Source organism: Thermobia domestica, unplaced genomic scaffold (genome assembly GCF_964235325.1).
Source record: "Thermobia domestica unplaced genomic scaffold, izTheDome1.hap1.1 HAP1_SCAFFOLD_225, whole genome shotgun sequence".
NCBI lineage: Eukaryota > Metazoa > Arthropoda > Insecta > Zygentoma > Lepismatidae > Thermobia > Thermobia domestica.
Window position 1 is genome coordinate 1 of NW_027655945.1, and position 72,089 is coordinate 72,089.

A 72,089-nucleotide genomic window follows, 5' to 3' on the forward strand; every position below is an offset into this window, starting at 1 on the left:
CCCTGCTTGCAATGCTTTTTGTACGGTGTGACCTTTGGTTGACCTCTGAGGTCACAGGGTTGGTCATAGGGAGTTGGCCCCATATAAACAATTGACCAGGGGGCTGAGGGCACCACCTTAAATGCCGCTACATACGTGGAAATACTGAAACGTCTGCTGAAACGGATCAAGCGAGTACACCCTCAGGTAGCCAAGCAAGGCGACAGGACCCTGGTTCACGACAATGTCCGGTCACACACTGCTTTTCTCATGCAGCAGTTCCTGGTCAATAGAGAAGTTGTGTCATTCAATCACCCACCCTACTCCCCAGACATTTTCTTGTTCCCCAAATTGAAACCAGCTCTGAACGGCCAAAGGTTTTCGAACATTTCAGACATCTAATGTAATCTTACGTCCCAGTTAAAGGCTATTCCTAAAGACGAGTACGCCAGGACTTGTACAGTCGTTCCTAGAAGTGCATTATCACCAACATGGATTGCTTCGAAGAACAGTAACTGCTGTTTCAGGTATGACAAAAATCCATTCGAAATATATACACATACTCACCGAATTTTCTGGACAGAGGTAAACAAAGTTAAACTATCAACTACAAGATTTATCTAAATTAAAATTACAAAATGCACTTTTTTATTTAGTTACATAAAAATAGAAAATTTTAACAAGCATACTTCGTGAGTATATAATGCATTTTGGCTGCCAGTAATCAAGGAAGTGTGTACATCACACAAAGGAACTCAACTCATGTGTTTCAACTTATCACCTAGAGACAGAGGCACAGCATACCAAAACAAACCTGAGTCATTCCATGTAAATCAACCAACGCATGACACCGTCAGCAATCTTTATATTTTCGTAGGAGGTTTTTTTTTTTTTTTTTTTTTTTTTTTTTACTAGCAAAGGAATATAGCAAAATTTCAGATTTTTTGGTTGCAGTCTGCAAATACTTTTGTCATCGCTCAGTCAAGGATTGGATTCCGTTGCGAGGGAAATCCGGAATCTGCGACGCGAAGAAGTCCTCAACCGCACATTGTACCTCCCGATCGTCAGCGGCGGTCTTCCTCCTAAGAAGTGACCAAGATCTCGATGGAGATTGTAGTAAGTGGAATATCGGGGGAATATGGTAGATGAAGGTTTCATACTGCAACTATGCGAAGCCTGAACTCTCCTTTGAGAACATGTACGAGCATTGTCAAGCAACATGAGGATACCATGTCTATTGACTATCGCTGGATGCTTGCGGTATATTTCAAGTTCAGTACTGTAACAATCTGTATTAATATTTTCACCTCTCCGGAGAAAGATATGATGGATAAATCTCCTCATTCACCATTATACCAGCATTAACAACAACACGTTTAGTTTGGAAGTATTCCTCCTACATGATGATCACGATCCGTCATAGCACGTTCATTTTCAATCTGAAGTGACAATCTTATGCCAGACACTTTTTCTGTTGTTCTTTACACCGAGAAAACTATTTCCAGGCATGAGAAAACTATTTCTAGGCAGTGATTCATGCTGGTCAGTGTCAACTCAACTCATTTTGCGATGCTGTGTTTTTTGGTAAAACAACAGAGAATGGTGCGTTTATTCGCCATTCTAGCCCAAATGCACAGTTGATGTCTCTGAGGCTTCGAGAATGTCCCAGTTTGAATTCGTCAAGAAAATTCACTTGCAATTGTGTATACTTCATGGTGCACTTTCATACAACCCTACTCAACAATGCACTGCCTTCTGACTGTCCAGGTACCCCAGCTTATTGGTGGATGTGTACAGAGTTTCTGATGTTAGACACGTGACCTTAAACCATACCTGTATTGTATTGCTGAAGTGAGATTCGCACCAATCTAATATATGAAAGATGTTGGCGGAGGAACTGAAAATGTTGCCGTGGCAACACGTGAGGCATTTGCTAGTTTAAAATATGTAACTAAATTTAAATGCACTGAAGAATTAAAACGTAAGTATTACAAGAAAATACTAGTATACAACGTGGAACTGAAAATAAGTTCTCTTTTCTTAACCATCTATCATTTCTCCAAAACAATATTTCTTATATTAGCTACATATGTGCAAAAATGAAGAATTTTTAAGATAGAGCAATTCCTTAAGACGAAGAAAATATTTGTAATTAAAATTTAGTCGTCAACCAATATATGGTTATAAAAACATATCTCACAGTAATACAAATCCTAAAATCTGCAATACTTAACGTGAATTTTAACACATGAATCATATTTTTAAGTCCAGTTGTTCAGATTCCAATACTTTTTTTTTCTTCAAGAAATCGCTAAAAGCTATAATTGTCATATGCTACTTTTATATTTTGTACTGACTGTTACACAGAATTACTGCAACATGTATTTGAAATATTTGTGGTATTCACAGTTTGAGTAAACAAATATGTTCATCAAATTGAAGAACATCTGAGGTGATGGATATAATTTTAAAAAAAAAAGTTGAATTGATATGAAATGATCCACCTGTTGACCTTCCACATATCATTCATTAAGTGTTACATTTATTACAAAAGAGAAACGAATTTATACCTGAAGCTCCTATAGGATGTCCAAGAGCAATGGCACCGCCATGAATATTTACTTTGCTGCTATCAACTCCCAGTTCTCGTATCACAGCTATTGACTGAGATGCAAACGCTTCGTTAATCTCAAAAGCATCTACACTTTCTTTCATCCAGCATACTTTCTCTAACTGCAAGGAACAAAACCATTATCAATTCGATTGAATTCTCTTTTAAATAAGGATAATAGTTAACTTGACAAGGAAATGAAATGAAATATTCCAATTTGACGTCCCACGTTTATGCTCTTTAGGCTAAGGGAGATGATGAAGGCAAGTGAATGATGACGAAAGAATTGTGGAATGTGAAAATAAGGGAAAGGCGAGTACCCAGTGGGAAACCCACAGACACGATGTTGTCCACTGGCCTGAGATCGAATTACGGATCCCACGCACCAGAGGTAAGCACACTACCACTGAGTCACCACGTCCCTCTCATTTGACAAGGAAAAATATATCTTAACATAACTACTACTCTGATAAAATAAATATAGCGAACTAAACAAACATACAAGGATAATATTCTTAGTAATCTCATTACTATTTATAGAATTTTGACACAATATGTTGTTCTTAGTCTACTTTAGTGTATCATAATTGTAGAAAATTAATTGTTTTATTAATCGTAATGAAAAAGAAAACATCTGTATTTCGGAATTTGTATTAAAAAAAAAAATCAATTTACGAAATTACATGTTTCATTCAACTTTTCATTTTCTCTCCAAGGCAAAGTAAAATGTCATAATACATTACATTAACTTATTTCCATTACTTGGTCAGAACATTATAATCTTTATGTACTACCAGTTCAAGGATAAATTTACTAAATTTATGGAACAACGCTTTACATTTATTCCAATATCACACACTGAAGTAACTGTATGCTTTTTACTATAATTTTTAAGTACGTATAGTGTCTTTCTTAGCATCTAAGGCATATGGGGTTTCTTGGACCTACAGTTTAACGCGTTAATTGAAGCACATGTAATTCCTTTAAAAAAAGTTTCGCTCATCTTTTCATTTTGTTTAAAGTAAAATACCATTATACAATATTACAATAACCTATTTCCATCAATTTTCAGACTATTATAACCTTTATGCACTTTGTAGTTGGAATAAAGTTATGAAACAACATTTTACGCTCATTTCAACATCACACTTTGAAACAACTTCATGCTTTTTACTATAGTTTTGATGTATAATGTCCTTTCTTAGCAACTGAAACCATGTGGGATTTTTGGACCTACAGTTTGACGTATATTTGAACCACATAAGTTCTCACCCCGAATCGAAGCTAGAATCACACGTGCTAAGTATTCGACTCTTGCTTTAGTGTTGCTACATCACTACAAGTGGAATTTTGTATGTAATACTAATTTACTATTACATGTATTTAATTAATCTTGTTCAATTATGTCTAATACATTAATGTTTGGGGAGAGAATCTAAGAATGTTCAAATTTAATTATGAGCTTTCCATACTTGATACTTGGTATTTTACTCTAATAAAATTGATTCATGTAATTGTTCTAGAATAAAACTTAACTTTCCGGAACATTTTGCTTTACCTAAAGCTATTCTTTGTACATATGTTTAATATAGTTATATATCATCGTAAAAAAGGAACTTTAAGCTATGTACTTAACGTTGTCAAAACCAGCTTTCTTTACGGCTGCCATTAACTTTAGATTGCTATGTGTGGCAGTTTACATAAAACATGCCGAAAGGTTCTCAACTGATCTGAAAGAGCTCTTTATTTCAGTGCAATTAACAGCTAATACGTGTACAGTTAAAGACAGTACATATGTAAGTATAAAGTGAATGGTGTATAAAACAGGACGATAATAACAAAGATAGTAACGTCTGCCCTGAAGATTGTTCGTTGCTAGACTACTGAACTTTTTCCTAAGGAAATTACTATGATCTACAGCAAAGATACAAGCAAGCACCCAAATTGCGCTAGTCTGCTGAGATAACCGAATCCAAAAACGTGAGAAGCTAAGGAGCACTTGAATAATCACTGGAGAAAACAACATGGTGTCGGTACTGTTGGTTCACCCAGTACAGTGAAGGCGAGGAGCTACTTGAACGAGCAATAAACCCTGATCAGAAAAATAATAGGGAAATCGCGATATGCTAATCATACATTCTCCAATTGAAAATTGTCACCTTTCAGCTTTCGTGCCAGGAAATTTAGTTTAGATTGAACATTGCTTTTTAAAAGGTTTGCGCAAGTTTTGCTTTCTTTCCCTACAATGCTTAATTTTAGAAGTAAATTTATATTGGTATGCACTTACCGCCAATCGAACTGCTGGAATTGGTCCAGTGCCCATAATACCAGGTTCCACACCAGCTGCTGCATAAGACACTATTTTTGCCATGCTCGGAAGATTTCGAGCAATCACCTCTTCTTGAGATGCTAGTACAAGTGCAGCAGCACCATCATTAACTCCTGAAGCATTGCCTGCAGTTACTGACCCATTCTTTAAAAATAAATAAATAATATAAACAACAAATTTAAAAAAAATCAACCATGAATAGCTTTCTTAGTCAATAATTTAATACAACGAAAATACAATTGTTAACAACAAAATGAGATAACAGCAACCACTACAGAACTTCTTTAAAACTGCACTACGTAAAACAATTTTGTATAACTATGGTTTGCATACATTCATCCACAAGGGCAAACTTTGCTGAGTAAAGAGAGAGAATGAACATAATGATTTCATCATATTTAAACCTATATTTTAACTTATTTTCAAAGAGATTCTTTAGAAAATGACAATTTAAATTTTTTCTATCATTTCTCTTTTCTTCAGTTTCTGCCAAAACATCTTACTCTGTACAATGATTTTTATTTATTATTATTATTATTTTTACATAGATAATATCTACACACTATAACTTTCTCCCTAAACAGTGTGGGGCCGCGGTGGCTCAATGGTAGAGCGTTCACCTCTGGTGCATGGGGTCCCGGGTTCAAACCCTGCTCCCGCCAAGTGAACGTTGTGGTGGACAAACACCGTGTGCGTGGGTTTTCTCGGGGTTCTCCCGTTTCCTCCCACTTTCTTCATTCCACCATTTCATTCATTTCTCATAATCACCGTCTCCTTTAGCCTAACCGGCATAACCGTGGGACGTAAAACTCAAATATTTCATTTCATTTTTTTTCCTAAACAGTGCATACTTTTGAGAGAGAAAACATGCCTGAGTAAGCTCAAATTTCTATTATCTAGTAAAATTTTAAACAAATCCGAAATAAATAAAACAATAGCAGCGTGTTTTTAGGGCAACAAAATTTTCTCAAGTTTTCATAAATATTCTCTAGGTCTAAACTACATTAATAAACAAGGATTACATTAAAAGTCATGGTAACAATTTTTTTTTTTTTTTTTTTTTAATAAGGAAAATGGGAACAATGAGAGAAGTGAAATAAAATGAAATATTTCAGTTTAACGTTCCACGATTATACCTGTTAGACTGAGGGATGTTATCCATCACGAACTTATTCGGACGCGGAGCATACCCGAGACTCTACGCGCTGAGGTAAGCGCTCCACCACTGAGCCATTTTCTTCGTAGGAACGAAGCAAGGAATATGCAAGTGGGAAGTTAGTACAAATGTAAACGTCACATGTAGGGAATTGAATGTACTTACATATTCCCATTAGGATAAAGCACGAGAAAAATGAGTACAACGAATCCTTCTTTTCATACGTGTTTTGCATGAGAAGTCACTTCATTCAGTAGAAATATATATATAGTCTCCAATGTCAAGGTACTGCATTATTGGACTTTTTTTTTCATGAAACTGTCACCAGTGTTGTTTACATAAACATTGTGGATGACTTTGTGTCCATATTGGAAAATTACGAATGAAATAAAAATTACGAATGAAATATATATTTGTTTGTTTCATGAAGTTTAGCTCCCTTTTCAGCACAGATTATGAGAGATGTGAATTTACAGTTTAAGGTGGAATCTGAATTACTGTAATGCGTTTAATGCTCTCCCATACGAACAGAACATAGGACCCGTGCACAAAAGGCATGCACGCTACACACGCTGGGAGAACAAAAGGGATATTTAGCATCTACACGATGGTGCCACAAATCAATTCATCACAACACGAAAAATGTATGTATTGACAGTTTTTTCATTGGATCATTTGTCATGGATGTATATCTTCCTCTTTGTTTTGACCTCTGTCCACTCGATTACTTCTTGTGAAGCTTTTTCTTAGATCTGCACCATAACAATCAAGAAACATTAATTCTCTAGGCAAGCATTAGACATCCCATTAATAGCATGAACAATATATTTCTGAGCAAAGTGTTTCATATACGGTACTGTATGACATGCTGCACGCAAGCGATGGATAGTCAACTGCAGCATCTGCTAAAGGTAGAAGGATTAGGATTTTAGATTTCTGGACATTCGGCATCTATGGCCATGCTAGCCTCCACGTTTTGAAGGATGACATTCCTCGGTGAGCACATTATCCGGGAAAAGAGAAGGAAGGAAGGAAGCGGCCTGGGATCTATGTTAGGTACCACCCCGGCGTTTGCCTGGTGTGAATGAAAACCCAGGAAAACCTCATTCAGGAGGCTGGCCTGAAAAAAGCTATTTACATTTTTTCGACCGAGTGCTCCCACCGGGAATCGAACGCTAAAGGAAGAAGAAAAAAGAGGCAAGTATTACCAATCACGTAGGTGTGTAACGGTTTCACTAATTTTTCGAATAAAACGTATGCCACAATTGTTTTTTTCATATCATGTATAGACATGCGCCACACATCATGTGGTGCAGTTAGTGCACACAAAGTTCCTAGGAGTCAAGAAATTTTCGAAAAACTAAGTTTTCACATTAGCACCATAAAATCTTATTTAACTGTCAACCCACACATTATTAATACCAACATGTCAAATTGTTTCGCTATTTTAACACGTGCTACATCCAAACCTACCGAAGAATTTTTCGTGGCATAGAGGATTACAAATGTTTTTGGACAAAGAAAGTGTTCGCAGTTATTTTTAACGTACAGCTAATGACATATTCCCTCTTCCCATGTGCGTCTTTACTTATATGTCGTATTTCACTTTGCCGGAAAAACATACTAAAGAATCACACTTTCTTCGTGAATAACTGGTATTAGTATCACAAGCACTCGGCGGGCAAAACTTATATTCGCATCATTCCCAAATTATATCAGTCCACGGTATCAAAACTTTGTGCTTGCTTTCTCTCTCTCTCTCCCTCTCTCTCTCTCTCTCTCTAGAGAGAGAGAGAGAGATAGAGTGAGAGAGGGAGGGGGTGTATATTAGGGTGCATCGAATTTCCACTTTTTTTTAAATCAGCTTACCCTTAGTGATATTTTTTTGCGAAATGGCCTCCATATAACGTGTAAAAAATTGCAAGTCGATTGGTCAATATCTTTAGGTGCCACCAACGGCCAAAAGTTTTAAAATGTTGTTAAAAATTAAATGTTATTTTAAAAAATGTAAAATATCTAGTTTTATGAAATATGGTTATCCTATGTGGTTTTGTTTCTGTAAAAGGTCAATATTTTACGTAAAAAAAAAAAAAAAAAAAAAAAAATCAGCTTGATGAGTCAAGTCATTCAGGTGCCACCTGTGGCTTAAAATATGGACAAATGTGTCCCTACTTCTTCATTTTTTAAAATTAAGTTGCATTGTTTGTGATTCATCTGGATCGTTAATTAGATAAGAAAGGTTTTGTTTTACATCTGCAGCTATTTGCTTATTTCCAAACGTTAATGATGGAAATAACCCAGAACTCACCATGAGGAGATGGCTGTAGTTCGAGTTCCGCCCACCCGTATATACTAATGTTGCATATGATAGTGTAAGTCATATTGTTACTCTTTTACCTCAAACTGTTTTTCTTTTCTTTTTTGTATTACATTCTGGTATGTTTTTTCTTGATTGTAGTGTTGATAGGACAAATCTATGTCGTGCTTCTTGCCCACATACCGTTGATGCCGCTTCTGTTCCCAACTTCACCATTCTTTCTACCGCGCTAGTGTGAAAGGGTAAGGATGTAATATATTCATTAGCCATTGGAGCCGTCTTTACATTTTCTCTTAGCTTCTGCACGCTGAAGTGTTTTGTCAGTTTTGGCTCCGTCAACGTCATGTTGACCAATTAATCATATCACCAATTAATCATCATACACACGAATGAGCTTCCATTTCGACATTTGATTGAATTTATAGACGGCAAATCTATTGGACCAAATACATTTAAAGGACCAATAGGATCAGCACTTCCAATCTGCGAAGAGTTGTCACTCCAGATTTTTCAGCCCGTTCCAGTAGACTGGGATCTCAACTTCACTGAGGATTCATTAAACACGGATCAAAAATATGTGCTGAATATCTGCCAAGCGGTTTCTTCAGGAGAATGGCCCATTGAGTTAGCTCACATGAAGCCTGGCAAAATTCATCAAGCTAGATGGGTAATTACTGCAAATAGAGTCTTACGTTTGTGCGTAGGAACAAAAGAACCCACGAATGAACTTAAAACCATCGTCCAGTACATCATGATGGTCTACGCGCCACTCTGGTTTGCTGTGATCCGTAATCCATCGTGTGCAGAAGAAGCTCGTCATTTGTGGCAACTCATCACGACTTCTCGCCACATGGAAGCGAAATACAGGAAAATAATTGATCCAGTGTCCGTAGAAATGCGTGGTACGGTCATCCTGAGAACCTACTTCTATCAATGTTGACTGACCAAGATGCTAACGTACGAGAGCTCGGCTGGGGGCGAGTCCTAAAAGCAAGACAAACGACTCAATCTGGTGATCGCGTACCGGTGCGAGAATTCGTCATCCCTGAAATCAACTTAGAAGCGACAAACTATGTTGATATGATTAATTGGTCAACATGACGCTGACGGAGCCACCACTGACAAAACACTTCAGCGTGCAGAAGCTAAGAGAAAATGTAAAGACGGCTCCAATGGCTAATGAATATATTACATCCTTACCCTTTCACACTAGCGCGGTAGAAAGAATGGTGAAGTTGGGGACAGAAGCGGCATCAACGGTATGTGGGCAAGAAGCACGACATAGATTTGTCCTATCAACACTACAATCAAGAAAAAAACATACCAGAATGTAATACAAAAGAGAAAAGAAAAACAGTTTGAGGTAAAAGAGTAACAATATGACTTGCACTATCATATGCAACATTAGTATATACGGGTGGGCGGAACTCGAACTACAGCCATCTCCTCATGGTGAGTTCTGGGTTATTTCCATCATTAACGTTTGGAAATAAGCAAATAGCTGCAGATGTAAAACAAAACCTTTCTTATCTAATTAACGATCCAGATGAATCACAAACAATGAAACTTAATTTTAAAAAATGAAGAAGTAGGGACACATTTGTCCATATTTTAAGCCACAGGTGGCACCTGACTGACTTGACTCATCAAGCTGATTTTTTTTTACGTAAAATATTGACCTTTTACAGAAACAAAACCACATAGGATAACCATATTTCATAAAACTAGATATTTTACATTTTTTAAAATAACATTTAATTTTTAACAACATTTTAAAACTTTTGGCCGTTGGTGGCACCTAAAGATATTGACCAATCGACTTGCAATTTTTTACACGTTATATGGAGGCCATTTCGCAAAAAAATCACTAAGGGTAAGCTGATTTCAAAAAAAGTGGAAATTCGATGCACCCTAGTGTATATGCATAGCTACAGCTAAATATATTGATTTTATGCTAGGTAGGTCCAATATTATAAGTGATCAATTAGAAGAATCAACTGAATATGATTTTAGCTTGTCGCTGGCAAATTTGACATTTTTTATTTGATTTTTTAAAAAAAGAAATCTAAATCTCATCGTACACTTTTCTTTCATTCATATCAATAGAAAATGTCCTTTAAAAAAAAGTAAAATACAATAAATAAGTGAAAAAATCGAAAATAAATATAACTTTCTAGATTAATGCTGATAAATTTTTATTTTATGTACTTCCATTACCAGAAACAATATCTTGTCAAGAAAATAAAAAAATGGTAACTTGACAATACTGACAGCTACTAGCGAAAATTCGAAGTTGAACTGCTTTACCATCTTGAATTTTGCATTCAAAACCCTTAAATCAGCTTCAATAAAGTTCAAATTGATTCATTCCACCTCAGTTCAACCACCCCCTCCCAGTGACAGTCATAGATTTTGATGAAAAGTTGTATACATAAGCTGGGTTTAAAGCCAAGTTTAAAAGCATTCCTGTAAACAAAACCAAAGTTATAATAAGATATGCACCACAGTGCGTAGGCCCAATATTTGCCTAAATGAGCAATATTGATCGCGGTACGTTTTCAGAGTCTGACAACTTTCTCATTATGAATAACAGGAAAATGAAATTTACAGGATTTACAGAACTAAACACAAAGTTTGTACTAACAGCAGGGGGAATGACCCAATTCTGTTTCGCATAAACAAATACGACTAATTTTGACATGATACCAGAAAAACTACCGTTCTAACCCTCAAATGGATATGAAGGAGTTCAATAACAACTTTACGAAGAGAAATTAATACTTCATAATAATTACTCACAACGCAGCAATTCACAGTAGTCAAAATTCATTTTATAAAAAAGTTATCATTTAATAAAATAATGGTTTGTACTACCAAGAAATTTACTTAAATATAACTTTTTACTGTTAGTGACAATGACAAATAAACAGGAACATTTTTGAATTTTGTTCAAGAACAGCCTGCAATACTCTAATATCCATATCCGTCTAATTATCCTCATACTATTTACAGAATAAAAAGATTCGATTTTTATCATTTAGTTATCTGTCCAAGAACTCAAACGTTATTACGTATTCAAGAGATTTTCCGGCGAACATATTTATGATGTAAATATTAAAAATTAATACTTTAATTTTTCAACCATTACTACTAGTATTTTATAGCTGTCGTTCCAAAAGAAATTTGCTGTTTTCGTCTTCAGAATACAACGTATTAAAACAATATTGTTGAGCAATATGCTTTCGTTTCAACTATGTAAAAACTTAAAACTATTAACAATGCTGATTCTAGAAGATATTATTACAACAGACTATAATATAAAAGGATGTTCAATAAAATAAATTATCATTTAATTTTTATTCATTTTATGCTGCTGCCACTCAACTTGATATCAATTGCGTCCCTGATCCATCTGTTATACAGAAATATCGTTCTTTTGGTAACGAACATATCTCCAAATATAAACTCTGGGCCGTCCCCCAACACATATTGAGCTAGTCCAAGTTTTCTACTTCTTCCTTCTCTGTCTGACGCATCGTTTATCGGAAACCTTTACAACTAATCTTCTTTAGTGTTGTGCAATAACAGATATATAGTTGAGTTTTACATTCCGTTCAGCAACGAAGCTACACGAGATTATCTACAGCTTAACATAGAATCATACGAGCTACCACCAGAAAAGTAATTTGTTATATTATATATATATATATATATATATATATATATATATATATAGGGCCGGATCCAGGATTCTCTGAGGGAAGATGCACCAACTACTACCAATACATTTGAATTAAATTTGAGTTTTTTAAATGCCTTTAGGCATTTATGATGTGAGTGAAGAATTCCTTTGGAAATGCTAAGTGTCTGCTCTCGATGAATTCTTTTCCTTCAACCTTCAGAAAATTTGCTTAAACTGTTGATTTTGCAAAACTCACTCTTAGCTTCTCACTTTAGGTATATTTACAACGAAGGGGGTGGTGGTGCACGTGCACCTTTGCACCCCCCTAAATCCGGTCATATATATATATATATATATATATATATATATATATATATATATATATATATATATATATACAGGGTGTTTCAAAACAACACCGTTTGGGAGGTGATTCCTGACACCAAAGTAAGACAAAGTATAGACCAACCTGGGTACATAAAAGCTTCCTTTCGGAGTTATAGGCTACCGTAAACATGAAAAATGAACTTTAAAAGGTCCATAGCTCCAAAACTATGGGACCTACCTTATTCGAGTCAAGACTTATCTATCTTTCAGATTCCTAGGCAGTTGGAGAGTACTTGAAATTATATTACCGTAGCCAAACTCCCTCTATAAAAATTGCTTCGTGAGTGCCTTAGGATTCTGAAACATGTATTTTTGGAAGGCGCACATATTAGTTCCTAACTGAAGTCTTGACTCGACTACGGTAGGTCCCATAGTTTTGGAGCTATGGACCTTTAAGGTTCAATTTTTCATCTTTTCGGCAGCCTATAACTCCGAAAGGAAACATTTGCGCACCTAGGTTGGTCCATACTTTTTGTCTTATCTTGGTGTCAGGAATCACCTCCCAAACGTTGTCGGTGTTGTCTTGAAACACCCCTATATATGTGTGTGTGTGTGTGTGTGCGCGTTCAAGTCCCTACTGAACATTAAAAAAATAAATATCTTTGTCTTCTTTCTTCGAAATCTTCGAATTTAACGTCCCACGTTATCCCCTTCAGGCTAAGGAGAACGGATGATTAATAACGGTGGAAGAATTGGTGGAATGAAATTGTAATAAGAAACGGGAGTACCTTGAGAAAACCTACGGACACGATATTGTCCACCACAAACTTATTTCGCCGGGGATCAAATCATGGACTCCACCTTTTGGTCTTCTGAACCTGTATGTGCCAAGGTGTAGAGATCATTTAACTATACCACGTCCATTTTAATAAATAAGTGATTTCTAACCTGTTGGAATGCTGGCTTCAGCTTTTTTAATCCCTCAAGCGTTGTTCCTGGACGCGGATGTTCGTCATCAGAAACTACCTTCTCTCCGCCACGTTCCTTAATTGTAACAGGTACAATCTCCTTTTTAAAATAACCTTCCTGCACAGCCTTCTCTACCTTCTTCTGAGAATGCAACGCGAATTCATCCTGATCTTCTCGGGAAACGCAATAAGTCTTCACAATGTTCTCGGCTAGCAACAGAACAAAGAATATAGAAATATACAAACATTAGAATACATTTTCAAAAGAAGCATTTTTCAAAATGTCAATACACATAAAATATATGCTCGTACAGTTCTACCAAAGTTCAAGTTCTGGTTAGAGAAACACCTTATTCATTACTTCAGGATTACTATTCATCCTGCTTTTCTGATCTTTCTTCCGCAGAAAATTAAGATTTACACTTAAATTTGGAAAATTTTACATACAGTAAGACTTTTACGTCAAAAACTAATGTGGATAATGTTCCTTTTAAAAATAATTCTTGCTGATATTTCCAGTACTCCCACGGGTACTATTCTTCGGGGCTAACGCTTAAGAATATCCTCTACGCTGTTAATCACATGTGCTTTTATTCACACGTACTGGAATATCGGTAAGAATTTTTTAAGGTTAGTTTTTGACTATATTATAATGGGCTCCATACACTCAATCACTAATTATAATAGGACTCTTCACTTAATACATCTCAAGTTTCTTACTATTAAGTATTAGGTTTCAGGTTAGGCTGTATAAAGGTTATAATGCATAGCTGATTTTCAGATACTTCGATATTCTTATGCACACGGTAGAAAAGAAAATGTAGAGATAAACTTAGGTCGTATTTTGTCACGATGGTGGTGTTGGTATTGTAGAAACTTTTAAGTCCAGAAGAACGAGTACCGGATTCCCCAATCTTTGGCCTAATCGTTTGCATAACAGGATCATTCCATATCAATTCAACACAGTGACTTAACCTCACCATCTTAGATTTTAATGAAATCTGATATATAGATACCCTCTAGATAGACTAAGAAAAATACCAAATTTCAACTTTATATATCGAACGGTATTGAAGATAGGGCTATGTCAAGTTTGGAAAAAATGCCCAAAATAGCATTTTCAATGTATTTTGAAATTGGAATTGCAGCTCTCCTTGAGCAGCACTCATTGAGCTAGCGAGTTGGTTGAGGTGTCATTTTACAGCATTTTTCATGCCCTTTCTTGTGCAGCATATAGGCTAATAAAAATTTTTCAAAATCAGAATGAAAATTTTACTTCAAAAATTTTCAAAAAGTACATATTTTAAAATTTTGAAATTAATTCCATGAATAGATAGTATTGTTGTAGAGCACCTGGCAAAATATGAATTTGGGATAATGGATTCGTCAAAAAAAATTGAATTCTAATACTTATTTTTCAAGAATACTCTGTACGTAGGGTAATAACCAGGGTGAAAAAAAAACATGATTTTTTTTTTAAAAAAATCATTTTTGTTGATTTTTTTTTATTTAAATCGATTTTTTTGATTTAAGTCAAATCTTTTTCCTCGTATAATACAAGTCGCGAACTGAAGAAAAAGCATTAGGAATTAGTATTAAATGCTAATTATGCCATTTAAGTGAAAGTATTGGGGTTAAATTTTGAATTATCCCCAATCGTTACCTATATCAATCCCAAACAATGTTTCTTAACCCTTTTAAATTATGACTCTTTTTAAAGGTAAATTATACACTTTCAGTCAAGCAGCTACAGCATCATCTCTATTTATCTTAGGATCATGGTACATTCATCACTTTCTTTAGAATAGAACAGCTTTTGAAACGGTAACATTCACAATTCCCTATCATGTCCCTGAAGCGGGAAATTTTGAGAGTAAACGGCATTTTTTTTTCTTTTTTTTTAAATTTGATCCCCTCTGGATTCCCCTGTGTAACGCACAGATCTCAAAATCAATTAGGAAATACTAAGGGCTGTACTAAATGTGTATACAAAATTTCAAGATTCTATCTTGAGTAGTAAGGGTGAGGAAACTATTTAACAATGAGCTAAAAACATTCCCACAATGCCCCAGATGACCCGGATGTAATATAAAAATTTCCTCAGACATCCCTATTTATCCTAGGATCATGATTTGTACATTATTCTCTTCAGAATAAAACAAATTTTTAAACGGTACCTTTCAAATGTCTCCATCATGTATCTGGGGCGGGTAAACCACGAAAAAAGGAATTTTCTGTTAAAAATATCTTTTTTCTTAAATTTTTACCTCTGTGGACCCCTCCCCCTGTTTTAAGGCAGAGATCTGAAACAAATTTGAAAAATACTGAGAGGTTCGTCTTAAATGTCGATGGTAATTTCTCCGTTGGAATAGTTAACGATTTTAAAACCCAAACCCAATGTTACGAAAGGAAGAAAGCAGGATTGCTCCGTTACCTGTTCAAAACGGGATTTTCCCTACTCATCCTCTGCATGACACTTGTTTTCATACTCTACTGTACATTTGAGTCTCATTGTATTATGATTATTAACTTCCATAATCGAAATAACAGAACAGAAACGGGATTTTACTTATTTTTACTTTAAGTTAATTTATTTCGGAATTCGATTTAAATCAACGATTTTTATTTAAAAATGAAATGAAATCTGAAATTTTACGTCCCACGGTTATGCCGGTTAGGCTAAAGGAGACGGTGATGATGAGAGATGAGTGAAATGGTGGAATGAAGAAAGTGGGGGGAAGCGGGAGAACCCCGAGAAAACCCACGAGCGATTTTTATTTAAAAAAATCAAGTGATTTAAATCGTGATTTAAATCACACTGATTTAAGTCAATCCACCCTGGTAATAACACAAGAATATTAAGTTTTACACTTCTATGAAAATAAACATAAACACTAATCTGAAGAAAGAGTACAGATGATTTCATAGTAAAACTTTTCAATAAGTAATAGGATACGTTTATCACCTGAAATTTGAAAAAAGCCACATTTGTTCGGCATACATTACTTTCACGGAGAACATAATTTCTTCCATCGGGAGTTACAGAATTCACTTTTGTCAGAACGTCCACTACAGACATCCACAAAACATCAGCATTTCTTGGATATGAGAATGATGGAGATGGCCAGGTGGATGAAGAAAAGTTATTTTTACTTCATCGCGTTCTTCAGTTTTCTGTAAAACATACCCGAACCACCAATTTCCTTCATAGACAGCGGTGACAGCCTGATATGTCTTCTATTTGAAGTTTATTTGGAGATTGTGACACTTCCTTTTCCCAACCCTGCAAATCATCTGAAAAGTGTTTCACCAATAATGTTGATGTAGTCTTGGGAATGAATGCATGATATTGCTGTGTTCCTTTGATAGTCAATGCTTGATCGAAACGACTTTCCAGGAACATTTCAGCTTCAGTATATTTCTCTTGGGTTGAGTAGGAAAAATTTACTTTGGTAATGTTTTCTACTGCCAACTCAAAAAGTTGTCTTGGGGTTTGAATTTGATTGTCATAGGGTCTCTTTACTGAACCGCCTACTCCATCGCAAGGCCCTTTTCCATGTGCTATAGCCGAGAAGTACCACCCTCCTTTCGCTTGAAAAGCTGTCTCATGAAAGCAGAGGTTCAAAAATTTTTTCTTATTTTTGTATTGAGCGGTAGACCTGTCGGAAAAATCAAAAAACCTTGTTTGGAAGTTTTTGAAATTCGGATGTCAAAAATGATGAGAGTCTTTTTTAAAAGGTGCAAACAGCAACTGTATTGTGCTCCACGCAATCGGAAACAAGTACATATTTAACATATTCAACTTCGCCTTTCTGTTTGAAATATGAAACAAAAGGATAGATTGTGACCTCTTAGCTTGTCCAGTGGTAGCTCTGTGCTTCATTTTGTAGCGCTGTGCTATAATTTTCAGAAAATCAGATTACAGCAATTCTGACTTTTTAAGATTTTCTTTTGTGTAGTTAAGGAAGGCTTTCTGTTGCTTGGCAATGAACTCATGCCTACCCGCTAAAGCTGCTTCAATTCGTTTGGTTTATTTAGGCTTAACTCCTTATGTAACAGCGAGTTTATGAAGGATTGGACATATTACTTGAAGTGGCATCTGAACCACTACTCTCGGTTTCCACCTGGGCGAAATATTGTGAGCTCATCGGGACTCCTTAATTACAAGAGGAATATCAGATTCAACTAGCACAGATGATTCGACATATGTGAAAACGTCACTATGAAATTTACGTGGCATTTGTGATTACGATTTGTGGCATCTCTACTTTTTTTTTTTTTTTTTTTTTTACACCAATATTTTTTTCTATAAAAACACGTGGTTTAAACCAGCCAACCCTGCTGTAGTACCAGTGCTATATGTATACTTTCTACAAACCACATTTAGTTACAGTAACATTTTTAATCGTGAAACTTGTATTAATATTATTTTAAAGTTCAAAAGTATCAGCACTTTAACTTGCTTTAAGTCAGTTTTTAAAGTACGAGGTGATAAGTATAGCCAGCAGATTACAGGTCGGAATGATATGTTTTAGACCCATTAATGTACTCTTCATGTTAGTGTTCAGATTTGTTCCCACAAGTTAAAAATATATAAATGCATTCGTATTTTTCAGCTAGGTACAGAGTATTAATGAAAACTATAGTGTTAGTTTTAATTTTCTTTTTTTTAAACAATGAACCCATTACCATCCCAAATTCATATTTTGCCAGGTACTTTACAACAATACCACCTACTCATGAAACTAATTTCAAAATTTTAAAATATGTACTTTTTGAAAAATTTTGTAAAATTTTTATTTTAATTTTGAAAATAAAAATTTGTATTAGCCTATATGCTGTTGTATACCACACGAAAGATCATGAAAAATGCTGTAAAATGGCACTGCAACCAGCTCGCTAGCTCAATTAGGAGAGCTGCAATTCCAATTTCAAAATACATTGAACATGCTATTTTGGGCATTTTTTCCAAATTTAACATAACCCTATCTTCAATACCGCTCGATATATAAAGTTGAAATTTGGTATTTTTCTTAGTCTATATGAGTAGTACCCCTGTGCAAAATTTCATGACAATCTGAGATGGTAAGGTAAATTTTGTTCTCAAATTGTGTTGATTTGACCTGGAATGAGTCAACACTTGATCACCTAAACATTAATTTTTATGTCCAAACCCTAATTTCCTGCACTGTGTACAAGAATGTCCAGATGTCCAATAACAATTTCTTAAAATCAACATATTTTAAAATAAAATTAAACTTGAACTTTTCGTCATAACCATTATAACAAGGTTTTATATTTTTCAGTACTTCAACACGTTTGCTCCTGGACGTTATGCAAATTTCAGGTCTTTTACTTTAGTGCATTTTTAAAAGGTGTGTATTAGATAGTAAAAATAACAAATGAAACAAAAATAAATAAATAAATAAAGTACGCATACGAAACATGTGGCAAATAAATCTTTAAACATTCTATTTTAAAACGAATACAATATATATTCGTGTTGTTGGGTGGAATTGTTACAATATTTCTTCAAACAAATGCTCTTAAATGAAATGAAAAAAAAAAAAAAAAAAAAAAGAAAGAAAAAAAATTGGGAGGGAAAATGTGCGACTAAGCTGAGGATCGATCCGACTCTTAACGTGCTGATACGTCAACCATTACACGAATCAGCCCGTTCCTAATAATTTGTGAACGTACTTTTTTTTTTTTTTTTTTTTTTTTTTTTGTTTAGTGCGTCTACTATTTTATGTATTATTAAACTGTACTCTTCCGGTGTCCCAACACCTTCCCTCAGTAGATCTGAGCAACTTATCTCACTTCTTATAATTCCATCTTGTACTATTCGTGTGCACAGTGCAGAATGATGATGTTCACCATTTGATAATATGATAATGTAAATTCCTTACACCTAAATCTTTTTTTGAAAGTCATTGTGCTGTGAAAAACATATGAAGAAGATTTAAAAAAACTTATGCAATATTTTGTGCTAGTTGACCCATAACTATATAAATTTTGAAAAATAAATGAAATTTGGCAATAAACAATTTGAAGTTTTCCATCACTACAGCAACCGAAAAGAAGAAGAAAAGGAAACTGAAAGTGCAAGTGTGTTAGCTTGTCGCAAAGGACAGCGTCCAAAGTGATGACGGCTCACAAAACTCACAGCATACCAATCAACGAAGAGAAACGGTGGTTCGAAGAATATCCTCAGTAAGAGGTTTCACCAAGTATTAAAGTGGACTGTGACTCAGAATTGTCGAGCAATTGCAGCGCAACTGATGGAGGAACTCAAGCAACAACCTATTTCCGAAGCTTAATATGATCACATAAAATTAACAATTTACCTGTTATGCCCATATGAATGTTATGGAATGCATCTGTTAATCCATCAGTAATCATGGTATCAACCATAGTTGAATTTCCCATTTTCACTCCTTTCCTTAGATGCATACAATGAGGAGCTTGACTCATAGATTCCTGACCACCACAAACAACGATCTTCGCATCATTATTGTTGATCGCTTGACATCCAAGAACAACTGATCTACAGAAAGTTTTAAAAAATGGCATTAGTATATTAAATACGTAATTAAAAAACAAGACAAAAGTATGCACAAATTAGTATACTAAATATGTAACGATTAAAAAAAACAAAAACAAAATTATGCACAAACGTTGAAAAAATTATATAAATACAATGGCCTCTCTTAACAGCCTGTCGGCTTAACCACCAATCTTCCAAGAAATAAGACATTTTCGTTATCAGCCGCACTCGGTCCTCCGCATTAATAATAAACACACACAGAGCAATAACAGAGTCCAATACTGTATTTTAATCAGTACTGTAGGCTCAATCGTATTTTTTCAGTTTAGTGTTACACTATAAACAAGCGTGGGGTTTGTGTTAATAGTCCAGTGTACTTCATTCAATATACGATACAGTAGTTCGTTTAACTGAGTGTTAGTAGACCAGCTTGTAGTCGAAACTTTTGATTTGGTAAGTTAAATTTATTGAATTACTAGCTGAAAATACCCATTCTTCGCATGCAGGCTGTATTTGGAAGTCAACGCCTGTGGGGGTATCACCATTCACCTCAGCGACCGCAAAAACTATGGATTTGACTAATATTGGTCATTTTGGATTATTTTTTTTACATGTCTCGGTACCCCCTTCCCCCTCCACGGGTGACACCTAGCCCGCATACAATGGTAGCTTAATTTGAGTCATCGCTAACTGAGTGTCACCATTGATCTCAACGACCGCGAAAACTATGGATTTGACTCTAATATTGGTCATTTTGGATACTTTTTACATGTCTCGGTATATGTGCAGCACATTTCAAGGTTGTATTAAGATCAATTGAGGGGCAAATTTGGATAAGGGCGTAACTAGCAATTCTTCAATTTTTCAGGAGAGCAGAAAAACAAACGCCCTTATCCAACTAACCAGCGTATTCACACACTATTTTTGGAGACAGGCGTTCGCTACGGAGCAGAGATATTACCTTAACACCACCTAGACATATGCGGACCTGCTCAAACTTGCAGAAGACATGTATATCTCATTATACCGGAAATAGGTCGATATGCTCTTATCCAAATTACTCCAATTAATAACCTGACATTTTCATTGTGTTATGTGTTAAATAGCTATTCCCACGTCCTCCCAACGAAATACTCAGACATGTATGTACGGTATTATTAGTAAGATATTCGTTGATATTAAAATAAATTGTAGATATAGGCGTCGATAAGTTTAAGGTTATGATGAAATATTAATACGGATTATTATGAAATTTATTTTTTGAATGCTGCGAAAGAATGGTTGGTAGAAACTGTTATACGGTCAAGTATAAGTATTTCTGGCTGGTCATAGCTGTTATCAAGCCTTATATAATACATATACTGGAAGTAGCTTCATAGTGAAGAGTAAGGTGGGTGTGGAGAAGAATATATGTATTTTTTTTTTTGAAACACCTAGCTATGAAGAACACCCTACATTAAGGAGATATTGTATTACTATTATGAAGCTTAGTTAAATGAAAGCAAGAGATTTCTTTGTTCTACTTCTGTCAAAAATCCTAACTTCAACCACAGAAACATTTTACCCGATTATGGGCGTAAACAATAAGAAAGATGCCCGTAACATGGAAGAAGAAACTTATTTCTACTTAGAAACGCCCAATTTGTTTGAAATACAAGAAACCACCTCCAGACAAATCTATATCATAGTTCTCAGTCTAGAAGATATTTGACAACTGAAAACTAATGGATTTATTTTTACATTTCACTTACAAGTACCCGAACTAGCTGTTAGATAGCACTCGTTCAACTTATCGACTCAAACGTGTTTAAAAAAATACGAGTTTTATGCATGTGTAAATACAAGAGCTATACAAATATTATAATAAGCAATTTATTATAAAGACACAATTTTAATATGTGATCCTACTTTTAGCGGGTAGTATATGTATACATATGTATATCCATGAAATATTACAGAGGCCAAAGATATTCAAAAGTAGTGTAACATACCTAACCTTTTTCTATGTAATATTAATAATAAATTATTGTATGTGTGATGTGTTATATTGTCTGTGATTGTGTATGTTGTTCTTCTCAGATGTTCGCTTTCTCTGGACCAAGGTGCGTTTGAGTATATCACCAGTTTAACCAGCTACAACTCTATGTGGCCATCACAGAAGAATAGCTCGTAACCAGAGATACACTCACTCCATAGCCATGGGAGAAAACATCGGAACTCAAATGACTTGCCCTAAAAGTGTACAGTCTGTATGAAGGTTGCGCAACGGAAAAAATAATATACACGAAACTCGAAATTTGAAGGAATTCATTGCTCGGTCGGTTCAAATAGACATGCATCTACAGAAACAGCCTTAGCACTAGATACGGACAACTTCGCAGTAAGGTAAGCATTCTTTTTCCTAACATGGGATAAGGTTCTTCCACACTGGTACACACAATATTTTGAACCATAAATTGTAACTTGTTCTATATAATCACAGTGCTAGCACTTCGTAGGTAACAGGTGGCTATTACGCGGTGAAATCTCGTGAAAATGTAAAGTATATCATATATCGAATACTTTTTGAAGGTATGGAAGTTAAAAGATATTTATGATATTAAAAACTGTAGTCTCATCTTATTTAATCCCATTTCTCTACGTAGTAAACCCGCGTGCTTTCTGTGCTCGTGATCTGGGTTCAACTTCGGTGGAGATAATAATTTAGAATTAAAACGATTAAATGTTTGGATCCACTTAAAGCAGTAAACTCTCTCTCATATGACCTTGGTGTTGAAACGGAAATATTAAATTGCAATTAATCATTCAACCAAGCTTATCTAAATACACTTAATTACTAAGTAGATAACATACAATGCGTAGTGATTGTTTTAGAATAAATAAATAAATAAGTTACCACTATGTAATATTAGTTAATTATACCGATTATAGTATTTAGTTTTCTTTTTTGAGATTAATAAATTAACACATTCTTTCTAAAAGAGTTTAAGCGAAAAGAAACTTACTTTAATCCTGATCCACAAAGCATATTAACAACAAATGATGGCACAGTATATGGTATTCCAGCTTTCACTGCTGCTTGTCTCGCAGGATTCTGTCCTTGCCCGGCTGTCAAAGCCTACAAAAAATTTCAAAGAGAAAGTTAAGACATAATGTAATGTAAATCATGTTAACCTGAAATAAGCTGCTTACAATCGAGATAGTAACTACAAAAACGTCTATGACAACTGATTCAGACGACCCTGTATATTGATACTCGCAATTTCGTACCTCAAAATGTGCAACCAAATTTTCTACAATCGCAAGCCACTTGCTTATAATCATCATGAGATGAGATAATCATATCATGGTTTCCAAAGGTAAACACGAAACAACTCAAAAAATAAAAATAGCTTTGAAATCTTAGTGTTTTCTCTTGTTTCATTAGGTTTACAAGCTCGTTGCTTTTATACACACTAATGAACATAAATAATCCAGTTAAGAACTGAACATGGAAACACGGATGCTAAAGGAAAATGTGTAATGAATTACACCATCATCACTGATGATTTGAGCATTTTACCTTAAAGGAATTGAGTCCTAAACGTGAGATCTCAAAATTGTATTACTAATAAACTAATATTTAATCTAAAACTAAGTTTCTAAAAATGTTCAACGACATATTTTTCTTTATTTGTTTTGTAGAGTTTTTTTTTTATTAGGATCACACACTATGCCTTAAAAGATTGAACTGTTAGAACGTCCGTCCGTTACTCTACACGGTAACTCTTGAATGAAAGCTAATGGAATCAATCGGCTAACATTTTCACTGGTAACGGCAGATCTGACGGTAGCTATCCATATTTCTCATCCCATATATGGATACGTAAATTTCGCGTGATCCTTTTTGTTGTCTTTATCAGTTTATTTTTCATTACAATAGATTGGAGATTTTCGGTTATTGGAGAAGTAATCTTTTTTCTTTTATGCGTTATAAAATTTATGTTATGTGACCTTAATTTTCTCCAATCGGGCACAAACAGCCCGTTGCTGACGTCCCCATTAAATATCCAATAATCAATCTATCAATTTTCCCCAATATTTGGGGCTAGTTATTGATACTTTTTTAAAGCATCGATTAGAAATAATCAGCCTTTACCTACATCAGCACCTAAGAAAATACTAGATCCAATGGCGTTTCGTGACACAATTTCTTGGTAGTTCACACCCGTTAGAAAATATAATTTCTATGGTCGGTTAGTACTTTCAGTATTCTAAATAAGCAAAACTATAAAATCAACTAAAGTAACCATATTTATTTATATACCGTAAAGAGTACCCATTCATAATAAATGCTCCATTTCATTTGCATGTGAAGTCAATTCTGCTCTTCTGGGCAGTCAACTTTTCAATAATTCTTTTGAAGTCTAGTCTTTAACTCTTTACCATTCTTTTCTCTATTAATACTATAGATAATGCACTGACAAGATTCTGAATTATGTTTTTTTTTTTTTTTTTAATATTCTTTAATACGATAAAGCAACTTTCAGTCTCTGAAGTGGACATCGAAAATTTTCACGAGTTTTGTTGTGTTAAAAGATTCGTAAACCCCAATGTCTTCCTACAGATCACCATCAATTTCACGACGATATACAGGATATACCAATGGCATCTGCATTAAACTTCCTCGTTGTTGGCCGACAATTTTCATGACCATGACACCTTCCAATGTGTGGCCCCTCAATTCTCCAAATGATATCCCAATGGACTATTACGTATGGAGCATGCTTGAGAAGGACTAAAATAAGCATCCACAGAACACCGTTGCGGCTCTCAGAGCAGTTATTGTGGTTGCAATGACGAATATTCCCAAGAACGATCTCATTACTACCTGTAGGCGGTTTCGACAGCGTGTAGAGGCTATTACGACATACATACATCTAGTTAATAGTATCTACACGAACTTGCCACTTGGACATTCTAAACGCAAAACACATGCTACCTGGACCGCCACAGACTTCCGAGAAGTCCTGCAACAAAGGCTAAGAGAACAGGAAGCGAGGTTGGGAACGATCTATTTTCGGGACCGCTTAGCATCCGGAGCGGAAATGTTGACTGTCATTAAGTCTTGGATAGACTTCTCGCGTTGAAAGAGTGGACAGTCCCTAGACTAAACAGAATGGTAAACAGAATTCGCACAAATAGTAATCATCGTGTCACACGAAGTGCTGCCATTTAAAGCACTATAGAAGACTAGGAATAAAAGGTCGAACTTGAAAATGATAATAATCAGCCTTTATGTATTCCACAAGCGCCGCAAACAAAGTAAGAATCAGTGAGCGTACTGCAACGAGTTCATCTGAGTTATTTTTGATTCAAGCTATTTGTAGAACATATTAATAAGTTATTTCCGATTTCCTCCTCTTCAGATGTGTTCAGGAGATCTCTACATGAAATTACTCTGCAGCTAGATTCAGTAGCTGGTGGGGGTTCTACATTGACCAAAAGTGGTCTAATAATGTCTAACTCAAGTAGCTTCTCTATTTTTATTTTGTTGACCGTTTTCAACAACAATATAACACCAACATTAAAATCGATTGTTTCCTCCATTTATCAATATAATGTATAATAAAATGTATGACCCTCAGAGGTGTTCTGAATGTAGACGTTGGATTGTCCAAGCACAACAATAGTTGTGGTATAAACCATGCAGTCTGAGTAAATAAATACAAATTTCAAAAGTGAAGAAATTATGATTTGATTTTGAGTCTGGCGTTACTTTCAGCAGCGAGGCTTTATAAGATGTGGACCTACAGTTTAATGTGAGATTCGTACTACATGAGCTCCCTTCGGAAAACGAACTCGGGTCTCTAACATCCAAAGGCGCGTACGCTAACCGCTTAGCCACGAGAGAGCTCTGGGGGAATGTATGGATGTCCTGGGATCGAAATGGGTAATGTAGAGGTAGACCCATCGGCACGGTACGCCCAAGATCCGAGTTCGGGTTCCCGTCGTGCAATCTTTTTACTCTTTGTGAATCACAGTAATAGTTATTTTCTGAGGAGCGGGCAGCTAGTCCTAACCCATGGCCATAAATTTTCTTGTACATACAGCGGTCTGAACATTTTAATTATACAAATTTCTGACATACTTAGATGAACGACTCATTTGCGTGCTGAACGACAGTAAATGAGATTGTTAATTCTTGACATGACATATAATAATATTTTAGTTTTGTTTTATTGCTGGCAGAATTATTGGGCATGGTGGCTCAGCGGTCGAGAGTTTACCTCGTGCGCGAGTCCCGATATGGTTCCAGGTTATATGAATATGTGGTAGCTCCAGTTTCTTCCCACATTCACATTCTACCATTTCTTTCATAATAATTTCCTTTCAATGATCGTCCGTCTCCTTTAGCCTACATGGTGTATAAAACCACAGAATGCATTTAACTTCAAAAGAATCATTAACATAACTGAAAATTACCTACACTGCAATGTAAATGACTATTGCGCATCTTTTGAAATTTCCGTTCAGTCGTTATACAAACGTCCTGCGAAATCTACTATGCTTAAAACGTTTCGTAATCATACCAAGTACAGAAAAAACGGATAAGAATACATACCTGACCCATTATCACCTCGGACACATCTCCAGGCTGAACATTCGCTCTTCGCAGAGCTTCTTCGATTGCAATACCTCCCAACTCATGGGCTTTTAAAGAGGAGAGAGATCCGTTCAGTGAACCTGAAATCGATATAGAATATATGATACGTATACTTATTCAAGGATATGATTTGATGCATATTTATATAATTTCAAAAGGTAATAACTAACTGTACCTCAATACACTTTAACTGCTTAACTCTGTTGAATTCATCAGTAGCTCTCGGAGTCATATTTTTTTTTCTTTCTTCACAGAAATTTCAAGCGGGTGGTTAGTTAGCAAAGCATCTAATCTTTATGTTTTTAATCTCAACAGTAATTTTACAAGTGTTTTTCAATGGTGAACTTGATTCTACACAACTCGTTCTACATTACATATGTAAATACAACAGAAGTTCTAGTGCAAAGCATTTGCAATTGTACTCAATGAAAAACTATTTATTGAATAGATTTACATTAGTTCACACTTCAAGACTTTTCAAACGGGTGCACGAAGAAAGTGCAAAATGAAATTCTGAGTAGTGGGAAAACTTCTCCGTGAGTTTCCCAGAGCTACTGACGAAGAAAGCTAAAAAGCTGAAAAAGTTTAATGCAATTACAGTGCATATGGACGTTGTCAGTTATTAACTTCTACCACATATACGATACATATGTTCAATGCTTTTAGTACGTGTGTTACTCACAACTATACATACGCTCTGATTACATTTTTAAAGATGTTACTAAACATAAAAAGGTATACATATGTACTAGGGTGGCAACCAGTTATATGGGAAAATTTCGAAATTTATTTTAACAGTCTCACTCCCTAAATTTATTCCTTTTGGTTACTTAGGCATGCATGCAAAATTTTATGAAAGTTTTTTAATATTTAAAGGTCGCTCAACGCGCTCAAACTTATAGCTACGTTTACGTTACTTAAGCATTACATGAGAAACTCAGTGTGTCTTAACCTGGATCAGCCCAAATTTTTCCTTTTCATGTACAGTTTTCACACTTACGGTATATGACCTTCAGATGTATTCGATACATATTGTAAAGTTTGGTGATGATATGTTTAGAGGTTTGATATATGGGTGTGTGACAAGAGTATTACATTGGGCGATTGTGGCGTCATTTGACTTTCTCATTTTACCTCAGATTGTTTTCTTAAATCTAGCATTTATTACAATTATTTGACATTTGAAAACAAGATACAATGTGAAATATACTTCAAGAACCATGAATACACTCTGGGAAAGTTATTCTATTAGGACCTTGGTCGCTATATTTCTGTTCTTTCCAAGGAGAACACGCTGAAGAACGTTACCTCTTAGATGAGATTATTTTCTAGAAATAAATTTTGGAGAGAATCGATGGAAATTGATGGAGGATTGGAACTTAACCACACGTGTACATTTCATGTGCTTTGACACAACAGCATCTAACACAGGATCACAAAATGGAGCTTGTATCCTACAGGAACAGAAAATGAAGGATCTGATTACAGTCTCTTGCAGGCATTACATAATAGAACTCATTGTGGCGAGAGTGTTCGACATGGTTTTTGGTGCTTCAATGGGTCCACACGTGAAACTCTTCAAACGTTTCTCTGAGGCATGGAACTTAATTGACAAGCTGAAGTTCGATACCGAAAGTCAAAACACCAGATATATATATGCTGTAGAAATTGTCGCAGAGGTTTTGACCCCAGTGAAGTATGAACTGATATCTTTCTTCAAGCAGCAATTGACGCACTATCAACCCAGGCTGCGCGAAGTTCTTTCAAGATGTATCACATTCTACGTTCCTGGGACTGATAATCGTGCACGATGGATGGGGAAATTGATTTATTGCCTGAAGATATATCTTTTCCGATTACAGTTTCACCATACATCTCGTAAGCTGAATAGGTTTCATGAGTTCAACATATTTGTCGTCGCAGTGTATTTGAAAGCATGGTATTCCTCTCCTTTTGCGCTTTGAACTCCAAAGAATGGCCTGAATCTCTTAAGACGCATGCATTCCTACAAGAAAGTTAATGCGAAAATCGCAGAAGCAGCAAAGCACAGTTTCTCATATCTGTGGTATTTGAGCGAACCACTTCCCGCATCAGTGAAGATAAATATGGTTACAGCGTTATTTAGCGAAGGAAGTGAAGAACTCGTTCTCTTAAGATATGACGAGACCACGAAGGATAAATCTGTTAGTGACTTCGTTTCCAGGAACACCAGAAAGCTGTTTGAAGCACTGGAGATCTTCACGGAGTTTTTATTTGAAAACCATAAAATATGGTAAACGAATGATAGTTTCCTTCAGACTCGAGAGCGTGTAAAAGCTCTGCATGTTGTAAATGATCTGGCAGAACGAGGAATTGCATTGATTCAAAACTTCAATGGAAAACTGATCAATCAGGATGATCCGACTTATTTTTTTCTCCAAGTTGTAGAGCAGCACAGAGGGAAATTTCCTCACCCCAAGTAAATTCAATCTCTATCAAAGCATTTTTTGTTTCTAGTGTTGAATATACTTTCGCAAACTTAAATACTGAAAAAAATAGACATTCGTAAAACAAATATTACTAAAGGATGTTTCCAAACATAGTTTTAAATTTCGTAGTATTTATATGTGAATTTTACATTTTAGTGGCTTTAGGTCAATTTATGAATGAGTTGAGCGACCACTAAATATTGTGTAATTGTTTCAAAATTTTTGTAATAAACATTTGAGATAAAAATAAATAAAATTTGACCCTGACAGCATAAAAATTGCGAAAGTGAATTTTCGTTGCCACCCTAATATGTACACTGGATCAATCGAAGAAAGAAAGAAAGAAAGAAGGAAAAAAAAAAACATCTAATACGGTAACTTAACCTAATATCCTTACCTAATAGTCCGCCATCCTGATACATTTTGCTCGAAATGAGGGACAGATCAAAAATATTATCAGACACAGATGAGAAACTTGTGGTCCAGTCAGCTACAGCAGCAAATTGTCTAATATTTGTAGGTTTGTTGCTCAGATGCCATCCCCGACAAATTATACATACATACATACAACATTTGACAAACTTTAATATTTTGCAGAAATGTTAATATTATTCACTGTCAAAAACTGCTAGTCAACGACACAAACGTTTTTAAGTAAATTAAACATGTGTGCTTGTTAATGGCAGCTAAAGGATACATATTTAATACTGGAGTTAAAAATAGTTTACCAGTCTAGCAGCGCAGCTGACGACACTGACGAAGCTGCAGTGAGCAATGAAAACTTCTGAAAAATCTTCCCTCGGATACAAGATAAAATATTCTTTTCTTCAGTGAATGTGTGTTAGTATGTATAGCTTACGTGACATAAGGTTTAATAATAATAATAATAATAATAATAATAATAATAATAATAATAATAATAATAATAATAATGTACCAATGTCAGTGTACACCATGTGAAGAACTTTGGTTTATCAAGTAGTTTACAGCTAAATTTTATCAAACCTACGCTTACATACAGCATTTTACCCCAAATAAAAAAAAAAAATAATAAAATAAAATAAAATAAAAATAAATAAATAAATAAAAATTTAAGACGAATGAATATTTTAAAATAGAAAGTCTTTAGATTTGTCAAATCACAAATCATTTACTTTCATTTTAGTATTGTATTCCACGGACAGACTAGTATTTTGCATCCTTGGCAACATACTAACATGCTAATCTCAACAGCACTGCAGATAGTCTACCAAGAAAGGGTGATATCAATGATTACTTTCATAGAAATACATGGGGAACCAATTTCTGATTCTCCATGTCTTGGAATAAATTGGATGGATCACCTCCATAAACGAACTCAATTCCTCACTTTCGAATCTCTACATCCTGGTCAAAATTAATGATTGATCCGTCAAGTAGTTCTTGAGATCTTGCGTATCTCTGATACACAGAGTAAATATAGAAGAGAGATTTTGGTAAACCAACCCCCTTAATAAATAAATAATGTTGTGACAGACTATATATATATATATATATATATAAAAAAAAAAGTCAAAATGTCACTAGCTGGTAATTTAAGCATTGGGATTAGTAATGTTCTATTTCTCCCATTACAGTGGTGTTTATGGTCAGAATTAGGGATGGCCAGATCCGGTTTTTCGGATCCAAGTCTGGAACCGGTTCTTCGGATCTAGGTCTAGAACCGGTTCTTCGGATCCAGGTCTGGGACCGGTTCTGAAAACCGGATCTCCAAGAACCGGTTCCGCTAGAACCGAAACTTTGTGACCATCCCTACGCTAAACCCGAGCTGCTGGCAAGCTGTGAACAGTGTGCTAGATGAAATGTTGGAAGCGACAGGTAGGTGCCCAGGCGGCGGCCGCTTGTCTCATTTGGCAAATAAACTGGGTTACTGGCAAACTCATTGGCAAAACAGGCAAACTGGCCAACTCATTTGGCTTTTTTTTTCTGGGGGCACAAGCGGGTCTGGGCGGGGAAGGCACAAGCGCATGGTCCTCTTTGCATTTTTTTTTAAGGTGAACTTTGTGCCTCCTTTACGGGTCTTTGGGGGCTTTCGGATCCAGGTCTGGAACCGGTTCCGGCGGAACCGGAACTTTGTGGCCATCCCTAGTCAGAATATACATTTCACCAGAACACGTAATGGCGCAGCAAGAAGTAAAGCTCACGAATTCGAAAATTTTTAAATATTCAGCAAATAAACTGATCGAATAAGGGATAATTTCAATTTTGACAATACTAATAAATATCGTAACAGAGGAATAATAATAAACTGTTATAACTTAATGGCTGACTATAACAAAAAAACAAGTTTTACTTTTTTCTTTCTTAATTCAAAAGAATTTGTAGTTTATATCATAAACTAAGGGAAGAATTAATTTTGTATCGCAGGTGAGAACTCAATAATATACAAAGTCTGAAAAAATGCACGATTTGAACAATAGAACATTAAAATAGAGAAAAGCGTTGTAGTTCGTACCTCAATTGGTTAAAGTAACTGTCGGCAAGTGTTAGATCTGTTTTGAGTTCCGGCAAATCCAGCTTCCAAATGTTGCTATTTAAGTACAATGATATGCTGTACAAGAGCACCACTAAGAAAACAAATAAGTTTCGTTTCAATAGTCTTTCAAAATCTATGAATTCAATGCTGAAGAAGATTTACAACTTCCAGTGCAACAGAGGAATAGTGAGACGAAACCTGTTAAGTAGTAAATGTCTACCACTTACGGTCTCAGGACAACAGGGTTTGCCCAAGTAGGCCCAGCCCGAAAAAACCCGCCGGGTTCTTTCGGGTTGGACCCACCTGGGTTTTTGAGCTTTTTGTTAGTATACTATTGGTACAACTACGCTGATCACATTGAAAATGATTTTTATCAGATTTTGGACTTTCCTTGGGCGAATTAGATGCTTTCACGTTAAAGTATACAACATTCAACATAAGATCTTTATAAAGTTCTGAATGCACTGAATGAATAAATAAATAAATAAAAACCTACCTTTGCTTGATGTAATTATAGAACAAATTAAAGTACGGATTATGCTTATAACCTATTTGAAGTAAAATATGCAATTTTATACTTTAGAAAATACTTTCTGTGAATAGTGTGCTCGCCAAATTGGCGATGGCGAGGAACGTTATTCTTCAGACGTTTGATGGGTTTAAGGCCATAGGTACCGGTACTACCAGTAAATATGTAAATACATTAATAAAACTATTACCATTATTTCTTACCTTTGACGGTAACACAAATATTCTTCAGTAAAATTTTGCTTTTCAACAATAATAGTTTAATTCAGTCATTGTTGCTACTCTTCAAATAAACATTCTGTAGAATCAGCACCAGCAATAGCGTAAAAATTCTTGTCAAATTTAAGGAGCTTAATGCTCGGAGTTCCGAAAGCTACGTAACGTTACTACTTCAAGTGCTGAATTCAAACTTACGTACTAGTGGAAGTTTCGATGTACAGTAAAGAAAGCTACATTTTCGGGAAAAGCGCGTCGTGAAAGAAGTGCTCCGGAAATTCCCACAATTGAACACACAAAGCATCGGAAGTGAATATTTCAACAATAAAACTATTTATTCTACGCTGGAAGATATCTAATTTTATTTAAGACGTTTTGAAAGATTTACTTTATAAAATATAAATTATATCTTTGTTAATTGTTTTAAATTAATTTATGGGAAAGAACTGTCTTGCAACAACTGCTTGGGAAATTCCCGCAACTGAACGCACAAAGCATTGGAAGTGAACTTCAACAATAAAACCATTTATTTTACGCTGGAAAATATTTATTTCATATAAGACATTTTGAAACATTTTATAAATCATGAATTACATCTTTGCTCTAAATTAATATATTTGGTATTCATGTTTGGCGAACGTCACATTTATATTTGTTCGTTTGTCTGGCTGTATCACACATATTACAGGGTACAAGCGCGAGACACACTAAATTTCCCGTATAGATTTTGGCGGTATATCAACATAACATTTCAAAATGGCGGCAATTTTTTCTTCTTTCTTTTCAAAATAGCTGTTATCCACGCTACAAAGTACAATTTTCAGTCTTTTAAGTTGAAATGTTCGGAGTAGAAGCACGATACACGCTAAATTAGCTATATATTTTTTGGTGGCGAGCTAACGTAAAATTTCAAAATAGCGGGTATCCACGCTATATGGTACAATTTTCAGTCTTTTCAGTTGAAATTTTGAGAGTAGAAGCACGAGACATTCTAAATTTGCCATGTAGATTTTCTTTGCAATCTAATGTAAAACTTCATAATGGTGGTCATTTTTTTCAAAACAGAAGTGAATAGAAAATTGTTGCAATTTTTGACAATGACAATCTTGAAATATGAACCACATTTTTAAAATACCTTTACCCCAAAGCTATTGAAATATTTCGAAAACACTCAATTAAACCCGACAATACCCGATAAAACCCACATGGGCCTAGGTGGGTTGGTTTTTTTTTTCAAGCCCTGCAGGACAAGGTGTTGAACATTTTCTTAATACGCGGAATCAATTGTAAAAAACAATTTATCGCTATCTGTTGCCATTTTTGTTCTATCGCGATAAAAACTGAAACCGAAATGAATAATTCCTACCACTTTTGGTCTGGATAGAGGTTTAACGGAGGAAACAAAACCTATTCTTTGGATGCTTAACCTACTCCAAAAACCAGCTTCTCGAAATGTCTTACAGGGTTTTTCTACGCAAACTAAAGCCGTAAACAGTAATAAATTTTTACACTTCAGTTTTAATCGAGTGTTAGTTTGGTTTAGAGAAAATGGTATGTTTTCTTAAGATGTAAAATCGATTCCAAGATATGTCTTGAGTCTATCTATTACCGTTTTTGTTATATGGTGGTCGTTGAAACTGGATGTACAAGTAAATTTTTACAACTTCCAGTTTAAGTAGAGTAATACGGGTGGAAGATGGTGCTTTTACTTGGGCGCTATAATTCCATATGAACTTCTCGATATCACTTACTGTATTTATTCTATGGAGATTAATACTAAGACCGGAAAACTAGTAAATTTCTAACACTTTAGGTATTAGCAGTTTGTTAGAGGTGAGATGCAAAGTTGGTTCCAAAAAAACATTTGTCACTATTTGCTACTGTTTTGTTTTATGGCAAACAACACTGGAACCAGAAGTACTACTAAATTTCTAATACGTCAGGTTTTACTAAGGCTGAGATGCAGAGTCGGTTCCAAAAACCTGTTGTTACTATTTGTTACCGCTTTTGCTACATGTCGAGGTAAATTGAAACCGGAAGTACTAATAAAGTTTTAAAACTTCCGTTTTTAGTACAGTATTACGGGTGGAAATGGTATTCTCTCTTTGAGATGTTCAATAGATTCCTACAAATCACTTGTCGAGATTTTGTTCTATGGCGATCAAAGTAGAAACCGGAAACAGTTCCGGATTTAACGGAGGGTTAGTAAAAGAAAATGGTAACTATTATTGGGACGCTGAATCGATTAAAAAAATCATTATCGCTTACCGTTTTCATCCTAAGTAAATTAATATTGAAACCGGGGGCGCGGTAGCTCATTAGTAGAGTGCATCTCTAGTTCGATCCCAGCCCGCGCCAAGTGGGCTCTGAGATGGACAAACACTGTCTGCGTGGGTTTTCTCGTGAATTTTACGTTTCGTCCCACTTTCCTCGTTCTACAAGCGATTTTCCATTTTTACGATATACGTTCACACAAAGGCGTTTGTTTTGTAATTCAATGTGAAATGGTCGCACCGAGTTGAGCGGAGGCGAACAAGTAGCATAGAGTTAGGAGGGCGGGACGCTAATCGAAGTCTTAGGATCAGGAATTATATTTTTGGGCTTTCGTCATTTTAGCCGGGTTGAGTGCCGTATCGCCGGACCAATTTTAGGAAATTTACCGGGTCAATTGGAGAATTTATGTATGTTTGTGAGAAAGAATGAGTACAAGGGAGGTAAAGGGAATAGTAAAAGTGAAGAAAGTGGCTGTATTTGTTGTTTGTTTTTGATGTTGTTAGGGGCACTGTATGTGGAGGCGGATGGACTATTTCGCGGAGAGGTACACTTGTTTTACTATACGGATCCAGAATTTGTAAAATGTACAGAAAAAAAATTGGCAAGTCGTTAATTTGCCCATTTCATGTCGAGAACAGAACCCAACCAACTCCTGCCGGGCTTCTAACCCGTTCCTACTACTACTACTACTACTACTACTACTACTACTACTACTCTTACTCCTGCTCCTACTACTATTAATACTTATACTATGGATCCGTATTAAAGTGATACTGAACGCCTAATGTAACGCAATCTAGCGTAACTTATTGTAATCCAACAAAATATAACCGAATGCAATACACTTTTGTGTTTTTTTTTTTTTTTTTTTTCAGTTTTGAAAGTGGTCCGGCGATACGGCACAAATGCCTTTTAGCCAGTCATGTATGAAGAACAACGCCCCCCAGCAGTCACATTATCGGTACCCAAGGAAGTGGTTCCTGGGACCTTTTAAGGCAGACACTATTTACGCATTTGCCTGCTGTAAATGAGGAAAACTTAGCAAAAATCTCACTATATATAGATTGAGAAGTCTTTCACACCTTTCCGACCGAGTGTTCCACTGAGAATCGAAATGGAACTGACTATCCTAAGCGGTCTCACTACTCAAGTGCTTAAGGCGCAGCTTGCATAGTACTTCTCTCTTGATCTTTGCGCCCTTATTAATTCACAGAAAACATTTGGAGTGAAGATTTATAGATCCATACAAAATATAGACCTATGTTAGGTGATCACTACAAAGATGTTTTCAATCTATTCTAGTTCAGGGTTGGGCGAAGCTGATGGACCGACACGTCAAGTTAAAAAAAAAAAAAAATACTGCTTAAAGCCTTTCTACGGAGCATTATATCGTTCAGTTCTTTCTATTATCCATTCACTATTAGTTACCTTACATGTATATCCTCTACATACATTAGCTACTCATAAAATACTATTTAGTTATGATGTAATGAATTTCAGCTGTACATTTTGGACATACTAGGGTCGCTAACATTCCTAGCTTTCACAGAAAGTACGTCCCCGAGGAATAGTTTTCTTATTAAACAATGTATCGTACAATCGTAGACAGTGATTTTGTCTTGTGATTTCTTCGCATTTTTTAGCTTACAAATAGTTAGGCCTACGCCACCTGCATAAATTATACTTCCACAATACTCTTTCGGGGTTAGTTTCAGCAGATGTGAGCGAACCTAATTGAGCCAACCTATATCCTTGAGTTTTACGTCCCACGATTATGCCGGTTAGGCTAAAGGAAACGGTGATGATGAGATGACTGAAATTGTGGAATGAAGAAAGTGGGAGGAAACGGGAGAACCCCGAGAAAACCCACGATTGAGCCAACCTAATCTGAGTAAAAATATCAAAGGTGAAAAAATAATTTTTGGGCAATTTGTAGCGTAAACATTCTGGTTCACATCTGCGGAACTAAGCTTATCTTTATAATGTAACATATATAGTCCTTAAAGTTTGGAAAACTTCCGGCCCACTTTATTCATCGGTGCCTTTTTGTCTTATAAAAGGCAAGCATTCTATTTTACCTTTATATTTTCGAAATCCTGGTGCTCTTACACTTAGCCCTCATCTTTTCATGCAATTAAATATATTTTTAAAAAATGCAATTTACTATTTTGTTTACACACAAAAAATAACTTTATAATCATATATTTATGTACCCAGCTTCTTTATCTGTTTGCTAACATTTTCAATGATCAAACTTTTATTCGTTTCGTGATTATTAACATCTACGGCAGGAATGAGAGGAAGTCGAAACTATAAATATTCTGCTCATGTTTGAACTCGACGGACATGCTGACGTAGCGTTTTAGTTAGTAAAATGCTTTGACATTAAAGAATAATTCACTATTACATCTAATAAAATTGCGTGATGATCAGACTTGATTGAAATAAAATTATATTCTCAAAATACTTTACCAATTGGTGTTCTAACAGCCGAAACTATGTGAACTGCAGTGCCAGTACCGCTCCGTGTACCCTCAAAATCTGCCATGCTCCTCGTTATGCAGTTGTTTGTGCGCAATGTATTATGGTAAATGAGTGCTGGTAACATGGAGGAAAATAAAACTGGAAGTCAAGGACTCCACGAAAAAGCAGGTAAATATAGTTTTATCATTTTAAAATACCATTTATAGACGAATAATAGCATAAGCATCTCATTAACGACTTTATGAACCATTAAATAAGTTGAAGGTTTTATTATTTCTGACACGGAATATTAGTGCTGTGCCATATACAGTATTGAAACCGAGAAGTCAAATGCGAAACACAAAAATAGTAATTGTATTTTACATTTTATTTGTACAGTATGATTCTCCCAATGAACATAACGTACCTTAGGCTGCGGAAAAATATGGTTTATAGTTAACTCGGTGTAAAGTCTAATTGATAACATCGATGCTCAAGGCAATTAACGTTGTGATGAATGCAGTCTCTTGTTCGATGCGTGTGGTATAGATTGTCTGTGCGGGTGTGTGGTATGATGTTCTGTGTGAGATGCGTAGATTAACAGTAAAATCAAAAATTACCAGAAACACAGAATTTGTAATATAAAAGACACTAATTACACTTTGTAATATCTCATATTCATACTGTCATTCATCAACCGAGCAACATTTTATGTAGATATTATTAACCGGTTAAGTAACGCAGCTACCGGTAAATTTACTGCAGTATGACTCCATTTCAAACTTAAAATGATTGTTCTAGCAATTTTTGTTTGATTTTGTATTATATTCATTTCGCATTCGGATGTATACATTTATTTCCAAATACATTTATGATCTAACCGGTCTTCATGTTCAAACTTGAAAAGCAGAATGTAACCCTTCCCTTTCTAGTTAGATTTTCTTTTTTTTTTTTTTTTCGTTCTAGACAGTTTATTGAACTTCTTGTAATATGATTGAAGAAATAGGATAATATATTTCTCTCTTATGCATAAGTTCCGCGTTTTTTTGACTTTGTGTTGTGCTGCGTTCGATGATATCTCATGTGTCCTTGCACTGAATTAGTTTTGTAAAGGTTTAAATGGGTTCACTTTACAATGCCCTCCAGTTGGTATCCGTACGCAGGCACAAGAAATTACATCCGATTAAGTTGAGCAAAATGGTCCAAACTTCCTTGCTCTAAGCTAACCGTATTGTTCTGTATTGTACTATACCCTTTTGAAGCGATCTATTTATCGATGCGCAAGTGAAGCATATATTGTGAAATTTATTCGTTTTAAATTTTTGAAATTTGCAAACGATCTCATATTTAAAAGAATTTAGCGTTTAACGAAAAAGAATGGACCAAAGATGAATACAATCGATATATCGCATTGGGCTGAACAAATTTGTATTGGTGAATGTAAATCCTTATGCGTAGGTTTCCAGAAAGTTGGAAAATAGAGCTCCTTCGTGGCTAAGCGGTAGCGTACGCGCCTTTGGCTTGGGAGACCCGGGTTCTATTCCCGGCGGGAGCTCATGTTCGGATTCCATATTAATATGAGTAGGTCCCGTCTCATTCGTTGCTTAGATGACGTAGAGACGTAAGCACCAAACTTTTTTTTTTTTTTTTCAATAAGAGGTTTCAACTGGGAACTCTTCAAAGTTTACTCTATCATCTGACGATCAGAGGAAGTGGCGTAATTCTCTCTCGTATAGATTTTATCCAGTAAGAAATGTTCAGTTCGCGTAAACGACATTTTTGGCGCTTACGTCTGTACGTCATGTAAGAAGATATAGCCTCGCTGCTGAAAGGGACGTCAAACTCAGTCACCTCAACTCAAAGTCGTAAAATAACAATATTTTAATAAACATACTACGCCATCTATTAAGATGAAAGCAATACCGGAGTAGCTATACTCTAAATCAAGTTTTTATTATAATACTACAAGAGAGCAGCACACAGTATAGATCTACTTACCTACCGGTTTGAGATATAAAGAAAATTGTGGGTAATTCTTAAATATTAATTTCTCTTTAACAATAGTATGCTCGACAGATGAAGCTTATATCAGTCAATTGATCACGTCTTCTGATGCGGGCCCCAGATAACAACCATATAAAAACCTGTTTTCAACGTTGTGTTACTAATTTGAATATTTTCTGCGTGGGCGTACATGTTCAGGATATTTTATAGTATTTGCAGTTTTCGTAACTCATACCCCCAACCATTACTGCATGTAAAATTTCAGAAAAATTGATGATGAGTGCCTTGTTGATTTGACATAAAATGACCATATTTTAATATTTACCTACAATTGCTCCTGTTTCGTTTCCCCTCATTCATTTGTAATTGTTGAGCTCCTTCGTGGCTTAGTAGTTAGCATACGCTCCTTTAGTGTGGGAGACCCTGGTTCGATTCCCGGCGGGAGCCCATATGGTTCCGGTTCCACGTTAATCAGTGAGTCCCTTCTCATATAGTCTCGCTGCTGAAAGGGAGTTAAACTCAGAATCAATTCAACTGATTTGTAATTGTTATTCAGAAATATTTAATATTTTCTTTGTTCACCAAATACATATGTTTCTATGATACATTACTGCGGAAAAGTAGTGCTTTTACACTGTGTTGAAAACTTCGTTCTGTCAGTAATAGTGGAAACAATAAGTCCTTATTTTGTCACTGGGAGGTAAGCTATTGCTTTCCCGCCCATTATCACTCCTCATCTTCTAATTTTTCCAACTAGTATTATAAGTAACCCTCGTATAATGTATTGTGATACTAAACTTCAAGAGGAGGAGGTTTGGGGGTGGAGAACCCAATATTTTGCTGTTTTGATATATATAGCTGTAGCAAAAACATTCCACTACTAAATAGGAGATTGGGGTTGGAGCCTCCAACATTAAATGCTTTCTTTTCTTAACTACGATACGTTCGCATAACTTTTGTAACTGTAGCTTTGGTTAGTTTCGATTATTTAGGTTTCGTTTCGCTTTAAACATAACATATTAACGGGATATTCGTAGGACACCCCGTAGGTCATTAAAACATAAAAAACTCCTATGAAATCACTTTCTACCTATACTAGATTGCCGTACAAAGGAATATATTTCTCCCGCGACCATGTGCAGAACGGAAGACATTGCATGTTTTGGTGTGAAGCGAAAGTAGTTAGAGCCTTTGTATTTCAAGTGTTCCCCTGCTGGCGCTGCTGTTGATGTGTGTTTTCCCGTACCTCCCTCGTAAGAGGAGGGCCAACTTGCTGTGGCCGAGATCTTTCAATTGTTGGCTGCAGAAGCGTTACCACAATGAATTGTTTCCCGGAGTTCGCTGTGCATTGTCTTGTTAGATATTCTAAGTAGCCGAGGATATTCACTTTTCTTCTCGTAGTAAAGAGAAGATTTCCTCCGTAAGGATTGCGGGGGCGGGGCGAAGTATGTTTCACATATTTTCCGAGGGCACACTTGAAATAGAAAGGCTTTAATGTATCGGCAGTGGTAACCCGGAGACTCGAGTTCGAAATGTTGTTCCAGTCATACAATTTTTCAGTCTTAGTTTATCATTAAATTCGCACCTACAGAGGAACTGATGTAATATAAAATAGATTATGTCCGCAATTTATCAAACAGAATTACCTGTTGCTGTAGTGTTGTTTTAGAGATAGGAGTTCATGCTGTGTCGAACAATGATTAAGCGCCGTGGAGTACCATCAGGCTTCCACTTCTTGTCGCACGTTCAGAAACAGATTTTTTCTGCCGAGACGACAAATAGAAGCATTTGCTCGTGTTGGAATCTGAGAAGTATTCAACTCATTATCTTCCTTTAGAACTCCTCTCTGGACGATACTTTCGAATGGTTTCTACCCTGATTGAATGCTTCCAGTGCCTTGTGTGTTTGACCATTATCGGTTATAATAGCCAGCGTGAATCCTTCATTGTGCATGGGTTGTGGAGTGGAGGGATTCATTTTTTTTCTTCTATTTATTAACCATTGTTGTAGTATCATCTCATTTACCACATCCATAACAAAATCTTATATTTTTCCTCTCATTTGTACTGCCTACTTGTGGAAGTTAATCTGTTCCAAATAAAGAAATCGTTGTAATTATTTCGGTGCAGTTAGTTCACCTAAAATTGTGCGATCGATTTATCTTAAATTCAGTTCTGGCAATCCATTTCCATTAGCATCATCTCAAAACATTACAGTTTATTAGGATTTATAAGGCATTTGATAACATTTTACGCTGTTTTGTAATTGATGTTTTTAGGGCTTCCATTGACCATCATGGTACGGCACACATTATCTTCACGGTTAGATTATTCAGATAACATTTTAGGGTTAACATTACCCTCATTTTACTTATTCTATTTCTGCCATTTATACATTCATAATTTATTACAAATCAACGTCGACGTACATCATCATAATTCACTTTACGTTTCATATCATGTTACTTCTTTTATTAACTTAGTTACTAATATTTGACCCTAAGTACTTAATTTTATTAGTCTAATCATCTGCCCACTGCAATTAGCCATCAGCTATAGATTCAGGTTGACAATATAACAGATATCTTAGCATATAGAAGTAACGAGAGAAGATAATATGTTGTAAACATATTCCGGGAACAATTAGTGTTACTTCGAGCAAGAACTTTAGTTTCGTGTAGACTATACGTACCGTAATAAATTTGTTCCTTGTGATAACTGTATCATCAAAATAGAGCGAGTTAATGAGGATTATGAATATGTGCGACTACATGATATTCGAACTAAGCTTCAGTGAGTACAGGATATTTGTTACTTCATAATTTAATATTCTGAAATTATAGTTACTTGAAGAACTTTTTAGTTTATGGTTCTCACGTTCGTGTTTCCTGAAGTCAGATAATGGAGATGAGTGGAATAGGTTTTGAAATTTAGCGTGTTGTTGTTATACGTATCATCAATCAATTAAATTAACTAAGAAAATGAATGATTTTAATTCGTTACTAATTTAGGATGTAGATTCAGTTATATTAATATGGAAAGGATTAGGAACCTTATGACGATGTGCTTAAACGGACATATTGATCTTATTTTGTAGATCTAAATCTGAAACATGTTTAAAGTTGCAGAAGAGTACTAGTGCAAATATTCAACACAATAACTTAGTGTTCCAGATTTAGTACGATACGCTTCATATGAAATCACAAGCCCAATTCTCGTCACAGACTTTCTGATGTACAAACACCATATGTATGAATTTTCTTCATTCCACTATTTCGTTCATTATCATCATCATCACTGTTTCCCGTAGTTTCAGTACATAATCATGCAATGGTAAACTTTAAAAAAAATCACAAGGAAATTAATCTGTTTGCATAAAACTATCAGGTTTTCGAACGAAACAGTTTTAAACATTTTCTTGTAAGTTGCTCTCTATTTATTTAGGTATTAGCTACACGTTTTGTAACTTCCCAGGCAAGTCCATAATCTAATGCAGGTGTTTTTTTAAAGATGCACTTTTTCGAATCTACAAACTTATAAATTGCAACTAAAATAACGTAACCATTCATCAAACAAGTTTAAATAAGGGAGTTTTTACTGCCTTTTTGTATTCACAGGGCTCATAGCGAGTCAATTTCTTTTTTTTTTTTTTTTTTTTTTAGCTAAAAGTTACTTTTTTTTCAAGTTGGTCACTAAAAGTTACTTTTTTTTTCTTTTCAAATTTGTCACTAAAAGTTACTTTTTTTGGGGAGGTAAAGTAACTTTTATTTTGTGATTTATGTTTTGTATTGGCAGTTTTCTAAGAAAAATATAAAAATAAATGACAAGGCAGAAACTTGTTTACTCATTACTCTTTTGAAAACTTCAGTACTTGCTGCCTCATGTCAAGCAGTCAGCTTTATTCTCACTTCAGCTTTTATTCTTTCTAAAGCACAGTGGATGGTTGGTGGATGCTTAAGCTCTCAAAGTAGGGTTGATGAGAACTCTTCTGTGTCTATTCTTTCTTCTATCGTAATAGTCTTTTAGTTTTCTCTCCTAATAGTTAACGCTCCGCTCAACGTTGTGTGTGTGTGTGTTTGTGTGGTTCATCATGTTCGTCTTGTGTTGTGCTTCTTGTATGTTCTTCTTAAGAGTAGGTGATGAATTTGAATATTTCACGGCTTTGAAAACTCTCAATGCTAAGTTACATATTATGTCTGAGGTGAAGAGATTCGGAAATAGGCCAGAACTGGTTCCACTTACTCAGAAGCTTCTTACATCTGCTAAATCTGCTTACTGTAACTACAAAGCATACTTCTTGTTCACCTCAACCATAGGTTGGTGGACAGCATGGAAATTTTAAAACTTTTCTCTCTCTTGGGAGAGCTGTTTTATACTTTGATAAGGCCTCTTCTTCGTAACTGCATCTAGATATTCTATCCTTGGTCTTCCTCTTCCTAGTTTTCCTTCTGTGCCTTTCCCTCTATCAGCACAGTGATCCAATCGGAGTGTCGAATAACATGGCCAACCATGCTGTTTCTTCTTTTTCCTATTATCTTTATGATCTGTCGCCATTCATTAGCTTCGTTTAGTACGTCTTCATTCCTTTTCCTTTCGGTCCATGATATACGCAGCATTCTGCGCCAACACAGAAAACCTAAGAAAGGAGAAAGCTCTAAAAGAAGAAAAGATGAAACAAAACAACACACAGAGAGAGAGAGAGGTGATGGTGAAATTGACAAAGGAAAAAAGGGGCGTGATGAGGTTTTGGTAACTTTTTCGTGTGCTTTTGGTCACTTCTCAACTATTTATAAGTTAGTTCTAATTTTATTAATGATAAATTGGTTTCCAAAAAATAAAAACAACAGTAAATTCTCTTTCCATAATTACCATGTTATGTAGGGGTACTGCGAGTTTCACTAGCGTTTATTCCGTATTTAAACCAAAGCGTACAAAAAATAATACGAAAATTAGAATACCATACCTTGTGCGTATTATACGAAAATGAAAACCTTATTATCAGGGCATACAGGCCCGTATAACACTGTTTGGAATTCCCATGTTTGACCTGCTCTTACTGGCATCCTCGTTTGAAGTATAGCTACCATAAGTAGCAGGCTACAAGAGAAAACTTCAACATATTATGTTGCTCTTTTTGATTTTTCCTTTGGATTCGATTCCCTGTGGGAGCTCATATGGTTAGGGTGACCAGACGTACTGATTTTCGCAGTACAGTATTGTTTTTGAAGGAGCCGTCCTGCGTGTTGCGAAGACCCTAGAAAATCGAGAATTTTTATTATTATTTTTTTATTTATTTTTAATATCCTGCGAAATGTCCTGAGTTAACTTATTTCCAATATCTTAATATTTCATTCTTTATTCTCAACATTTTGAATCACAGGCACTCTTTCCCTGAACGATGAACCGCTGTATTTTTTAGCACTCGTCAAAAGATTAGAGATGGCGAACAATCAACAAACCATTGTTTAACAATACATTGTTTTTACTGAGAAGGGCTTGTTGAAATGTTGGTAAAGTAGGAAAAGTTTCTTTTTCAACTTACGACAGTGATGCTAACCAAGTTACGTAGAACTTCTCTCTTGCCGGTCTAAATTTTCTCTCATTCCTTAAAATAATACCATTCTCTGAAAATCAATAATAATAATAATAATAAATAGTCCAACACGAAGTTTTACTGTATGTTCTTAAAAATAGACCACTTTGTCATTCATCAAAACATTTGGAGTTGTGTTGAATTCCTGGTATACTTTTGTTCAGTACTTTTCTTTTTAACAAAAATGAATGATGAACATAAGAACGAAACGTTAAATGAAATAAGGACATGCGTATTGCCGACGCAGTAAACTATCATGTACTATTATACTTGTGTCCTACTTTTCGCTTGTCAGAATTTGGTCACCCTACATATGGTTCGGATCCCACCTTCAGCTGTAGGTCCATGTGTCGTATGATTAAGTAGAGTTCAGGGCATCTTCCTGTCGTGAGGAGAGGAAACTGACATAAAAGTCTTTAGGAATCACAAGATGCTCAACGGCATGGATATATAGAAAGGAAATGGGCGTACTACCACATTAATTTTTCCCAGAAGGGACGAAGAAGGGGAATAAATACAATTATGGTTCTTCTTGAGGTACAGTAGTCCACCATTCGGACCTCCGGGTGGGGACTACACCGAGAAGAATCATCAAAGAAGATAATAATAGTAACTTTCATTTCAGTATAGGAACCTTGAACGTACGAACTTTACGACTTGCAGGCAAACTTGAAAATTTAAAAGTGAAAATGGATATATTTAAAGTGAACGTAGCGTTTTTAAATGAAGTAAGATGATCAGAGAAAGGTGAGATAGTATTGGGAAATTATACAATATTCTATTCGGGTGGCGTTAAGGCCAAAAATGGTGTCGTAATAGCAGTGAGAAACTTAAAAAAAAAAAAAAAAAAAAAAAAAAAAAAAAAAAAAAAAAAAAAAAAGTTAAAGCCAAGTGCAGAACCAGTGGATATTGTGATAATACAAGTGTATATGCCAATAACCGACCATGATGGCAATGAAGTAGAAGTAATATATAATATAATTAGTGAAATATTGCATGAGGAGGGGAGAGGTAAGGTAGCCGCCATAATAATGGGAGACCAACAACGTAGTAGAAGAAGAAGCTCCGAGTACGGTTGGTGGGACCATTTGGACTAGGTAGAATAAAATTACGAGATCAGATGTTTATCGGCTTTTGTGGACAATATGATAAGATGGTTACGAGTGTGTGATATAAGGAAAGAAAAACTATACACGGAAAAGTCCAAGAGGTAAGAAACTCTATCAAATCGATTACGTTATCAAGCAACGTTTAGGAATGGTATACGAGACTCGAAGACACTGCCAGGAGCGGACATGGATTCGGACCACAGTCTCCTAGTGGCAGAAGTGGAAACCTGGTTAAAGTAAATTAAAAAATAAGGGGGAGAAATCGAAAATGTGAAAGAAGAGATTGAAGAAAAATTCTGTGCAATGAGCATATGGTAGGCAGTGTAAAAATAGCTGGAAAAAGTTAAACAGATTCTGCTAAACACACTCTACAACATCAGCAAGATAGAAAGAGCACCGAGAAAACCATGGATAACTGAAGCGATGCTTAAGAAGATGGAGGAACGCAGAAGAGCGAGAACCACGAAGAATACAGAATGCTGAATAATAAATTGAGAAGCTAAAGGGAAGTACATGGAACAGATATGTGTTGCAGCTTCCCTTTGCTAGATTTCTTATCTCGCTATAGGTGATTGACTAATCGCAACAAGTCAGTACGAGGCCTTGGTATAAGCAAAATAACGGATTTTATTTATGTACCCCATCATGTCTTGCGTCTGGCTATCACAATCTCTCCAATGTAATCCTCCAGTGCAGTAGTCAAAAGAAAACCTTGTTGATACAGCAAATAACCTGTTTCGATTTAATGACGAATTCCAAAGACATCTCACTGATGTATATGTTTTATTTTCTAAGATCTAAGTTATTTCTTTAGTTACAGCACATCAGAGGTAGAATAATAAGGCCAGTCTTTGAATCTAAGAACTGTAATTGGGCTTTAAGCAGGGTTGTTGGAATTTTCCCTAGCCCAAAATTTCCGAGTGGGTTTTATTGGGTAAAACCCACAATAAAACCCAAAAAAATCCACCTCAAAAAATACACTTCAAAACTTGGATTGAAATAATAATCGTAATATGATCATAATTACTTTCTTTTAATCGTACTTCTTAGTGTATGTCTAGTTTCAAAATTGGCTTAAAATATGTATTTACAACCATAACAGAACAGAACAATGTTGAAAACAAGAAAGGTTTAGGAATCATTCATAATAAATTTTATTTGCGCTCGATCAAATTCGCTGTAACACTGTTCAATTGTAATCTATTATATAAAAGTGAAGAGAATTTTGCTTGTGCGCGCAACACGGGAAGACGTTTGGAATGAATTTTTGGATGCAGCTTTACGTACTTCGTACTAGGTGTTTAATCAGGTTACTTTGATTAAAATGCGTGTTCTATGGGGGGAGCGGATGGTCAAAATATGCAAAAATCTTAGTATCCCACGATTCTGTCAAGTTAGGAAGATGACATTTTTATATAAACTTCCCACTAAAAGTAAATGGATCCGTCTCCCGGTATTTTTGCGAGTCCATTTTAAGTGGGGAAGGGAAGCATTTCCCATAATTTGAAAGCGATTTTACCTGTTTCTGATCGCATCAAACGTGGAAACGGTTAAGCAGTTTGAAATGAATTTTTGAACATACGTAGTCAGTATACTACCCTGAGCTGGGATTTTTATATTACTTTGATTCAAGGGAGCATCCTAGGAGAAGGAGTAGAGAAAGTTCAAAATTCATGTAAAAAAACATGATGTCTGTTGTTTGTGAGTGCTTCACGGGGAAATGGTTGAACAGTTTGAAATGAATTTTGGTACATAGTTCATTATTATTATTTATTTATTGTTTTACTTTGACTGTTTTTGAAAATTTCAGTTTTAAGGAAAGAAAGTCGGTGTTTCCTACAATTTCTTTCTTCACATTTAAATCGATGATGTCTGTTGTTCGTGGTCGCGTCACGGGAAATGCTTGAACAGTTTTAAATGAGTTTTAGAAGATATTTAGTACCTAGTTCAAACTGGGGTATTATTATATAACTTTGTAACTTTCCTTAAAGGGCGTAAGGGAAGGTAACTTTCTTAAGAAAAAAGAAGTTAAAACTTCATGCCAGAAATAGAATATCTTACTACATTTTCATTGATATGCTTATCCTAACGGAGAGACGAGGCTCAAACATTTTTCTTGAGCCTAATTCTCTCCGTACAAAGAACGGGGACTTCAGCCAGTATAGAATCCAAAGTAATGCGGCTATAGTTCCTTTGTTTTTGCTTTGTACTTGGGTATTAATATAAACATAAAATGTCTTTCTCCATGTGTCAGTTAATTACAAATCGAGACGCTTTACTTGAAAAAGGAAATTATTAAAGATACACCTCTATCTTCTCAACACTAACGGCAATCAGATCGTGGAACCCCCTAATTCTTCTTGCGTATCTGATGGAATATGTGAAGCACAGTACAATTATTGTATGCCACAAAACCCATTTAATCGTAAAATATATTGTAAGAAATCAAATTGGCACTAGAAATTAGAAAAAAATCCATTTCCAACATTTCAGTTCTTTAAAAAAAATATATAGAAAAACAACATCCATTCATTAGAGTCATTTTTTATCTCTGGGTCCTGAACTTGAGGTACTATCCCAGTATTTGCCCCGCGTGTTTTAATTGAAACTCAGGACGGCTGGCTCAGGGATTCAAATCATAAGTGTAAGACAGGATTTTATTCCTATTCTGTATTACGTAAAACTATTGACTTCTTTATTACTCTAGAAAATTGTGTACTTTCTTCTTTCTAGAAATCAAAATGTAAGCGAGTGTCAATGGTGCAAAGTGTGTCCCACGAAACGCGTATGGGACTTCACGGATTCCTTGTGCATTATTATTATTATTATTTGTTATTTCTAAGTTTAGTTCAATGTGTCATGATTATGTACCACGGCTAAGGTAGACTGTGGTGATATGGATAGTAATGGTGGCATAGCGAAACCAGCCCGAGAAACCCATGCACACAATGTTTGTCCACCACAAAACGCACTTTGCGGAAGCTGGGATCGAACAAGGAACCCGCGCCTGACGTGAACTACCACAGTCTCACACGGGAATTCCATAGTTTCGTGTGTACAGTGAAACATATATGCTTAAATGGTATATTAAGTAGGAATATGGCTTTAAATATATGTACAAAATTTAATAAAACCCAATATTACCAAATAAAACCCAATTTTGCCCAATAAAACCCAATTTTACCCAATAAAACCCACTGGGCTGGGTTTTTCACAACCCTAGCTTTAAGCGAACATTTAGAAGATTCAGTGGAATACAAAATAGTATAGACAGCGACAACAATGTAAAAAAGTCGGAGATACATCTGTCCGGCGTAATAAAATACACTGTACATCTTAATTATACATATATCCGGAATCGCATTAATGGCTGTGGATTTCCTTTCTCATTCTGTGTCTTCATAATAGGTGGGGCTTTATTCTGAAGAACGAAAAGAACTACGGGCAAATAGACTCCTCGATTACGTGACCGTTTTCAGTGTCATAATAACCTGTCTGTAGCGTCAATAAAGATCTATTTTCAGGGCCTCCATCGACCTGGAAAATCTGAAAAACCTGGAATTTCATGGAAGAAAAGAGAAAATGAGAGAATTTTAGTTTTTTTTTTTTTTTTTTACTTCTCTGAACCCATTTATCTTTTTCTTTTACTGGGGTATTTGGTAGGGGATATTTTATAAAATAAATTAGTTTTCTTTGCATAACTTTTCTACTTATATACACACACTATATACACATGTATAGCAGATGAGGAACTTCCTGGTCAGGAAAAATATAGTTGCTTTTTACATTATGAATAGACCAGGAAATTTATAAATTGTGACCTGGAAAAGGGAGAATTCATGCTTGCGAAATAAGTAGTAGCCTTGATTTTGTTGGAGCTTCGACTAGAGGCAGTTATAAGCTGAGGTGCGTTTTAGGATTTAGACAGAAAAAGTACCAGATTAACGAGATTTTGGAAACCTCCTAAATTAATTTGTTGTAGTGAAATTTTGATACTGAAATAAGTCAACGCGTTAGACCTGTACCTGTTATTGCATTCACTTCAGGTTCTACAGTACTTTTACATGGATTTAAAGACGAAAAAATCCATTTATATTTATTAGGAGAGAAGAAAATTAGAATACATACACGAAGCAATATGATCTACCATAATTTCAGGAGCTACTTCTGTAATTTTTCAGCATGTCAAATTTTTAAATTGTAGAAAATGTTCTGGTAAAAGTGTGAAGATGTTCTGAACACTCCCAGACATAAAAGACCGGTGAAGATAATCAACCATTGCATATGACATTTAACAGAGATTTTGGCACGTGGCTCATCATTTCGTGATAGGAGAAAATAAGAATGAATTTCAAGTATATTTTGATAAAGTTAAATATAGACAAAAAGACGAAATTTCCACTCGTTATAAAGGCGTTCGTTACTGCAACATATTACTGTGTATGGAAATAAGATTCTATTTATCTCGTCGAAACAGCGCTTAAGACAGTCTTCAGTTTGTTCCTTGGGACAAGTAGTTTTTTTAATGCTGAACATAATTTACTAAGAATCTAATATTTTAAATGCAAAACATGATTTACTAAGAATATAATTTTTATGATAGTGTGAAATAAAAGTTCAGCAGTAATTCCTTACAAAATAAGAAAGGTAATGGTAGAAAGAGTATAAGAAGAGGATTATATTTTCATTGTGTGGAGTTTGTTTTTTTGTGTCCCTTTGAGCACTGTAACTAAATGAAACATGTACCTGAAGTTCAATGGGGAGAATCCACGTATTTACATAAAAAATGAATCCCGTCTCCAAAAGATCTGAACAAAATTTTGAATTATTATTATTTTTAATTGAATGTTACGTAGGTCAAAATTATACTTGCACCCCTCCCGCGGAAATAACATTTATATTGTAAAGCATTTTATCCGATGTGACCACTTTGTTGTGGCTGCACAAAGTTATTTCTAAAGCAATTACTTTTGGGTGAAGATGCAAAAGCGCTATTTTTATTTCTTTTTTAATTTCTTAAGTGATGAAAATTTTTCCCATAAAAAGCCATTTTTGAGGGGAGGAAAATCAAATGCTTCTTTAGTTTTTAATTTCATTTTTCAGTTGATAATATTGTTCTTCTGTAGTAATTATACAATTAACAGAAAGGACTCATAAGATACAGAAATCCAAGGTTGTATCTGGGACTGTCTGTCTAGATTGGTTTTCACGCTGGTATTGCTTTATTTGCATACGAGATTAAATTATGCATCCTAACTTACCATTCGTATAATGAAGTTTCTGAACTAAGTTCAAACTGGTAATCCAAAAACGATACTACGTTAAGCGAAAAAAAAGAAAAAAAAGCACGAATGCTACATTATTTTCCTTTCTTTCTTTCATTTTGAACATAGGATTTCGTTTTCTCAGGTCGAGAACAGTTTTCTACAAGCTTTAAGTATTCCGTGTCGTAACGAGAGTTCTGTTTGCAAAAGGGCCTATCTGGTTGCAATGATGTGAACAGACTTTGGAGGAGATAGCCGAAATTGAGCTCAAATGTATAAGAGACTATGTAAATTTTACGACTCGTATATTTCAAAAGCAAATTGTTCTAAAATGGATGGAACATAGTCAAAAACGCACAAAACATTAACATTAATGTCAATCAAAAATATTTCCTCTACGTATTTCAAAAACCAAAAGAGAGAGATGGCTGAAATTCATCTCAAATACAGAAGAAGCTGTGTAGATTCTCTATTCCAAAAGCAAATTGTCCTCAAATGGATGGAACATAGTTTAAAAAAACGCACAAAATATTAACATTAATGTCAATGGTAAATCAATGAACAAAAATGAATTCGTCCACATATCTCAGAAACTATAATAAGGAGATGGCTAATTGAAAGGTTGTGGCAAAGATGTAATGAAGAGCTTAAAAAGATGTATAGCACGTAAGGCAAATATGAATGAAACTTTGTGAAGAAACAAGTTATTTGAGTAAAATAAATAATGATAAAGTATAGGCACCTTCTTCAAATTACTCAGGGCGCCCTACGCGGAGGTTACGTGCTTGATACATCTCATATCAGGATTTGGAATATCTAGACTCGATTTAGGAAGTAACTTCTTGACTTTTAACCTGATCACGTGACACAATCTGGTCCTTATGGCAAATCGGATAGGCCCTTTGTCATCATCAGTTTGGTGCATGCCTAGCACGGTAGATAAAAATTACTTTATTCATAGGACTTATTCTTTGTTCCTTGTTATTCGTTTAAATTGGAAGAAGCTCAAAATTTTCAAGGTGCGAAAGCCATGGAAAAACTTTTTTTTTGGAGAGACCAAGCCACATCGGCTACCTCGTATTTTCTTAAGTGGACTTCTAAAGTTCAAGTTCTGTCTTTTGATTAAATGTCATGGGAAGCTGCTTCGCAACCTGATTCACTGAGATGGTTCAACCGTCTTTGGTAACACAAAATACTTCGACTCTTTCGCCAGGAATTAAACCTTTGGTAATGATAATCTAAAATGAACTAAAGAATATTCGGCTCCGATGATACACAGGATGGACCATTTATCTTGAAACATCTTTGTAACTCTTTAAACTAATAGAAAAGGCTTGTATTTTACAGGATACAAATATCGGCAAAGAGAACATTATTTGACATGTCCCCAATGTCACTAGATTCACAGTGTTGCTAATCGAACATAAGAGATATGTATTTTTTTCAAATGGACTTAGATCAAATTATTACATATTTCAAATCTACGTGTTAAACGAAAACTTAAAGTATCAGATACATTATTCAGTGTTACGAACTAAAAACACTAAGAGTTACAAGACATTCAAACTTCAAGAGACTTTTAGAACAATAATAACGCAAGTGAGATGGACGAGGTAACTCATATTCGAATTGCTTTAGTGTTGAAATCATTGATGCTGATATGATGTATTTCGAATAAATAAAATGTTACAAGGGATTGAATATTTGATTTTTTTTTCAAAGGGCTTTATTTCGAGAAGGTAATATGTATCACATCTAATCACACAGATGGTTTACAATAAACATAAAGATAATAACGGCGTTTACAGAAATTTGATATCTCAAACCGTCCTGGAGATAATAAAAACATGGATAGAGGTTACTGTAATGCTGAAAATGGCGTATTTGTAGGAACGTTTTAATATGATTGTTCTTTCCCTTTGTTTTTATTTAATAATTTTTTGTAGTTGTAATTACAAGTTACCGCTGTTACATAATTTTAAGCAGTGTTGGAAAGTTTTACAGTGTTAATCGTATCTCATTAACTGCTTAAGATGTCAAATTTCTGTAAACGGCATTATGATCATTATGTATTGAAAGCTATCTGTGTAACTGAGTGCGATACTTAACTAAGCAGTTTTTCAAAATAAAACATTTAACTAACTCACTCACTGTATGGCCTATGAAATTCGAAGCTTCAATCCCACGTTCACAGAAGCTCTCCACAGACTTCTATCCTTAGCCAACTGGATCCAGTTTCTACCTTGTATTTCCATTTCTGCGAGATCCATTTGAATATTGTCCTCCCATCTCCGTCTAGGTCTTCCTAATTTTCGTTTTCCGGTTGGTCTTCCAGCCAAGACTTTGAAAGCGTTCCTACTTTCGTCCATGCTTTTGAAAGTATCCACTTTATCAAAAGTATTATTTGATAGTTTAATGGATCCATATTTTGCCGTATTACGATATCGACGAACTTCTATGTATTTAGTTTTCTCTGCATTTGCTTCTAAACCCATGTCCCTGAAAGCGTTTAATAAGATCTCTGCATTTGTTTCCAAAATAAAACATTTAAAAAAAATATTTTTTAAAATCCCTTGTAACTTTGTTTTTATTAATTAGAAATTTATCATATCATAGTAATAATATTCAATAAGATACTTTTGATGTGCATTGCCACGTTCATCTTACTTGCACTATTGCTGTTATTTAATTCTCGAAACTTGTGGTGTTTGTGACACACACACACATACACACCAAAGAAAAAAGTGTAACGTCCTACACTATGCCTTTTAAGTTAAAGGAGACGGGTAGTTAATGAAAGTGAATGATTGCGTATTTTTTTAATATTTTTTTTTGTGCTTTCCTACCGGGAATCGAACACGGAACCAGATGCACTAGCCATGAGACCGACAGAAAGGGCTATTTGTGATAGCGCCCTTACTTTGTAACATTGAGTTAAATGTGTGGTATTGTATTATAAGTTTTCTTTTAATATGTAGATTAGAAATAATGTAATAAGCTGATGTAGTGTCAATGTGGAAATAAATATAGCTTTATGTTGGGTTGGCAACTTCGTTAATCTGTGGTACGGCTGAGTAAATCAGATTATGCTCCCTGCCGATATTTGCATCAGGCGAAATTTCAGCGTTTTCGTTCTATTAGTTTAGAAGTTACGAGGGCGCTTAAAGATAAGTGAATCTTACCTCTATGGGTTATAAGTGACAAATGTACTAAACTTTAATATCCCTCATGAAAATTTTTGAGAAAACAGGCAATGTACAGTGCCTGTTTTCGCATGTTTTGCTCATGTGCTACAGGTGTTACGTGTAAAGTAAATGGTTTGGAACAGAAACAGGCACTTATCCGGGAAATAACACCTGTTTTTGAATGTAATAATTCTTGTCCTAACATGAAATCACATGTGTGCACTGCACATTGACTGATCAGTGCCTGTGCGACGCGCATGTACATGCAATGTTCAGAATAAAATGTTGCGGCCTGCAGACATGTGCAGATCAGCGAATGTAAGTTCATGTGTAGCACGTGGTATTTAGTGAAAACGTGTCTGCGTATGTAACGGTACCAACACATACACTGTACTTCACCGATATTGTAAACATGTACATTTGCGTTCCAGGCCGGCCGGTATTTTAAATGTTGAACGAAAATTTTCTGCACATTACATATATTGTGTTCCGTTTTTTAACGTGATTTTCAGCTATGCTGAATTTCAAAAGGAATCTGCTGTGAACATGAGCTGTTTTTTCCCTGTATTGTCGAATGTTCATGCAGGTTCCAGAGAATTGTTCATCTAGCAGGAGTTTGTCGTTTACATGTCTGGTACATGGTATGTTTTTAATACGGAAAATAGGATTTCCAGGTGGTTTGTTTTAGCAGAAAAGGGTTGTATAAACATGAACTGTACATGGTATGTAGTGACAGCATGTATTTGCAGGTTACAGAGAAATATAAAAGAAACATGCCCGGTAGACAGATTTAAATCCGAGAAAAGGCCATTTTCAGATGGGTTTCTCATAAAAAAAAAAAAGCTGTTTTGTTATTAGGTGTATGTTGATTGTATCAACATCATGTACATGCAGTGTCCAGCTACATGTTCCTTTTGAATGAATTCTTGAATTTCCAGCAAAACAGACTAATCTCGACAATATTGGAAGGCTCACTGTGTGGGTTGAAATTTGCAGGTGCGAATTTATATTTTCCTGGACCAGCAGCAGATACTGGTATGTTTAGAAACACTGTGTTGCTGGAAATTCAGTCTTGATTCTTATTCCTTCAGCAAAATTTCGAACTCAAGTTTCATTCAACAGTGTACACATTTTATAATTACCACAAAATGGAAAATAGCTAGTAGGTCTAAAGACCAGGGACAGGTTAAAAAACCGAAAATTGTGCCCTATAGTGTAGATGCCCGCTAGTTTGAAATAATGGCTGCCATGTTGAAATTGGGACCTGTGCATTCAGTGTTAACTGATCGAAAAATGTAGTATTCGTATCGTCTGAACCGCCTATTTCCTGTTCCCCTTTCACTGCAAGTTTGCGATCCCTGTACATTGCATTTTCAGTGCTCTGGAACAATACTAGAATAGCACTGGTCTTCTTCCTTTTACATGCAATGTTCAGCGAATGATCAGCTGCTGTTGAAGAGAAAACACGTTAAGAACAGTTGCAAAACATGCAGTCCACAGATGTTCCGTTCGGTTATAGGTACAAAACATGTGTTTTCCAGGTATAAACCAGGTGTTCTCTTCTTCCTTGTTTACCTGTGTTTTTCCGTTTCCAGGGACTGAACACCCAATGTTTTTAAAAAACATGAGCACATGATCAGGCGTAAAACAGTGTTCCAATTTCAAGGGTTTTCCAGGCGCATGTTGTACATGCGCATGTACGGTACGTGTTTTTTTCTGCTGGGATATTATAATTACGAGCGAGAAGTGATTAGCTTCAAATAATTTGCGTAATTCGTTCGTGAAAATTATAAATGAAAAATGTTAAGCATGATTTATGTCTTGTAATAGGTAATCTAAATGGGTCTAGGTCAAAACCCCCACAGCCAAAACCCCCACACTCAAGAAATGTCAAAACACCCACACAAACGGTCATAACCCCCACACAAATGGACAAATCTCCCAAACGCACGAACGGTCAAAACCCCCACAGCCAAAACCCCCATACTCAAGAAATGTCAAAACGCCCACACAATCGGTCATAACCCCCACACAAATGGACAAATCTCCCAAACGCACGAACGGTCAAAACCCCCACACTCAAGAAATGTCAAAACGCCCACACAATCGGTCATAACCCCCACACAAATGGACAAAACAGCCACACATAGCAACGGTCATAATCCCCACATAAATGGACAAAACTCCCACAAAATCGGACAAATCCCCCACACTCTGAAATGATCGTCATTTCACGTCTTTGTTGCGGCTCTTTATGACGCCCAAGAAGAATAGTTGCAACATCAGTTTAAGTGGAATAAAAAATATTATTAAAAAGTACAAGGGCAATACATGAGTATGCGGCTTTTGTCAATTTGTGTGGCAGTTGTGACTATTTCTGCATGTGGGAGTTTTGTCCATTTGTGTGGGGGTTTTGTCCATTTATGTGGGGATTGTGACCGTTGCTATGTGTGGCTGTTTTGTCCATTTGTGTGGGAGTTATGACCGTTGGAGGTTATGACCGTCTACCAGTGTGGGGGTTTTGGCTGTGGGGGTTATGACCGTTCGTGCGTTTGGGAGATTTGTCCATTTGTGTGGGGGTTATGACCGATCGTGTGGGCGTTTTGACATTTCTTGAGTGTGGGGGTTTTGGCTGTGGGGGTTTTGACCGTTCGTGCGTTTGGGAGATTTGTCCATTTGTGTGGGGGTTATGACCGTTTGTGTGGGCGTTTTGACATTTCTTGAGTGTGGGGGTTTTGGCTGTGGGGGTTTTGACCGGTTCCCATCTAAATTGAGAATACGTGAAGAGGGCTATATTTTATATTGAATGACAATTTTTACGTATTAAGTATTATTGTGGGAACTCTTTGACCTGAAACCGTTGTGACACAAATTGTAGATCATTGCAGACTTTTTTTTTTTTGTTTGTTTTGTTTTAAAATTGTATTTAAGAGGATGATGAATAATTATTAATAAAAAATAAAAGCATTCGTGATTACCTTTCTGTTCACTGTAGCAGAAAAGCTTTTTTTAATACCAGATTTCTCCAGGTCACTCTAAAGTCAGACTAGATTTTACCCGTCTCTGAAGTGAACCATGTATCCATTGATAGTAAACGCATTTGGCTTTCACTAAACGGGAAAAGTGTTATTAATCCAATTTGAAGGGAACAAATAGTCGTAGGACCGTTGATTGCCAAAGTTGTCACCATTATGGTTGATTAACATGTAGTCATCTAAATTTTCGTTTGTAATTTTCTTTTGAACCGTGAATTGCGTAAGGGTTAAATTTAAAAAGGAGAAGAAAAAAAAGTGCTCATGGTTTGGATCTATGTGAAACTGCTGCTTAGAAGGGTCATCATGAAGTTCACCAGTGTTGTTGGATGCTGTTTCACTAATAAACATCTTCCATTGTTATTAGGAAGAACACAAGCTCTAATTATTATAACTTGGCGTAAGGTTATCTATTGGTCAAAGGATACCGTTATCAGTATAGACTATTGCCTGGCCGTTCTTTCAGACTACTTTGTATCAGAAATTTAATTATGGATAGGATCTTCCTTTATTCTTATTTCTGACCCGCGTAGCGTAATCGCTAACGCTCTCGCCTTCGGTGTGAGCGATCTCGGGTTGAATTCCCCGTGGGGACACGATCGAAAAAGCGTAAAAAGCTTTCTCAGGCCAGCCATCTTGAATGAGGTTTTCCTCATTCACACCAGGCAAATGTCGGGGTGGTACCTATCATATAAGTTCCAGGCCGCTTTCTTCCTTCTCTTTCCCCCGATAGTGTGATCGCCGAGAGACGTTATCCCTCAAAACGTGACGGACGAACATGCCCATAGACTTTCTTGTTTTTCGTAAATTTATAGATGTTCTAAAGAAAACCTATTCTTGATTTCACTATACTGAATAGAAAGAGTTCAAGTTACCCTAATGGTAGTGTGCTCTTCTTTGATAGAAGAGTTCTGATTTCGATCCAAAGCCATATGTATCTTGTTCTCTCTTTGAATAACATCGCATTCATGGGCTTGAGTTCTTCGCACATTTTGCATTGCACTAATTTGTTTTTCTTATCCACTTAAGCAGGTTTGGCTGGTTTGAAAAAAAAAAAAAAAAAAAAAGTTGAAACCAAAAAAAAAAAAAAAAATGTTAGTAAAAGTGTAAGTGTTCGTAAAATCTTGATCACCATACATTTGTAGGCTATCACGTTTCACTTCCGTACATTATTTGTATTATATTTAAACCTAAATTCTCCATTCATTACTCAAAGAGCTTATACTACAAAACCAACCTTTTTTTTTTTTTTTAAATAAGTTTATGAATGTTTCTTTTGTGATTTTTTATAGTTTGTTATTATTGTTATGCGATTGCAATGAAGGAAACATTCTAAATATTGTTTCGTTTTAATAATGTTTACTATTGATAAAATACATCGAAATCCCGTACTTTTTTGGGGAGTGGGTCATACAAACCCCACGAGAGGCATTTATTGAAATCAGAAGTATCTTTGGTATCTATTTATGTATAAATGAGTCAGACCCAAAATGGACTCAAATAATTCGTATCTTTATTCACTTTTCTTACTGATATGCAAATTAAGTCGTTTTATTTCTTTAATGTGGATTAATAAAAGTCGTAGTGGATTAAGTTGAACTAAATTAGTTTTTTCTGTACTCTGCAGTATTTTGAAATTTTCCATGTGTAATTCTGTATAATGGTTTCACTTGTACCATTGTTATCTTTTTCTCCTTCTGAAATGACTCTTGACAATTATATTAACACGTATGTAAAGATCAGTACAACGTATTTTTTTCAGGAGTCGTTCATGAGTGAGTCGGCAGACAAATCGCATTTGTGGCAAATTAGTTCCGGTTTCGAGTTCAAATGGAGGACAATTTCTCTCGGATGCAAAGCGAGAAGCGGTTTGGATTCCGCTTTAAGCTTATGTGACCCTTTCCAGCATAACCTGGTTGTTGCATAATCAACACCAAGGCAAAACAAATGTATTTTTGTCCATATGTGATATAAATACATATAGCAAATTATTTTTAGAAAACGGGTTTAAAATAAACCAGGTTTTGTGGTTTTTTCAATAAAAACCATGGCTTTTTCCAACCCTGCACTTAAGTATTGTTCAGTCTTTCAGTGTACAGAGCCTTAACTGGCCACGTTAAACTCAACATTCAATTTAAATTCAGTAGCTATATTTCAGTAGTTAAATGTTTAGCGTGTTTGTACTTGAACATATTATATATGTAGTTGCCATAAAGTAAATCACATACTCTGATACAGAGTAAAGAAGTAAAGCATTGAGCTTCAAAATTTTAAAAGTAGAATTGTTGACCCCTCTTCCACAAATATTGACTAATACTATTAGTCTTAGTAGTCAGAAGTGTTTTGTTTTAAGCTTATCGAGACTTATCTTACAAGCATGAACGGACCGATTATGACTTAGTGAGGTCGGATTCTGTGTCAAAATAGAATATTTTGAGGTTTTAATGGACATTGACTTCAGTTTGTCAGATTGTTGGAGTAGACAAATATATTTCTTTCTTAAATGACATTTTAAAACTACTCTTTTTACGAATATTGTCGTTCGAAAAAAAAAAACGAATTTCCGTATTATCTTTCCTTCCCTTATTTCTGAATGTGATTAATTGCAATTAAAATAACAAATCCCCCTCCCACGTGTTTCTATGTGCAGTGATTATCATTCCTCCTGCGTCTTTCATGTATATCTTATTGAGCCACCCCAACGCTTTTTGTTGTCTTCATTTCACCCATTCCACTTCGAATTTCCAATTTTTATTTTCATCACTTCTAGGTCAAATATCAAACGCCGAAATACGAGTTGTATTATTTTAAATGAAAAGGCCAAATACCAAATTTCATGCCTGTAATCATACGAGATTCCAAGATATGGACGTCTTGTTATAATAAGATCCATTCTCCATATTTCATATCGAATTTCAAAAAAACATTCCGTAGTGGTACCTTACGTCACAGATCCAGTGAAGTGTCCAAATTTCAATTTTCTATCTTAAGAGTTTGACCTAACCGTTGATTAGTCAGGACTTCTTTTATATCGAGATTACCCTTTCGAAGAATTAGAATTCCCTTTAAAAACACATGATGTAATTTTATGTGAAAAATATTTAATTGTATCCTGAAAGAAATTTCTCAGTGGCTTGCTTCTGCGGCACGTTTTCTTTCATAGCATCGAATATCTTTTAGCGGAAGAGTTTATTCTACACTTTTGCGTTGAAAATTACTCGTCTAGTTAGTATTTTGGTGTATTCTATTAATTGGTGTATCTGGTATTTGGTGTATCTGCAAGTTAGGGACAAAGTTAACAGGACTAAAAGTTATTTTTCATGTCTTTCTTTTTTTAGTATCATATGCTGCGTTGCTAATAAGTGAACCAAGTGCTTCCATGTATTCAAGTTATCTAATTCGGTCCAAGTTAGACTATGGTTGTATTGTTTATTCATCAGCCCGTTATTCCCTACTGAAACAACTTGACACTGTACATCACCTGGCAATTCTACTAGCTACTGGTGCGTTTTGCACTAGCTTTGTTTCAAGCCTCTATATGGACACAAACCAACCACCGTTTTTTCCGGGTGTCGTTTCTGCGCAACACTGTTGTTAATGAAAGCAAGTTAAGATTGGGTTATTCATATATTAACTTCTTTCTTTTTACGTTTGAAGTGGATGACTAAGTGGGGTCGTTTTAATTAGTATTATTGTATTGGAATATTATTCTCAGTAGTTTGTCTGAGTTACAGTTAATTAATTATTGGAATAATTTTGATATGAAAATCTAATATACACAAAAGCAACCTTTGGACGCAAGCACATAGTTTTTACGTGTAGATCCTACTATTCAGGATGATTTTTACTAATCTTTGAGGTCCCACGAAGGAACTCTGATATATATTAATGTGATATGTTTATTTGATTAAGCTTTCGTTCGTGATTTGTAATTTCGAGTTTCTTGCCATGAATAATACTGTAATATTTTTTACCTGGAGTAATATTTGCGGCTCTGTAACCTTCTCTTGTATTATCTGTTTTTTTTTTCTTTCTTTCTTTTTCATATTTTAGATTTTACCTTAGTGGATAATAGCATGTCCGTGGGTTTTCTGGGGCACTCCTGATCCTCTCACATTTCATTGCACCAATTCATCATCATTATTCACGTGTCTTTATCGTTTGTCTCCCTTAGCTTTAAGGGCGTAAACATGGGACGTTAAACTGAAAGATAGATACTTAGATTTTACCTATTATGTTTTACTATTAATGATTTTTGTAGGTCTTGTCATATATTTTCTATTCTTTTAGCTTTTCTACGGCCTGTTTTATTTATTTATTTATTTATTTTTCGATTCTGGTATTCCGTCAAACTTATTTTCGATTATACTTTTTTAGATGTCTTATTTTGACTTTCTAAAATTTGTTCCGGTGCATATATCAACCATACTGCTTTTATCGTGACGGAGTCACGAAATCACGTCGCTGAGTCCCCATTAGATCCCAATTAGTCAAGCAGTACGTTAGTATTATTTTTTGTTCCCATTCTCGTGAATGCAATTAATTTTCTAACAATTTTGTTGGTACTTTCCTTTAGCCTAAAGAAAACATACAGATACTTAACAATTTAATGGAAGCACATCAACTGTCGGAGTTGGCAACTGCCATGTGGGGACCGCAGCACCGGGCTGTTGGTGCTGGTGGTTTAGGGCAAACTCCGTGTGAGGGGCAGTAGAACAGTAGTGTGTAATGAACTGATCAGATGATGATAGTGTAAATTGGGTGACACTGATTTCCAAACGGAAGATTGTTGGCACTCGATTAGGTAGTGCGAGCGTGACATAACTAGCAAGTGTGTTGTGTCGCAAGGGACGATGTCCAAGGTGATGTCCGTTAGGAAAACCACATCAGCGAAGAGAAACAGAGGTCGTAAGTAAAATCACAGGGACAGGTTCCGCTGAGCATTTAAAGTAGATTGTCATTCAGAACCGTCGTGCGACTGTGGTGCAAGTTACGGAAGAACTCAAGAAGCACCTCGTACAGCCTGTTGTGGCAGTCAGCTCGCCGCGACTTACATGATATGATCATACGGGATCAGGTTGCACAGCTCATAAAGGACCACAACGCGTTAGCACGATACCAATGGTACTGCGAACATGCAAAATGGAGCATTGATGATTCGAAACGTGTAATGTGGTCCGATGAATCTTCGGTGTGATATGGTCGGATGACAAACTACCGTGTTTTTGTGTGGTGGATGCCCAAAGAAGCATATGATCCGCAATGTCTTCGCTCAACCGTGAAACATGGTGGCGGCTGTATGATATTGTCGGCCACGGTATCAAGTTATTCAGTGGGTCCTGGTCTGACTCTTTACCATTCACGTCACTGCTCGTAGTCATACTGTTATTTTAGAGAGCTGTGTGCATCCTGTCGTCTAGTTGTCCTTTCCGAGCAGTGACACCATATTTCTGAATGTTAATGCGTCCACACAGCTGGAGCTGTTGTGGGATATTGATGAACATCGGGATGAGGTTGAACACCTTTCTAGTTCAGGTTCAGTTCGTAGCATGCTCACCTGTGAGCTTAAAATCGTGAGTTTCAATGCAGATTTCGGTATATAGACATTGTAGTAGATTAACATAACATGCTCTTATTTCCTGGCCGTGTAGACTGTATAATAATCTTCCGTATAGATGAATGGAAGTGGCATGCGCGACGCAGAAATGTGAAAGATGCATCACTGAGGCAGTAGTGTGTTGTGTATCTGATAACAAAGTTATCGATTGTGCAAAGTTTAATGGCATAGGAAGTTAATCGTTTCTGGAAAGTCGATCACGAACACCAATTTGTGCTCTCACGTGGCTAAATGGTTAGCGTACGCGTCTTCGGCGCGGGAGATCCGGGTTCAATTCATGGTGGAAGTTCTTGCGGTGCGAACCCCACGTTAAGCTGTAGGTCCACGTCTCGTATAAGCTCGGTGCTAAACGGAACGCTAAACTTATCCAACCAACCAACGAACCGATAGTGCGACGATATGCAGTGCGACTGTCTCCGGTCTGTATAATAGCTAACTGAGCCACACCCAAAACGGACGACAGTGAAGCTGACATTTTCGATGTTGTACGGAATTAAGACAGATGTTATTGGAGAATCTACCACACAACGTGCTGTGTCCACCCGATTTCATGTTTCCCAACGAATTACGTCACAAGGTGGCCCGTAAGGCGAATGTTCATTCCAGATGTGTCATGCAATGGAATATCTACTACAGAAAGCTGCACAAGCGCCACCTGCCGAGAGATCAGTGGAAATTTCGCACTCACCGTAGACGAAATGTGGTTATAACTGGTCGGTTGTAGAAAGATTCGAGCGGAAGCACAATGATGTGCAGAAGCATCGATGCAGGAGGACGAAGCAATTTCGATCGTCGGTTCATTGAAAGTTACACACATTGCATCATGGTTGTGGCTGATTCTGTTACAAAGGAAAATTTAAAGCCACTTCGCGTTGCCAACAGTGTGAAACTCGACGTATTACTAGAAACATTTTTTTATATTTGTTTACAAAAATGGAATTCCCACATCGTATGAAGAGGACACCTATTGGGTGAAATTGTATCAGCACAAGGCGTCCAATCGTATATCCAAATTATCACGTTCATACTACAGAGGTATGGAAGCTAGTATTGGGACTTTCGTTATTGTTTTCACCGACATTCCCGTGAAAAGTCTATGAGTAGAATGGACTGTTGTGTCTTTGAATTTATGAAATACCGTTCTTGTAAGGTACACACAGTTCCCGGTATCTTAAAAGCGTCCAGCAGGTGTGGAATAAAATATCCCTTATACATCTGGAGGGAAGCCTTCTCCAGTGGAAAGTGCGCTGTTAGGCAATCGTCAAGAGTGCTGATCATCACATAGAACACAACCAGTGGTGAAAGGGTGAACTGTCATAGCCGAGTGAACACTTCAAGGTCATTTATATGGAAGCCTGTCAGCCTCAGTATTTGTATTTCAATCCAATTTTTCATTCCACAAAATATTCAGGTCTGTTCCTGATTGTTTCTGGTAGCTTAAGGGCAAAAACTTGATATGAAAAGTAGTTACCTTTGTATTTTCCCAAGGATTTTTTTTTTATTTTTATTTTATTTATTTATTTATTTATTACGGTGATGGGTATTATATTGGGCACTTCAAATCCGTGGAACTCCTAAAATAACAAGGAAATATTACGATGCTAATGGATCATATATATATTCTTTCGAAGTGGGAAAAAATGTTTTCCCAAAATTACTTCCATTTTGAAATGCATCATCTTGGGTGCAAGTCAGTTTTCAAATGGAAACATGGGTACGAAATACAGGACGCCCAAAAATTCTTAAAAACGATGGTTGGCTGAATTAGAGTTTAGTGTCCCTTTCAGCACTAAGGTGCAAAACTCTATCCTTTCTGAGTCATTCTCATGTAGTTTATGTTGCATGTGTATCTTATTAGAATGTTAGCGATTGGTATACAATATCCGGAGATGGAGAATGGCTGATACCACTTTCTAGTGAGAGGCAACGAGTGCTGCGTTTGAGATACTTCACAAACGATGTTAGAACCGTAGTTACTGTCTCTCCATTGGTGGCAGTCTTTGGTCGCCCAGTGCGTGCCTTATCTTCCACAAGGGCAGTTTCTCAGAATTTGGTGATTATGTATTCGACTATGCTAAGCTATACTGGATATCTGTCTGTGTGCCTCTGTTGTCCTCTGCAATTTCTTTGTAGCTGCATTCCTTAGATATTAGGGGATTTCTATTGTCCGTTCCTTTGTCAGAGCATCTTAGATCACCGTGATCAGTAAGAGATTCTGTCAATAACAATGACATTTTTCAAACTTTCAGTGTTCACAGACGTCCCTATTAAACCTTAATGAATCACTGTTCATAAAGTGCAAGCCATACAAGATATGAAAGGAACAATTACACCTTTGGGGTTTCCTGAACTCACGCCGGCATTCCCGATATGCCTCACCTTCCCATTTAAAATTTCGAACTTAACGTTCAAGGTGGCGACCATGATTGACATTACCCTACAAATTGTACCCCCGGTCTATCACCGTTTCCCATTAATAGATTTCACATTTTAGATTGTAAAATAAAAGGATGGCCAAAGACTTTTGCATCCTATATAACGCTACCGTCGTTATCCTAATTATTTTGCAATATTTCATGTACAGTACCACACAGCCATGTTAAAATTTGGAAATTTTTATTTACATCCGAGATGGCGGCCCTTATACAAGTAGTTGGAAGATCTTCACCCTCTCCAAAACACAATGTTCTTCATAACATTACTTACATGCATAAATTTTCCTGTTATTTCTATGATGCCATATGTTTGGACTCCACTGTATTTGTACTATAATATCGCTTAGCTGAGCAGGTATAACTAAACAGTAGGCGTTTTCGTTCGTTAGTCAGGAGGTCCCTGCTTCGAATCACGCGGCCGGTAAGTTTGACAGATTTTTCAAATGATTCCTTTAATCGCATCAGACCAGTGGTGATTTCAGATTTCTTCTGGATGAGGAGTTAATTTGAATAAACGGAAGGATTAAAGTAGTGCTGCGAAAATACTTGTACTCAGGTTTAGCACGATCGAAGATCCCCTTCCCTCAGGCTATTATTTGAAATCATCACAGCTAGAAGACAAACATTGAAATAGTTTCTTAAATCATATCACTTAGGTCCTAATCGACTTCATCCAAGGGGCTGCGGTGTCTCTGTGGTAGGGCGTTCACCTCTGGTGCATGGTGTCCTTGGTTCGATCCCAGCTCACTCTCCCGTTTCCTCTCACTTTTTTCATTCCATCATTTCATTCATTCCTCATCATCACCGTCTCCTTTAGCCTATCCGGCATAATCGTGGGACGTAAATAATCTAATCTCATTTCATTTCATTCCATACGTAATTTCATTTCATTTTTTCGACTCCATCCAAATATATTTTCCCTATATTTCTTTGTTATTGGTTTTAGAGTAAAATACCTGTAAAAGTAAATAATTCTTCTACGATAGTATTCTCAATTGCAGAGAATTCAATCTGTAGTTAAAGATCTTGTTAATTTAATTTTGTGTGGTGCGCTTTTAATGCTATTAAAATGTTGGAAGGCGGTTAAACTCGGTCAGTTCATGGAAGAACAATGGAATGAACTTCTGCAATATACTTCATGCACTTTTGATATTCTGTGAAGTGTTGAGGTATTATTACGGAAAAGATTTTCTCGTGTTCAGTGCATCGAACTTAGCCGTGCGTAGCTCTCTGTTCCGCTGTGTTGTCAGACCGGAGAATGGACGAATGGGTGTGTACTGTCTGAACTCTTCTCCCAAGCTGCCAGCTTCTCCACTCCGTCTGTGTTACTGCTGGGAATGCGATTCATTCTGAGCTACGCTCCATAGTGTTGCGAGCAGAAAACGGGACCCTGGTATTGGTGAACAGTAGTGAATTTTGTGTAACTCGGTTGTTCCCTGGTAGTTACCGAATGTGATGTGTTCTTCAACAAACGTGTGCTTTGTATGGTTTAGTATGGTGAATGTTAATGTTTGTGCTTGCTATAAACAATAGGCACGCGGTTGACATCTGGCTATCAGTCGTGTGCAGTGTTTCTTTTTTGTTATTATTATTATTTTCTTTCCTCCACAAAGTTTATCGTGTAGTTCATAATGGTTGTAATGACTGTTTCAGAACCTCCAGGTATGTATTTGACAGAATCATATGTTAAGTATTATTTAGATTAATATTATCTTGCGCAAATTTTGGTGCTACTTGCATTGATAGCAATTTTAAATAATAATATTATTATTATTATTATTATTATTATTATTATTATTATTTATGCAGCCGGCGTGTTGTAATCGATATCTATCGGTCCAATAATATGAAACCGAATCGTAAGCAAACTGGCTATCCAGATTAGGTACTGATTGATTGATTTATGGTATAATAGAATTTATTTGATCCTGTTGTAAGTTTCGAGATTTACTCTTATCACATCAGGTACCCTAAATAGAGGTTGTGATTGCTTTCTTCCGTATTCCTTTCTTGACGTGTTTTCTTTCTTTCTTCAAGTTCAAAGGTTTGATTTGATTTCAGTTTAGCGTTCCGATCAACAGCGAGGCTATATGAGACGTGAACCTTTAGTTCAATGTGGGATCCGAACAATATGAACTCCCGCTGGGAATCGAACCCGGGCTTCTGCGCCAAAGGCGTGTACGCTAACCGCTTAGCCACGGGCTAGTTCTTTCTTCGAAGGATGTTGTCTCTAGATATATATAGGAAGGACCTTAATTATAGAGCACTCGCTTCTGGTGCAGGGAGTCCCTAATAATTCGATTATAAGCCATGTGATCTTGCAACGAACAACATTGTGTCCATGGGCACCGATACTGAAGGGCCGAGGGGGCTCTGCCCCCCTGAAGTTTGCTTGGATGACGTATTTTATCATCCTCATTAATGTTTTGTTAGATAATATTTGACAGACCTGAATGAACCTGCTTAAATTATACAAAAATCTGTGCCCTGATCGTGTTCATGGGTTTTCTCGGGATTGGCTCGTTTTCTTACATAGTCATTTCACTATTTCTTCCAAAGCAGTTCACTTGAGTTTTTCAGTGTCTTCTGTAGCCGGAAGGGTATAAGAATTAAACGATGAACTAAAGATGTCAAGTGCAAAGCAAATATTTTTTATATTTTATGTATACCTTATATTGACATTCTGAATTAATGTTCTTTGCTTTTTATTACTAGGCGCGTTTTTTAAAAGATTTTTCTGTTGTTGTTATCCAAGTTGATTAATTTGAAGAATAGTCTTGTCCATCCTAACACTATATGATTTTATTCATTAGAAAGCGTAAATTGATCCAAAAAAAAAAAAAAAAAATCTATTCATAAAATAGTTGATACAGTAAAATGTTAATGCTGCATTACAAGTCACTACTAACTTTATGTTCGATTTGGTTTCGAGGAGTGTGTATTCTGTAGGATTAGATTCGAATTTCCAAAATCGATATTATCAGAATTTCTAGTATTAAAGTTTTCTTTAGTTTCTAACGTAGTGAAATTCATTGTCTGTGAGATGTCTGTGAGTAATGCAGCAAGAAGTAGGTAATTCTTTTTACTAGTTAGCAGTTAACCCGTATGCAGTTCCGGATTTAATTTCCGGTAGGAACACAATATTTTCGGCGAAGCCCTTAGATTTCCCGGGCCGAAAGACAAATTTTAGGTGAGGGCCGTCCAAATTTGAACCATAATTGAATGAAGAAAACCTACAAAAGAATTTTTCAGGAGCTTCTCGACACTTGCCCTTCCTTGTGGGGGACCCTGTTAAGGAGTAACGAGTTTTGACATGGAAAGCCATAGATAATGACATTAGGACTTCTTTGAGACACGATGCTGTGGTTGTGCATCATCCAATGGACCACCTCCATCTGGCCTGAGTATCCCTTCGTTGGAATTCAAATAAAATTTTAATTAACATCCACGGGCGTTTCTGGCGGGGGGACGAGGGGGACACGTCCCCCCCAATATTTTGAATTACAAAATATTCAATATTTTATTCTAATTTAATTATTTACTAACGATAGAATAACATATAAATAATAATATTTTTTATTTGGAATATAATATACAGCTGTGAAACGATTGTAACAAAGTTCTTGATATATCTCAGGGGATCCGTGAAGGTAAGTAGAAGGGCAAAAATGGAATCGAAGATAATAAATAGATTGGACTAGAAGTACCATTTAAATCAGTTTCTTTGATGTCCCCCCCCCCCAAATTTTACATGCCAGAGACGCCAGTGTTAACATCCCACAGTTATTCTCTGTGGGCTAATGGTACAGATGATAAGTGCAAGTGAATGATTATGGAAGAATTGCTGTAAAGAGATAAATCCAATATATAAATAAGTAAATAAAAATAAAAAAATAATCGTTGTTGTCCATCAAAAGTTTTCATGTGTTGGTATCAAAACAGGGATTCCTCATCAAAAGTGAGCTCTCTTCCTCTGAACTACCTGTGTTAGAGTTCAGTTTGTTGCATGGGCAATTAATGTGGTTATTGAAACTCATACGGAACAGAAAATGAGATATCCAAAATAGTATAAAACTTATTTTGAACGAATTTCCAAAAAGCGCAATCTGATGCTAATTTAACCGTGAATTTATTATCTAGTTGTAAAGTAACAACAACAATAATACTATTGGAGAGCTGTGGTGGTGGCTCAGTGGTATAGCGCTCCCTGGTTCAATCCTAGCTCTCGCCAAGTGGACTTTGTGGGAGACAAATACCATGCGCGTGGGTTTTATCGCGGCCAGAGGTGACCACTTTGACCTAAGACCTAACCTCACTCAACCTCACGCTCACAAACTCATTTCGACCTCACGCTCACATCACGCTAACATTTCAAATCTTTCTTTACAGGTACTAAGTGAAAATGCATTAAAATTTGTACAAAAACTAAGATATTTATAAAATAAGTTTTATCTATATGATTATTTTGTATTGTTAAATTTTTTGTACATCGACGGGGAAGAGGAGCGCCAAACGCTTTTGGGCCTAGGGGCGGCAAAACATTAAATCCGTCCCTGGGTCAAACACTAAAAAGAAATCAATCATCGGTGTTTCTCTGACTAATATTACATAAATGGTATAACTTATCTCCCTTTTGGATAAAATATAGATGAAATATAGCTTTAGGAACACATGTGAGCTAGTTGCATCCTCCTAAGTTGTTCCGCCCTCTGAACAACGATTAAGGATTACATGAAAATGAGTTAAGTGGTCGAGGACTGGCACATTTACACTAGTAATACAAAACACTTATTTATGGCTGTTCTGCATAGTTATATTTATACAAGAACAATTACTTGCTAACTATATGAATTTTATTTCCAAGTAAATTGTTGGTGTATATGAAATTCTATACACTATTCTTGTACTTATCAGGATGTAATAATGTCTCTCAAATATATTTTATTTTCTATTTGGAGCAGGCAGGGGTGCCCGCAGACTGTTTTTAGGGTGTTGGTTGCACCCCTTAGACTTTTTTTTTGGGGGGGAGGGCATATTTTCTTTCAAAATGACAGAATCGCATTTTTAATTATACCATAATTTTCCTTTTAAGAACGGCAACTGCGAAGGCGAATGAATGTATTCTCTGTGGCTTGAAAGGATAAAATTATGGCGGAAGGTGAAAGAAAATACTGTATAGACTGATCCTGTATAGAAAGAATGGACAAGGCCTACTAAGTGATGTAGCCTACAATGTATTCGACATGCAAACCAGTGTGGAAACTCATTGGGGAGGGAGAATCTCGCTAAGAATTGAAGCGGAGAGATGGGGAGGGCTGCAATTCTTATGTGGTTAACTGGTAGCCCAAGATTCAAGATTCCCCTCCCCTCTAGAATATTCGTAAATAAGACACTGACTTAGCCTACAAAATCCCTATTAAATAATGGCAAGCGAAATCATAAGAGAAAGCTATAATTAAAAGGACAAAGGAAAATATTCAAACCAGTTTTGGCGGTAATGTAAGTAAATGCAAAACAGTTTAATTTAATCGGTTATTTTATGATACTAAATTATGAATATTCTTGACAGGATATCGAGGCCAAATACTCCAGTGTGCCTGACAAAACATGAAGACATTTCATGATTATTTTCTACTTGCTTCTAAGAAATACCTGATGACAAAGAAACTAAAATTTCTATCTCAAGTTGGCCAATAAAAAAAATAAATAAATAAAAAAAAAGCGGACCAAAGATACTCCCTGCTTATGGTCGTTTCACAGTAGGTGTTATCTTCAGATAGAGAAAAAGAAGCTTTTGTGTAGAGAACAAAAAATCTACAGTGTTTTCGAATTATAATATACTTCTCCCTGCTATTGGAAGGACCAGGTGTCTACTTTGATCCAACCTCACACTCACAAACTCATTTCGACCTCACGCTCACATCACCAGTCTGACCTCATGCTCACATCTAGTGATGAGCAAATGCAAGACCAAGACCAAGACCCGGGTGGTCTTGGTCTTGCACTGAAACTCTTGGTCTTGGTCTTGCTTGCAAGTCTTGCAAATCTTGCTTTTAAAAAGTCTTATGCTTTTTGAAGGTAAATTGTACTCTGGATATAAGGGATAATAAGTTCTACAATACGCCAATAGTAACAGAAATACAATGTATGTTTCTAAATGTAATATAGTTTACCTTCGTGTAAGTATGATGAAAGTGTACAACATAGTTTATGATCTTTATTTTTTTTAAATAGGTGCCCACGCTCCACTACTTATAAGATAAATCACAACGTTTCGTGATTGTTATATATTTTTTAACAGACCTAAAACTTCAGTATTTTCCAAACTGCGGAGGCTATCCCTGAGACGCATGAAGGAAAATCAAGACGGCATAGATTATTGAAATACCATGAATTGCAAGATTATTTTTACACTCTACAGAGGTCAGATTTTTCTTTTCAACCATAATTAGCTAATCTTTGTATTGAACAAACTTCTAAATAAATATTGAGATTTTATTTTACTGATTCCATTATGTACTCTTTGAGGCAGAAATATGGACAGTACGCAAAAGCGATGAAAAAATTGCTGGCTTTCAAAACATGGACATGGAGAAAAAAGGAGAGAATTACTTGTGTTGGACGTAAAACGAATGAGATGTTAGAAATGGTAGCAGTAGGGGAGAAAAAAAAATTTTTAGATATTGTTAAGAGGAACTGGTTGGGATATTGGGTGAAGAGAAGCTGTATTATGAGAGACGTGCTAGAGCAGCGCTGTCCAAATGGTGGCCCGCCAGTTTTCTACGGCCCACAAAGCTTTCACGATTTTTATTACTGATAGTATTT

The 72,089-nt window shown here is 35.8% G+C and overlaps 1 protein-coding gene across 1 annotated transcript; it reads right to left on the reverse strand.

The window, feature by feature from the left end:
* Positions 1–2,549: 2,549 nt before the first annotated feature.
* On the reverse strand, positions 2,550–37,190 carry Acat2 (Acetyl-CoA acetyltransferase 2; the record flags this gene model as incomplete). The annotated part of the gene is given in 7 exon segments (XM_081747406.1): positions 2,550–2,712; positions 4,878–5,063; positions 13,350–13,579; positions 19,717–19,916; positions 22,922–23,034; positions 26,521–26,642; positions 37,036–37,190. Coding segments are annotated over 7 exon segments (1,150 nt in total), but the record flags the coding sequence as incomplete, so codon positions are not given.
* Between the last annotated feature and the right edge of the window lie 34,899 nt (positions 37,191–72,089).